We start from the raw sequence: 60,948 nt of genomic DNA on the forward strand, positions 1-60,948 counted from the left end.
TAAGGTGATTGTCTCGGACCGCGGGAGTCAGTTCGTGTCCAGATTCTGGCGCGCCTTCTGCTCCCAGTTGGGTATTAGTCTCTCCTTTTCTTCAGCCTACCACCCGCAGTCCAATGGGGCTGCGGAGCGTTCCAATCAGGCCTTAGAACAATTCCTTCGGTGTTATATTTCAGACCATCAGGACGATTGGGCCGATCTCCTGCCTTGGGCAGAGTTTGCCAGGAACTCGACGGTCAACTCCTCCTCCGGGATGTCTCCTTTCATGGCCAACTATGGGTTCCAACCCGCGGTATTACCTGAGAGGTTCTCACCACAGGACATTCCGGCTGTGGAGAACCATCTTGCTGCCCTGCGTTCTTCATGGGGGCAGATCCAAAGGGTCTTGAGGGACTCAGCTCAGCGCCAGAAGTTCCAGGCTGATCGCAGACGGTTGCCCGCTCCTTCATACCAGGTCGGCGATCGTGTGTGGTTGTCTACTCGCAACCTCAATCTTCGGGTGCCCACACCCAAACTAGCTCCCCGTTTTGTCGGTCCTTTCCGCATTCTCCGCAAAGTGAATCCGGTGGCCTATGCCCTTGCCCTTCCGTCTGGGATGCGGATCTCCAATATCTTTCATGTTTCCCTGTTGAAACCTCTGATCTGCAATCGCTTTACTACCTCTCTGGCTCGGCCCCGTCCTGTCCGGGTTGACGGTCATGAGGAGTATGAGGTGAGCCGGATCCTGGACTCTCGATTGGTGCGAGGTCGATTACAGTTCCTGGTTCATTGGCGCGGTTATGGTCCCGAGGAGCGTTCCTGGGTTCCTTCCACGGATGTCCATGCTCCTGCCCTCCTCTGCGCTTTTCATACCCGCTTTCCTCAGAAACCTTTTGTTGAGCCGCGGAGGGGGAGGGGCCCTTGAGGAGGAGGTACTGTCAAGGTCCTACCTTTTCCCTGAGGTTATGTTACTCCATGTGCTGGCGTCCATCTTGGATTCTGCTGTGCATGATGGGAATCCTTTTATGCCTTCAGGTCTCTGTGGTCCATCCCCCAGAGGGGTGTGGCTGATGACATATAAGCCTGTGGCCCGCACATGCTCTTTGCACTTGTGTCTTGTGTCTTTGTGTCGCTATTACTCTGTTCTGACTCTCGTGACTCTCCTGGTATCTGATTCGGCTTGTGACTTGACTATTCTTGTATTCTCCCTTGATCTGACCCTCTGTTGCTGAACCCGGCTCGTGACCTGTGATTCTCGTCTGCTGTCCTGTACCATTTTGTCCCGTTGTTGTTGACTCGGCTTGTCTGACTACTCTTTTGTCTCTTCCACCAGCTACACGCCATTGGCGGCAGCCATTACCGCAGCTGAGGTGTCTCGGGGGCCGCGACCTGGTTCCTGGCTGCGTCAAGTCCATCCCCACCATCAGGGGCCCTGGTGAAGGGCAGCCTGGGACTTAGACTCCGCGCCCTGAGGGACTTTGGTCTGTGGGTAGTGGTTGTCGTCAGCCAGTGCGTTACATTGTTAGGCTTGCCTGTCCGTTCCTCGGCCCCTGCCCTGACAAGAAGTCAGGGGTTTTGCATCTTCCTAGAACAGAATGAAAACTACCCCTACAATCTTTAACCAGTGCTCTACTGGACACTGATAGAAGTCACAAGACTGCTCTAACTGCTGGTGGGAAAAGCATTTAGCAGTTTATATTTACTAAAATAATTGCATTTCCATGTTGTGTGTACTGTGGGAGACCAAATATAGTGAATGCAGGGTCCTGGATTCAGTAACACTTTAAATAACTTGAATGAACTGCAGAGACAATGCAAGAAAGTGCAACATGCAAGTGTTTTTCCCTGTGTGCTGGAATGGTATGTGACAGTGGGGACAACAAGGGGTGCACGGAGCTCGCAGTCCCATTGGGCCTCTGTGTAATACTTGCGTCCCTGACATGATTGTATCTAAATGTATCTCGAGAGGCAATATTTTGGCTGCAGTCATCTGTAAGGGCTGATTCACACTGGTGCCATTTTTTTTTCATGCAACTTGAGTTGCACAGAACTGGGGAAATCACATTGTTTTCAAATGTGCCCCTTCAGATTAATGTGTGTTGTGATTTTGGAACAGGTTCCTGTACTACTTTGGTGCAATTTCAGTGCAATTTGGTTCCCCATCAAAGGTGTAAAGTACTCAGTGACAGCTCAGCTCCTTTCTCCTCCAGCAGATGGCGCTCCTCACCGCCCAGCCCTCCTCCTATTATTACTGTACTATGACGACTGTCCAGGCCCCTCCCACTCAGTCTGCAATGCTCCTGTGGGCAGGGCTAAGGGAAGCGATATTTAAAAGCAGCTAATGTAGCATGTGAGGAGTGTGTGCGGGGTGTACGGAGGAATGGGCCGCTGGTCACGTACGGAGCACCAGGCGAGAGTTGGATAGGAAGCCCTCCTGCTCCTCCTCCCTCCTCCTCCTCATACAGAGAGGCTCCTCCAGGGGACTACAAGCTGCAGATCTGGGCTCTCCGGACCTCACACTCCTCATCCTCAGGCAGGTAAGTCACCCTGCCAGGGACTAGGTACTGTACAGCCGAACTGGATGGATAGATTCTGGTTGGATGGGGAACTTTCCAGGAGGAGTTTGTTCTACACTGCGGGATACAACAAAGGATTCCTTCTCATCATAGAGAGGGGCTCAACACCGATCTCTGCACACCTACCTACCCCAGGACTGGGGGAGCTCACTGCACCCCGATCTTTGCACACCTACCTACCCCAGGACTGGGGGGAGCTCACACTGCACCCTGATCTCTGCACACCTACCTACCCCAGGACTGGGGGAGCTCACACTGCACCCCGATTTCTCCACAAACTTTCTGATGGTTGCATAGATCACTATTGTGGAGCTGTCACTCTGAGCCGGCTGATCGATGGCTTCTTATGCCATTGATGATGAGGAGAAGACTTGGGATCTGACCGTTCTGGGGGCTCCTTACATCTATGGGGGATCCATCCCTTCCATGGAGAGCACAGTCCTCACAGCACTGGACAGTGTAATGGGGACACAGCAGGGACCGATCTGATAGAGATCTATAATCATCCTTTATACACTGAAATAGATCTATAATTATCCTATGTACACTGATAGAGATCTATGCTCATCCTATATACACTGATAGAGATCTATACTCATCCTATATACACTGATAGAGATCTATGCTCATCCTATATACACTGATAGAGATCTATACTCATCCTATATACACTGATAGAGATATAAACATCCTATATACAATGATAGAGATCTATGCTCATCCTATATACACTGATAGAGATCTATACTCATCCTATACACACTGATAGAGATCTATACTCATCCTATATACACTGATAGAGATCTATACTCATCCTATATACACTGATATAGATATAAACTCATTCTATATACACTGATAGAGATCTATGCTCATCCTATACACACTGAAATAAATGTATACTCATCCTATATACACTGATAGAGATCTATACTCATCCTATATACACTGAAATAGATGTATATTCATCCTATATTATCTGATAGAGAGCTATACTCATCCTATATTATCTGATCGAGATCTAAACTCTTCCTATGTACACTGAAATGTATACTCATCCTATGTACACTGAAATAAATGTATACTCATCCTATATACACTGATAGAAATCTCTACTCATCCTCTATACACTGAATAGGATATATATACTCATCCTCTATACACTGAAATGGATATATACTCATCCTCTATACACTGAAATGGATATATACTCATCCTCTGTACACTGAAATGGATATATACTCATCCTCTGTACACTGCAATAGATGTATACCCATCCTATATACACTGATAGAGATCTATACTCATCCTATGTACATTGAAATAGATGTATACTCATCCTATATACACTGATAGAGATGCATACTCATCCTATGTACACTGATAGAGATCTATATGCATCCTATGCACTGATATAAATCTATACACAGATATAACTTTGCATATGGACACCATTCTTCTCTTGTACTGTACAGAGTTCTCATATCACTATACTATATAATGTGATGGGACATCTCAAGGACTTCAGAACTGGTCTGCTGTAGATCTATAATGGTCACATACTGATACAAATTTATATATGAACAGAAATGATCTCATAGCACTGTACTGTCTAATATGACATTTCACAGACTACAGAACTGACTTGCTGTTGATGTACAATAATAATTTCATATGAATTGTATTGTGATCCAACTTTTATGTGGACACCATTGTTCTCATCACTATACAGTGTGATGGGACATTACAAGGACTACAGGACTGATTTGCCGTAGACCTCTAGTACTCATATAGTGATGCAACTTTATTAGTACAGCACTGTTCTCATAGCCTTGTGCAGTCTAGTCTGCCTTTTTAACCCAGAGGAACCCTTCAAATAACTTTCTGGTTTCAGGGATCACATACTAATGATTACTGTTGCTACAGCTCAGTGATTAATAGCGTGGTGGTCAATGGGAAGAGAGGCCCCTTACATTGGTAGTCAGTGAGAAGAGAGACCCCTTACATTGGTGGTCAATGGGAAGAGAGGCCCCTTACATTGGTGGTCAATGGGAAGAGAGGCTCCTTACATTGGTAGTCAGTGAGAAGAGAGACCCCTTACATTAGTGGCCAGTAAGAAGAGAGACCCCTTACATTGGTGGTCAGTAAGAAGAGAGACCCCTTACATTGGTGGTCAGTGAGAAGAATCTACAAAGAGTTAAAAAGATGATTGGTGTCAGTGGTTACTGATCGGAGAGGCAGAAATTGCTCAAGGAACCCCTAACAACCTCTGGAGGAACCCTAGTTGAGAAATACTGCTGTAAATGAACATTTCAGATGTGACAAAGGTGAGCAGTTTTAGATCGCCAGTAATCATATAGTGATACGACTTCATATAGACAGCATTGCTTTTTTAGCACTGTACAGGGACTACAGAACTGACCCCTGGTACATATATAGTGATAGCACTGTACAGGGACTACAGAACTGATCCCTAGTACTCCTATAGTGACAGTACTGTACAGGGACTACAGAACTGGCCCCTAGTACTCATATAGTGATAGCACTGTACAGGGACTACAGAACTGACCCCTAGTACTCCTATAGTGATAGCACTGTACAGGGACTACAGAACTGACCCCTGGTACATATATAGTGATAGCACTGTACAGGGACTACAGAACTGACCCCTAGTACTCCTATAGTGATAGCACTGTACAGGGACTACAGAACTGACCCCTGGTACTCCTATAGTGATAGCACTGTACAGGGACTACAGAACTGGCCCCTAGTACTCATATAGTGATAGCACTGTACAGGGACTACAGAACTGATCCCTAGTACTTCTATAGTAATAGCACTGTACAGGGACTACGGAACTGACCTCTAGTACTCGGATAACTATAGAACTGTACAGGGACTACAGAACTGACCTTTAGTATTCATATAATGATAGTACTGTACATGAACTACAGAACTGATCTCTAGTATTCATATTGTGATAGCACTGTACAGGGACTTCACAACTGACCTCTAGTACTGATTGTTCTCATAGCTGTGTAGTGTGAAGAAACATTTTTGGAACTACAAAGCTGTCCGGTTGTAGGATGAGTGATAGTATGGTACAATGGTACGTGGATAGAATAGCTGTCATAGCATTGTACAGTGTAAGGGAACATTTCATGAACTACAAAGCTGACCTGCTGTAGCCATATAATGGTATCCGTAATTAGAATAGTCCTCATAGCACTGTTCAGTGTGAGGTTTTGAGAGCAGACTTTTGAATTCTGTAGATTTATTAACAATCTATGTATAAGAATACTACATTAGACTTGACTAAAGGTTGGCTGTACATTGTAGTGTTTAACCTTTTGTTTGCAGACAGGCCCATGTATAGCTTGCTACGCATATCCATCATGCAGTGTATAGAACATCTATGTACATACTCCTCATAAGTACCCCATGAGTGATGAGCTGTAGTGCAGGGCTTGTATACTCACAGGTCATGGACAACAATGGGGAATTGGTAAAAACCTTCTGATCCAAAATTAATTTATCTTTGCCTTGGTGTCCAGGGCTATCTGCAAATGGACCTTGTGTGTTTGTGTGTATGTATGTATGTATGTGTGTGTGTATATATATATATATATATATATATATATATATATATATATATATATATATGGTTCGATTACTAAATGTAATTTTTGGTGCAGTATATTTTATATGTAATTCATCCAAGGGTGGCTGTTGATGAACAGAAGATACTCATCTTTAATCGGATTCTTGCTAGAACATTGCAACCACCAACATGGGCAGGCCACAATATAGGCCAGACCCATTTCAATATGTAACTGAGCCCACTCCTATTTATAAATTAATTTTTTCTCCTGGAAGAAGCATGTTCAAAGGCAATCAGAAGAATGGCAGTTAAGTCATATAGCTTACATTCGGGACAGGTTTCTGGAAATTAAAGAGGAGAGATCATGACCTATCCTCTGGAACTCCCTACCCGAAACCATCAGACTATCACCTACTCTCCTCTCATTTAGGCGCACCCTGAAAACCCACCTCTTCTGGGAAGTCTACCCCATTGCCAGCTAATTGCTGACCTCCACTCTTCCTACCACTCCATTCCCCACAGCTATCTCCTCCTGTACCACCATCCCCTCCCTCCTAGATTGTAAGCCCCCCGAACCCCTCGTGTATCACATTGTATTGTTTTCGTACTGTCACGTCTGTCCCCCTTTGTAATGTACAGCGCTGAGCGTACTGTTGGCGCTTTATAAATACTGTATAATAATAATAAATGTTGTAGCCAAGTCTTAGTCTAGAGCAGCACAGGTGAGTTAACTGCACTACCAGGATCACTAGTATTGAATTGCCTAGGGGAACAATCAGTCACAATACATGTGGATCTAGCTATGATATACGAGAGGCGTGTAGAAGCAATGAATCATATATGACGACATAGTGCTCTAAGGCCTAGCTTACACGGGCTTCAGATAGAACAAGAACAATGTGTACAGTGAGCTTTTACAGGGCTTTCAGCAAGCTTTGTTGGTGCCTTCTTTAAAATGACCATTCAGCTCCAGTTTGAGAATAATATACGCAGATCCTAAAGCTAGAATCCTGGAAAACATAACCCCCCCTCTTCCCAGCTAAGCCTGCTGGCCCTCACCAGGGGAAGGGGACCAGTAATCCCACACTGGAAATGTACCCATGCTAGCTGGTCTGTTTGCACTCACTTTATCCCCCAGTCTGTCTTCTGTACCCTGATAGGACTTCTGAACAGCCAGTAGGAAGAGGTGTGCAGGTGACTGCTACTTGTGTAGTTTAGACCATAGGAAGTAATTTGTTCCATTTCTTAGCTTTTAATTGCTAGCAATTTTAGTCCACTCAAGCTTTTGTGCACACCACACCAAGCTTTTGTGTCAAGCCATAAACAGCCACATTTCACACCTGATCTGATGTCTGATATGCTCGGGCAAGGACTGGTCAGTTTAGAGCTACACTAGGGGATATGATGGAGAGAATGTCCTGAAGTGTACACATTCCTAATCCCTCGGGCTAGTTGCAAAATGGTGGCGAATCCTGGTGCTACAATTCACATATGCATTGATCTTCCATCTGTCATTCTGAGGAAGGCATTGCTTGTCTATGGTGAGCCCAGAGCTTGCAGAAACGTTAAACCATTACATTTTTTTTTTTGGACATTTGGGTCAGTATAAGGGCTTATATGGACATGCATTGTTTTCTTGTGTTTGGTGTATGTTTTGGAATGCACATCAAACACAGGTCAGCAAAATCTCATTGAGCGGTACACATGGCAGGGGTTGCGTTTGGCCTGCATTACAATGCATTTCTTTGGATGCAAAATATCCTTTGGCGGTATGTTTGAGCTGCAGACAAAACAGGTTATATATAGCATTTTCTTGTTAATACTGCATTTGACAAGAACACCTGTCAACGTGAGCCCTTAAATAGGAGGAACCCTTCTGTTAAAAAAAGGGGTTATTTCCTATGTTTAAAGGGCTGAGATAGGAGCGGTCGGAGAACAGCGTCTTGTAGGCCTGTATTGCTCATCAGTAAAATGCTAGTGAAGTACATAGGGTTTTCCTTTTAATCTCTATATATATTACTATGCTGGATAGGTAACTTCTAGATCACAGATTTCACCCACTTATTGAGACTGCTTTTCTCACAGAGAAATCGTTTGTCATTTTCTAGTCATGGAGGGACATATGTTGGGTAACAACACTCTTAGAAGATGATGCACAATGTGCAATCTCTGGCATAATGGAGGTGTCTGTCATTTGAGGGACTTCCGATGTTCCCATGGGCTCCTCTTGTAGTGTGTTAATGAACAATGCAATCTGGAGGATTCTCTTTGTCTTTGCTCAATGAATTCCCATAAGTTGTAGTGAAGAAAACAGAATTACATCATGTTATATAGTGTATGCCCACATTAAAAATACACACGTCATGTTAAGCTTTCTGTTAGCATGGTGGTGCAATGCACAATCTCATTGACTGAAAGGAATTGGTGTTCCAATTTAATTGACCCACCAGTGTAGCAGGCAGCTTTGTGAAGTGGTCTTATTCCTTTCTCTTCCATTCATGTTTATTCTTTCTTTGTTGCGCGAGATTAAAGCCTAATACACACGATCCGAAAAATCGTACGAAAAATTCTACTTCTCGTGATCATACGTTAATCTGATTGTTAGTACACAGCTTACTTCCGAAATTATTTGAAGGGACAAGCATGAAAATGTTTCTTGTACAATACCAGATACAATTTCTGTCTGAAAATACAATACAGATACATTACATCACTTTCAAAATTTGATTCTGTCGTACAAGAATTTTCATAACTTTAGTAACCTCTTCACTTTTAATATGAGACTAGCATGCAAAAAAAAATAGGTGTTCATTTGCCCAATATTCTCGTGTGTACGGGGCTTAAGGTTTTCAATGGTTTCTTGAAGAATATAATTAATTGGGATATTACTTTCCAAAATAAAATCACTGAGAGGGAAAAATGTAAATGTAGTGTGATCCCAGTCATCGTTAGAACTCGGGGTGAAATCATGCCTTTATTTACCAGGATGTTGTCCTTTGTTGCCAGTCAGTATAGTTATCATATAGAATAGATCTTTCCATCATTTCCATCCACCTTTCTGACAGGTATGGCTTTGTTAAAACGACTGAGCGTGTTTAGATAATAAGAGTGTGTGTGTGTGTGTGTGTGTGTGAAGCATGACATGAAAACAAAGGAAATCGTAGAAATCCATTGATTTTTTTTTTTTTTTTTTTTACATTGCAATGTATACTTCCACCATAGGAATGTCTATATAAAAGTAATTTTGGGAAGGATCATTTCATCATGTCATAATGGCTATTTAGTAAAATAAAGAGCTTAGGGTAGCCATATTCATGAGGCAATCATCATCTGATCTGGCCAATCAAACTGGGATAAAATTGTATGTCCATGGACGCACTGTCATCTCTGCAGACACTCTTGCTTGACCAATCACAAGAGATAATAACAGAGCCCTGATAATGAAAGTTCCTAAAACAATTACTATTGTTTTCGCAAGATAAGACAGGCGCCAGGTGTCTGCTTAGTGCATACAAGGGCACATTCAGTGAAAACCATTGTGAATCTTTATGGAAAGATAGGCATCCTTTGGCATTCAAACAACAACGTGGTCAAAACGTAACAGCCAAGTTTATATGCTGTTATTATTTTACCCTGTGTAGGTGCATTTATGAGCTTGTTTTACAACTTGGTGTAAGTAACGACGGCATGCAATTACCTCACTAGACTTTTCAGCAGGCCAAAGTGGACCTGGGCTGATCTCTTGCTGTGAGTTCCTCATACCATTGCTCATTAGTGTCCTTTATTACATAAAAAAAGCCCTGCAATAATGACATATACATTTTTGGTTTTGGTTTTCCACCATTTTGAAAAGGATAGCTATACAGTACTTGAAGAGATATGGCAGTAGCGTATTTATTTTTTTCATTTGGTCCTTTGAACAATAAAACATTTATTTCTTTAGGCCTCTGGTGCGCAGACATCTAAAAATGGCACTTTTTTGGGGCATTCTTGCTTTTTTATTTACTTAACTAAATGCAGCGTAAATGTGTGCCGTGATCAGTAAAATAAAAATGCTGGTATTTTTACACGTGTACGCACATATATATGTGTAAATAAAGCTAGAAGATTATTTATGCATGTATATGCGCAAAGACTGGCAAGTGTTATATGACCTATCCTCATGGGGTTTTGTTTTCTGCCAGGAATGTCTGATGTCCATACATCAGTGCAATGTGCAAGAGCCCTTAAAGTTGACCTACTGGACCATGGCTGCTGCTAAGGGCCTTCAAGAAGCTTTAAAGGCTAAGTTTACATTTTATAGAAATTGGCCCCTGCAGACTAAGGGCCTCAGTAAATGCACTCTGCCATCTGTAAAAATATTGTTCTGCAAATGTCATACTTGTAGTCCTTTTCTGTCATCTATGAAGCCTGGCAGAACTACTACCAATATTTACAATCCTCCGTCCTGACTTAATTCCAGGAGATAGCAGTTGTCATGTGCTCGCCCCAGCTTTGCAAGATCAGATGAGCTTCCTGATACAAAAACCACGTAGTGCACTCTTTCTTCCCCTATCCTAGCAAGGCCAAGCTCAGCGCTGTTGGGATGGGGAAAGGTGCGGACTGCGCATGCATGACTTTTGAATCGGGATTCGCACTCAGTCCTGAAATCCTGGGGTGGGCATCCAGTGTCTGCTGTGTCCTGGAAATAGGTCAGGAATTGTGATTGTAAAGATTGGCAGTACTTCGGCCAGGCGTCACAAATGACAGAAAAGGCTTAAAGGTAAAGGAAAATATTTTTACAGACAGCACAGTGCAATTTATGCCAAAGGGACCCCTACTCTGCATGGGCCAGTTCATATAAAAGGTGAACTTTGCCTTGGAGGCTTAGCGATCTGTCTCACAGATGGGAAAGAGAAAATGGACATGTGAATGTGTCAGACTGGGTGTGTGTCAGAGCGCAAGATAGTGAGTGAGACAGGGTGTGTACACATGTGACATTAGACAGCCTTTTAGTCAGCCTGTGCCTGTCTGTTTCGCTAGACCTGTTTGTAATATACTGTGTGCTTTTTTTTTTTCTTCATGTCTTCTGCTGTAATGTAAATAAAAAAGTAAGACGTGTGCAAAAGATCTGATGTTGTCATGTGCAAGTATTTGATGCTTTGAATACTGAGAGGCGAACCACCCTAAGGTGCGATATACATTCCTTTGTGGTTGATGTCTGTAAAGTGTGGGCAACTGATGTATCCAATCAACATTCTTTTCATTCATAGGTGCGTTTAGCAAAGAGAATTCTAATTATTTTTGTTAGGACCTCTGCACTTGCATTTTTATCCTGTGTTGCCCTCTACTTTGAATGTTTACCCAATGCTATCTTATGATCGTGCCAATGGCTGCTGAGTTCTAGTGATTCCCATTAATGTACAGTGGGCCTAAACTGCAGTAGACAATGTGGCCCTCACATATTACTGAATGCTGAAATCACAACCAACAATTAAATGCTTGTCTGTTTTCTGTTCTTTTTCTATGTAGGCTAGACTGGAAGCTGTGGTCATCAACATGGAAGATGCTTTACAAGTAATGGAAGCGGGACCTGTGGGTGACTGTGCATTAAAGGGATCAGAAGTGCCAAGCAGGGAGTTTTCTAGGCACACTGATAAAATTCCTTTGGTGAAACCTTGTTTTAAAAAGAAGCCAGCCCAGAAAATATTAGACGCAGAAACCCTACACGCTTTGCAACCAATTTTCACTAGTTTTTTAGGATCTGGGACTCTTAATGGTTTATTCGTGTCCAATGATCAAGCTGGGACTACTAGTAACATATGTGAACCCCTTGTGAAAAAAGCACTAGGCTCTCAAAGTACTGCACTGATATCTGGGAGTTCAAGTCTTAGGCCAGTAAGCGAGCACTCTACGTCTGTGCATACAGCACAAGAGCTGGAGGAAGAGCAGGCGCCTGTAATAGAGAGCACAGAACCCTCGTTTCCTCCAGAAAGCACTAGTGGAACCGTTCCAAACACTGCCAATGGCTCCTTCCAGGATCCTCTTTTACAAACAAATTCTAGTGATCCCACCAATCCAATCTGCCTGGACAAGATGTTAGAAAGTTGTTCATCTGGGTTATTCCAGGACACCAGTTTTCTGGACCAATACAATGTGAGCCAAAATAATCATTCAAACGCTGGGATATTTGAGGACAAAACCGAGGAAGCATCTCTACTTCTTGTGTTTGAACTTTTGAATCAGCTTCAATATCATGTGCATCAGAAGGATGGTATTGACATTTGTGTGGAATTCCTGCAAGGGTTATGTTTTTATGGAAAAGATTGCCAAAAACATCATACAGTGTTGCCGTATCATTGGCAAGTTAGGAAACGTAGCACTGGCCTATGGCAAAGCATAAATGACGATTCCCAGGAGCATCTGGAAAGACTGTACTGTAGCCCGGATAGTGACAGAATCAAACTGCGATATCAGTAAGTTTCTAAAATGTGAAGTTTTTTGTTTAATCATGTTAATATTAGTGCACTATTTTTAATATAGGTTTGAGATTGAGTATTTATTGCCCTGCATGATATGACTCGGTTCATATTTTTTTTTTGTGACATTCCATCAAGTCAGCTCCATATAAGGTAGAAGCAGCTCAAGACGAATTGATGAGAATGTCACTTGTGCTAGCCCCTCCAGGCTTCTGTAACCTTTTTTTTTTTTACATGTCCTGCTATACGTAACTTGAATGTAGCTTCTCTGAGCAGTGTTCAATGTATCCCTAATATAAAAAGCATTCTGGTAACTCAAATACTAGTGTATCTCCTGGACATTCTTGTGCTTGTCGATAACTATTAGTATAGTGTTTGTCCAAAAATTGTAATACTTTGATGCTACTTACATTGTATTTTATTATTCTGCCGACTTTGATGCTGTTGAAAGAGTTCGTAAATGCTAGTTTTTTTTGCACAGTTTTATCTTGAACAATTGAACTAGTATGTGTATAATACCTATGTGCATTTTGAGTAATGTGAACACTCTTGTGGCAGGTGGGCCCACCAGTTTATATTGATGAGATACCATTGTTAGTTGTATATAATTCATGTGTGTGTCTTTCTTTTATTATTGCAAAATAACTATTGGTGTAGTTCAGGTATCCCCAAACTTTCTAAAGAAAGGGCCAGTTTACTGTCCTTCAGACTTTAGGGGGACAGACTGTGCCCAGTGGGAGTAAACAATGCCCAATCTTTGGTATTAGGGGGAGAAATAGTTGGTGTCAGTGGAAAAATAGGGCCCCATTTTTGTCGTTAGTTGAAGGAATTATGCCCCATCATTGGTGTCAGTGGAAGAAATAGTGCCCCATTTTTGTGGTCAGTGGCAGGAATTATGCCCCATTGTTGGTGTCAGTGGCAGGAATAATGCCTCAATGGCTGGATAGGCAAGCAAAGGGCCGCATTTTGGAGACCACTGGTTTATTTGAATGTCTTGATTACGCCCACCCAGGTTTTCTGTGAAGGTTCTCAGTTTTCCATGTCATGGTACCTGGTGGTAGTTAGTCACTTTCAACTAGACTTGTTCTGCAATGTTAAAGATATTTTTGTAGCTTATCCCAGAATTTCCCAGCCTTTTTTTCAGTCACAGTACCTTTTAAAAGTGCACAAAATGCTGAGACATCACAGTTTAAAATAGTAACATTTATGTTTTCTTATATCAATGGAAAACCTGAGCCTAGGATAGGTATACAACTACCTTAATGAAATTTACATCTCATCAGAAGCCTCCCTTAAGAGTAGAGTCCCCCCATCACATAAATACCCACTCATTACTTCAAAGGTCCCCTCATCACATTGGAGCCCACCCATTCCCATCAGAGGTTGCCCCATCACATCAGAGTGCCCCCCCACCCATTACAGAATCTTCTCAGAAGCCCCACCCTTCTCATTAGAATCACATATATACATAAATGTTCATCCTCCAGATATGAGAGCCCCATCCATCAAAGTGCCCTCTTCCATTGAGAAGCCTTACAGCTTATGGCTCTAGCAGCATGGCAGAGGGCAGAGGATGGAGCAGATCTGGAAGGAAATGCACTTCTGTCTTCTGAATGCTTGTGGGTGACGCTTCAAGTGGTTCTAAAGGCAGAATGTTTTTTTTAACTTGATACATTATCTGCATTAAAGTAAAAAATCTTCTGCATGCAACTTCTCCCACCCTTACACTTACCTGAGCCCGAGCTTGATTCAGGAATGTGCATGAGAGTAGAGACTCTCTCGGCTATCTGCCTCCTCATTGGCTCAGACATAACAGCATGAGCCATTGGCTCCTGTTGCTGTCAGTCACAGCCAATAAGGGTGGAGGGGGGGTAGGTCTGAGCCCCACTCTGTGTGTCTTATGGACGCACAAAGCTAACTCGGGAGCGAGCACGCACAGGGCAAATTGCATCCTGTGTTTGAGGCACCCCGGGGGAACCCAAATAACACCCCACGGTGTCATGGCATCCAGGTTGAGAAATGCTGATTTGTTTCATCCATCCAATTCTTCAGTTCTGTTAGGAGAATACTGCAACATTTCCATATATAGGGTCATTTGTGAACACTCATTAGAACTGAAGAAGATGCTTGGGTAAGCTACAAAATGTCTTCATCATTACAGTACAAGACCAGCTGAATGTGACTAACTACTGCTAGATATACCACCGCAAGTTGTTTCATTGCCCACATAGAACTATATTAGGTGATAAGCTGTGTTTGCTTGTGGTGATGTCTTTTGTGTTCATTGTGTTTTAGAAACATGTCTGCTTATTGTTACGGACCAAATTAACCCATTGTGTAGTGTTTATCCCCATCACAACCTGCTAAGCTTGGTCAGATTGTCAGTAAACAGAAAGTTTGAGGCTTTCTGTGGTTGTAATCAAGCAGTAATTAACTCCCTGATGTCAGCGTGGGCCATTTAGTCAGAGAGATCAATAAAATGTCTTCATGGTCACAGCAACCTATGCTTCCCAGTATTTGAAGGCAGTGTTGTGTTTCCTGGCAACAGGGCAAAAATAATTGAGTGTTGAGCCATTCTAAGGAGTTCCCAAACAAGTCCGAGCTGCACAAGCATGGTTACCACAGTACATGGACACGGCGTTTAATCTCTTGTGGTCATATGGGCTCAGCAGGCCTATCAGTTCATCATGGGCAAAACCAGGAAGTGTCTGCTTAGCATTTTACATAACGAGAGAGGCCATGTAGGGTAGCTGTTTGTTCCTGTTTTTAAACATTGTTTCCTTGGCATTGCAAGCAATTAATGCCCTGTCATCCATAACACATCCCATTGTTCCTTGTTTTTATAGAAACAGCCTTCTGTTTCTTCGCTCAGCTGTTTACAGTGATTCATATATAGGTGATCATTACTCAGGTAGCCAAAGAACATGAACTGAGATAACTCCATCGATGTTCTAAGTTGCAGGAATGTATGGCTTTCATTCTATCAGCAGATTATCACTGAATAAATACGTGGCTGTATCACAGTTGGTAGAGACCAACAGACCTGACCAACATCTTTTGTGGGCAGTAGCATAAGAATGTATCATTTCTTGTTCTCTCATTTATGGGAATAAGTCCCTAGGCCGTTCCATGTTGTAAAGATATTCCAACGATGGTGGGTTCTAATGAAGGCTTTCATGGTCAAAGGGCGCACTTATGATGTGTGCAGAGCTGCTGAGAAAATGGTCCATCTTTGGGATGATCCAATGGTGCACAGTGTGCAAGCTGGTGCCAGGGTTCCTATGTCTGCCTACTGAGGTAGTGCAATAGGCACTGTGTGTGATGCATGGTGTGATTGTGCCTTGGGTCCATCTGTATTCCGAGAACTGCCACAGACTCTGTGCACTTATGTAAGCGAGGTACACGCGTTATGTGCTATGCTTTGCCATGTGGTGTGAATCAGTCCGAACTGTTCTGGTGACTGACAGGGAAATGTCCATAACAAGAACACAGACAGCAATAATAGCACTTTATCATCAAATTGGGTCTCAACCTCTGATAGGTTCTTATTACAGTCTGTATCATGAAGAGATTTACCTTCACTTCCTGCCCTAGACAATTCTTGAAGATTGGCAGAGGTGCTAACCCATTTTATTCAAAACAAAAATATTGGCTAGACTAGTTTAGGTTACAACTAGTTCCTAAATTGCAGCTATGTGCCTTCATCTACCCCAACCTGTTTAAAATGGAACAGCCCAAATATGTTAAAAAGCTGAGCTGAAAGCTGTTTCCTGCCTTCAGCCAAAGCCTGTTAGTGAAGTGGTTATTCCTAAGGCTAGGTTCACACCTATGCAGTTTGCAGACTCGTTTCTGTATTGCGTTGCGTTTTTGCACCTGAGTTTTTGCCGCGTTTTTAAGTTTTGTTTATGTTCCTTGATGCTAGGCAGATTTAAAATGCAAAAACGCAGCAAAAATGCACTACATGCTTTTCTGCAGCATTTCCATTAAAGTCTATAGAATAAAAAATGCAACTTTTTTGCATTAAAAAAAGTCCCTGACCCTTTCCAAAAAACGCATTGGATGTAAATGCAGGGATGTGAAAGTGTCCCATAGGAAATCATGTTAAATGGATTGTAGTGCGTTTGTGCAAAACGCAAAATTCGGCAAAAACCGCGTAGGTGTGAACCCAGGGTAATGGTAGGTATGCACAGGTGAACATGAGACCTCAGAACATTAAAGCCTCCTAGTGATCTCAGATTATAGCTTGCTTTTCGACTTTTTTTCTGTTACAGACATTAGATATTGTTCTCAAATTCTATGTAATTAGCATCACCTTTAAAGTGATACTAAAGCTTCATTTTTTTTTTTTTTTTTTTAATAAAATAACAAACGTTATACTTACTTGCCCTGTGCAGTAGTTTTGCACACCCTCTTCTTTTTGGGTCCTCCGCCGGCACTCTGGCTCCTCCCCCTCAAGCGGTGCCCCCATAGAAAGCTGCTTGCCCTGGGCCACCACTACGTGCTTGCTCCCGACCCTCTGCTCTATACGTCCATAGGACACATAGAGACGTGGCTTTAGAACCACTTTAAGGCCCCATTTGGCATAATTCTGCCCGAGATTCCAAAGCACAGAAAAACGTGTAATGCTTATTTGGGTGCCATTATTCTTAATAGCACCCCAAATGCGGAGCAATTCTACCATGATTGTCACGCGACAAAATCGCTGCAAAACATTTTTAAAAATCGCACTAGTCTTGTCACCCAAAAAAAGAGCTGGAGCTTCTTTTGGGCAACATTTGCACATAGGGCAGCCTGTTGAAGTGAATGGGCTGCCCTGTGCTCGACACATAAAATTGCTTGAAAAATGCCCAACAAACATTGTAAGCGGGAATGCTTGTTTCTGCTATGTTAACTTGGCCTAAAAGCCCAAATTGTGTAGGGAAAGGAAACAGAACTGCATTAGATGGTATTAGGGCTCGTTCACACTTGACTAATTTCTAACACTTGCCAAGCGCCCCTATAGCATGTGACAGGCTTTGGGAAGCGTTTTTAACGATCCTCAAATGCTCCCCAAATGCCCTATGAGCGTTTTTGAGGCTTTTGCCAAGTGTTAAAACTGCACCACAAACGCCTACAATGACGTTTACTGGTATTAATGCTCCGAAAACACCTGCCAGGCGTTTCAGGATTGTCACCATAGACTTGAATGGGAGGCTTCAACTCCTCCTGACTCAATATGAAACGTCAATTTTGCTGGGACGCTAATGCTTCAGTGTGTAGAATTTTCATATGCGTTTGAGGAGTGTTAAAACCGCTTTCCAAACGCCTGCCAACATAGCTAGTGTGAACGTAGCCTAAGATTTATTATTTTATTTATTTTAGGTACTTATATAGCGCCGTCAATTTGCACAGCACTTTACATATATATTGTACATTCACATCAGTCCCTAACCCTCAAGGGGTGTACAATCTAGGGTCCCTAACTCATAGTCATACATACACATACTAGGGCCAATTTAGACAGGATCCAATTCATCTACCAGCATGTCTTTGGAGTGTGGGAGGAAACCCACGCAGGCACAGGGAGAACATACAAACTCCAGGCGGGTGGTGCCGTGGTTTGGATTCAAACCAACGACCCCAGTACTGCCAGGTGGAAGTGCTAACCATTTAGCCACTGTGCTGCCCCAGATGAGTAGACAACTATTGCATTCTGTCTTTCCTTCCTTGTGACTTCAGCATGCGTTGCATTTCTGGTTCTTGTCATTTACACTTTCTCTAGCAGGTGGCTCAGCAACAGATCTCAGTGTGTTATACTGTTGCCCCTGGAGAAGCCGCAGTCTCTCAGTACACTGCAATTATCCCAGCACTCTGCAATTTTAGCCATAACACACATTTTCCTAGATGATGTGTGTTGGCTATGTCTATTTTGGTAGTTCCTGTTTTGCAGTAATGTGCAGGGTATATACAGCATTGGGGAACTCGGAGGATAATGCTGGATTTCGGTCAGACATAGGTGACTTTTGTCTTTGTCCAAGTACTATTGTGCAGTAGCGAAATGCTACACAGCCCTTTTTCATTCTTCATATAGTTGTATACATGCTGTTGTACGTGATCAACAGAAACAGGCTACAATTACACTTGTCCCCACAGTTGGCACCTTGTATTATATTATGTTGCTGTTAGGTGCCCCAGAAAAATTCAACTCTGGGAAGGAACTTTGCAGTATTCAGCTTTAAGTAAAGCGACTCCCTGTGTTCAATGTGCAGAGGGGAAGTCTGTCAGCACAGGACCTGGAAGATCGCAGCCATCCCTGTAGTAGTTTAGACTGTTATAGTGATTTACAGCTTCCACAGAGGCCTAACAGGTATCACATATGAACACTTTTATTGTGCCAAGCTGGACCAATGTAAGCAGGCTATACATTATACAACTGGAAAGAAAATTGCTCATCAACACAAAGCTGATAGGGTAATCTCTACTGCAGCACTATTGCGTTCTGCTGGCAGGGAGCCTTCCGTGTCGGTAGAACATAATGATCACTGCTGGTGCCTGGCAGCAATCGAATGGGGGAAAAAAAACAGACAAGCTGGTTGTACTGACGTCTATCGATGGATCAGCTTCAGTACAGCCAGCCTGCCCATAGATGGATTGATTCTTGGCAGGTCCCTGCTGAACTGGCTGAGATTCGGTCCATCTATGGCCGGTTTTAGTACGCACAATATTTCATCCCTGGAATTTAATGCCCTATTTACGCATTGCTGGTTATCATTGGATTGGCTGAAAGCTCTGTAACAGAGTACATTCTCACCTACGGTATGCATTTTTGGTGTGATATCTTAAAAAAACCTTGTTTGTTCTTTGGTGTGGTTACTATCAAAGCACACCTTCCATAGAGCTGAATGGGAACGCATGTAAAACTCTCCTAAAACCCATCGGAAATGCACGTCATCTCTTTTACAGACGTTACTCAAAATTTACACTTGCTCCCTCATTCCTGCTATACATGTGCAGGTAAAATTTCTGGAGGTAATGCAATTACTTTTTTCACTAGTACTTGCCCCACTTCTTTAGTCTTTGGTCCACCCCTTGTCCTCCTGGCATTTATTTCACGGGGTGTCCAGTAGGCTAGAGTCTCCCTGTAGTCTGTGATCTCACAGGGGGTGGCTGAGGGTGATCAGGAAGTGACAGCCGGTTCCCAAATCCAAAATGGCAGCCCAGGGAAAAAGAAAGCTGCAAAGACCTTAAGTGAGAGAAAGGTGGCACTGGTAAGGTGTGAGTGTGTGTGTCTTTTTTTTTTTCAACTGTATCTGATTGCTACAAACTGAATACGCTACTGAATTCATTTTTAATATTCATAGTAAACTCACCCATCCATCCATGTCTCCACGCTTTATTTAGATGAGAAATCACAAACCCACCCTAGCATTTCTGGCAGTGGCCATCTTGAGTAAGGGCAGATGATTCATATAACATTTACTTCCTGAAATCCATCTGCCCTTAGTCTAGGCATGCAGACAGAAGGGTGTGCTTAGATGAGAAAGCCCCTCCTGAGGACTCCTGACATGTATGACATCATTTTGTGAAAATGTGAAAAAAAGACAATATACCTTTTATTTTGTCGGGCTAGCAGCATAGGGATTAAAATGCTTAATGCTTTAAATTCAGCAGTTACAGTACTTGTAGGTGCTGAATTTTATTTTTTGATAGCCGGTGAAGATCTTCTTTAAAGCGGAGCTCTACCCAAAAGGGGAAGTTCCGCTTTAAGGACTGCTCCCCCGCCCCTCATTAAGGATTGGCACCTTTGGGGAGCGGGTGCCCGAATTTGACAGGTACCCGCTCCCACTTCCGGTCCGATCGGAGGTGTCCTGCCTCCCTCCCTCCCTGTAGTCTTTTGGGACACGTGACAGGTCCCAGAAGACTTCAGGACCATTCACAAAGCACAGCGCTACTCACGCATGCGCAGTGGGTACCCACCCGGCTGTGAAGCCGCAAGCTATCACAGCCGGGTGCCCACACTGTAGATGCCGGCCTCATGGAATACAGGACGGCCAGTGAAACGAGCTGGGGGACACACACCGCGGGACCGAGGGACAGGTAAGTGGCTGTTTTTTAAAAGTCAGCAGCTACAGTTTTTGTAGCTGCTGACTTTTATTTTTTGATAGGTTGAGTGGAACTCCGCTTTAAGTTGGTGGTTGATTTAAACCGTTTGTCTCAATATTGAAATGTTTTCTATATCTGGAAAGCAAGAAGACAAAAACAAACTCTGTGGACTATGTTGGAGTTTTTATGTATAAATACTAAGAAACTGAGCAGGACACAACACAGATGACAAAGCAGCCGTGTCCTTTGAGGGGTTTAAAATACATTCTTTGAGCAGTCTGTGTACTATCAGCTGCACGTTTTCCTATTTCCATATGAAATCAAACTAATTGGTTTCTACTCGAGCGATCCAAGAAGCAGCGAGCCTTTTGAAACTCTGTCCTGGAGATTCTGCAATCACAAATGCATTCACTATTTGTTTCATTGAATAAACTGTTTAAAGTTTCTGCGAGCATCTGTCACCTGTGCGTCAGAGCATCCCTTTCATGCGCCAGCTTTGAAAACGAGGCGTTTAACCACTTGGCTCTCTCCTTTTCCAGGAGGAATAATACTACATGATTGTTGCTGACTGCACAGCAACCTTTTCCTTTATTTCCCAAGGGAGCTATCCATTCATGAGCAAGTGCTTTCACTTCCTGAGTCTTGTGTAAATATGCCGTAGTACATTGTCCATGAGCATGGCTCATTGTTCTTATCCAATATTCTACACTGCTGGAAAATGACCTAAAGAGCAAGACCAGGCAGCAAGCAAAATTCACAACCTGCTGCTTTAGAAATGTGCCTTGTGTATATATGCATTCCATTGGAGCCACAGTCAGTTTGTCACAGTACGTCAGGTAACACAGCAGCATTTGGTCATACCATGTCCTATGCAGCTCTCATTGTTTTTACTATACAGAACTAAAGCCGGCCATACATGGATCGAAATTCAAACAGTTCAGCAGGAACTGGCCGTATGACAATCCATGCATTGTCACTTTGGTTGAATAGAAGACAAAAAAGGGGCAAAGAAGCAAGGGTAGAAATTGCATGTGGACTTTAGAGGCACAGAAACCATAAACACATATTTAGTAAAATCACTTGTACTTTATTTTGACAATAAGTCATGAAAAAACATCTTTCAGTTTAAAAAGTACAATGTCCCTGCAGACAATGTCCTACAGCCCACCATATTATATGGAACAAAACCAGTGATAAGAACTAATATAACCACCAGGAAGGTCCTATGGGGGGGCTGAGAGATATTAAGCCGCTGGAAGAATGGACCAACATGTTTTGTGACAACCATCGCTTCTTCAGGGGCTTAGTAGTAGAATCTAAAAAAGATATACATATGTTGAATATACCAAACTGCATCATGCAAATATGAAAAGAATCATACAAAAATATTGTAAGGCTTACATGTAGTATTAATGTGCACCATGCAGTGTTAGACCTCGCAATCATAGAGGGCAGACATCCTCAAACGCTCCCACAAGGTGAAGGGGCATCCAGGGGGCCAGATATGGGTGTACAATAACTAGGACACTAGGACGTGGCACTAGTGTATTTATGTATTTGGGAGTGACCCAAGTACACTCCAATTTCCCCCCCTTTCTTGGTTGAATAGAAGTCAATCTACCAATTGACATCTATTCACCATGTTCCTTTTTTTGCTCAATCAGCACAGCAGGCTATAGACTGCAGCACTGATCTGTGTATTCTGACGGCTGAGAAGCCTCCCCGCTGTCAGAATACAATAGCTCATCAAGGAGGGTTTCCCCATCCACATTGACTGTGTGAATGGGGAAATCGGACCAGGTTTTTTTTTCCTTTAACCCAGTGGTTGAACAAAAAAAGACTGACCCATGTATGGACAGCTTTATTTAGAGAACGTCAATTAAGATGGCCATATATCAGTACACTTTTTTTGTTTTAATGTTCCTACAGAAATTTGGCAAAATTGATTGAGCTTTCAATCTTGCCATCATTGAGTCAACTAATGTCATTCAAAAGCCATTAAAACTAACCATTAGAAAGTCGAATGAGCATTCCAAAAATGAAAATGTGTGCATTAAATTCTACTGGTACATGGCCAGCTTAAGTGTGTGTGTGTGTGTGTGATAAGAGCAAAAAAAGACAATCGATAGCACAGTGCACTTGTTCAGAATGATCTTATGCCATCATTATCTACCTGCATCCAGGCTCAGAACCTCAAGTGCTTTAACTGGATCAATAATCGTTTATTTAGAAAAAAAAAATGAACATCACTAGAACCAGCAGTAAAATGCCTGATCTGCTCTTAATCTGAGTGGGAACTCTTAACAGGCAGACTTTGAAAGACCCAGACTGTCCTGAATGCCATGATGCCAACATGTTGGAGCCAGCTGATTGAAGTTCAGCTAACCTTGGACAAGTCCTATGTCCAATCTCAACCGAACTTGGATCAGCTGCCTTCAGAACTGCGCATGCACACTGTTTATTTATCGGCGGAGAGGATACTTTTTAAAAAGCATTTGTTCTGATCTGTAATAAAAGTCCCCCATTTTGAGTGTAAACTTTAGGCAGACAAACTCTTCTTTGCATTCTACACATGGAGCACAGATGTCCAAAGTTGCAGTGTTGGATGGATAAATTTGGCTGATCCCCTACTGTTACACACTCATTGTACAGAGATGGACATGGAGTCACGGATTTCTGCTTGTGTAGTATAGTGAAGTATTAGAAGTGTTTGATTCATCACAGACAAACTCCCAGGAGCATTACTGGCTTTAAAATATGTGACTGATCTTGAACATATTCATATAACTTATTGCACACGCCTTGTAACATGTTGAACCATTTCTATTGCTTAATCATAAAACCAGCTAGAAAATTGCTGGTTGGCTGCCATAAGGCATGCCATAACCCTTTACTGCCCATAAAACAAACTATTTAATTTTCAGTTGTAGAAATTGGTGTTGCAGAACTGTGTGGCAATCATTTTGAGATCTTCTCCCTTTATCGCTCTTTACAATGAGTAATCGCGTCTGTGTGAATAATGGGTATGTGCACATGGGTGGATAACGCTTATTCGCACTTGTGTGGATAATGAGTATGTGCATATAACATTTATGCACATCTGTGTGGATAATGAGTATGTTCGTATGTGTAGATAACGTATATGCACATCTGTGTGGATAATGAGTATGTGCGTATATGTGGACAGCATGTATGCACATCTGTGTGGATAATGAGTATGTGCGTATATGTGGACAGCATGTATGCACGTCTGTGTGGATTATGGGTATGTGTGGACAGAATGTATGCACATCTGTGTTGATAATGGCTATGCACCCGTGTATGGATACCACTTATGCGCACGTGTGGATAATGAGTATGTGTGGATAACGTGTATGCACATCTGTGTGGATAAAGAGTATGTGTGGATAACGTGTATGCACATCTGTGTGGATAAAGAGTATGTGTGGATAACGTGTATGCACATCTGTGTGGATAAAGAGTATGTGTGGATAACGTGTATGCACATCTGTGTGGATAAAGAGTATGTGCGTATGTGTGGAAATGAGTATGTTTGGACAGCGTGTATGCACGTCTGCATGGATAATGCTTATGCGCACATCTATGGATAATGCTTATGCGCACATGCGGATACCGCTTATGTCTGTCTGTATGGATAACGCTTATGCGCACGTACGGATACCGCTTATGCCTGTCTGTATGGATAACGCTTATGTGCACGTACGGATACCGCTTATGCCTGTCTGTATGGATAACGCTTATGCGCACGTACGGATACCGCTTATGCCTGTCTGTATGGATAACGCTTATGCGCACGTACGGATACCGCTTATGCCTGTCTGTATGGATAACGCTTATGCGCACGTACGGATACCGCTTATGCCTGTCTGTATGGATAACGCTTATGCGCACGTACGGATACCGCTTATGCCTGTCTGTATGGATAACGCTTATGCGCACGTACGGATACCGCTTATGCCTGTCTGTATGGATAACGCTTATGCGCACGTACGGATACCGCTTATGCCTGTCTGTATGGATAACGCTTATGCGCACGTGTGGATACCGCTTATGCCTGTCTGTATGGATAACGTTTATGCGCATCTGTGTGAAGGATAACAAGTATCTGCACCTATGTGGACGATAAGGGTGTTAGGAATTTGCTGTTAACGCTCGCAGTCATGTGTCAAATATTTGAATGGAATTACCACCCTTGACCTGTGCCGTTGTGTGTCATTCCATTTCTAACAAAATAGGGACGGCAGTGCGGCGTGTTTGCTGAGGGTGGTACAAGATAACATTCCTAGGTTCAGGCTATCAGCACAATTTCTAAGCATGTAAAAGCAGTTTAATCATTCATTTCAGCACATTATAGAAGATATGAGCAATCAGGACAAATGGTACATCTTTTTAATGATGTGACACGAGTACGATTCAATTTTGTCCAAGTATATGGTTACTGTAACCAAGATAATAAGTCTTGTGCATACAAGGGAGTGAGCGGTGGACTTGAGTTTTCCCATAACACCAGGGAAAATGATTCCTCCCAGATGGATTGAACAGTGTGGATTTTCTGGCGGTTTCGGAAGGCCGTTCTTCTTCCCCTGCCTATGAACACAAACAAGCTTTGCATTAAGAATATGCTGCTTAGCAGGCTGCACTTGCTGGGACAAGGTGCCCTTGCCTTGTGTTGCTGCATGGATACAAAATGACTAGCTCGTGCTTCGGTAATGAATGGCTAGACTGGACCTGGGAGCAGTTATACTCACCTGACCTCATCCTGCGAGCAGAAAATACGCTTCTTTCATTTATGTCCTTTCTTCCCCCACAGTGACGCTCTGATCTGCTCTGTGCTGTGCCACTGAGTCATGAAAGCTGTTTTAGGGTTTTAAATGAAAATCTCAAAATAAGTCACTAAAAATAACGCCAGCCATGCCTGGCTCGTGTTTCAGCCCATTCATACTGAATTGGCCAAATTTCAAGCCGTGGGTTGCCGTGTTGGCACTACCCAGCTCAACAAACTTTGATTTAATAAAATCAAAGGAGACAGGTGGAAAATTGTCCAATCAGATGCAGTTGTTTTTCAGGTATTCAGGCAGCAACAGGCTGACTTTCAACACCAACTGATATATGTTTTATTGTCTCATATCTCTTCTAAGATATGGAGGCTGAATAAAGCAGGCCAAACATGAGTCGAATTCCAAACGATTTTTTGATCGAAAATTGAAATCATCGTTCGTTCTCTAATCCAATGGTGCCACCAATGATTTTGAATGTTGGTCGTTTTCCATGAATTTTCCAGCATGCCTGATAAATGAAATGGGGAGAAACCATGAAAATCGTCCGCTGCCATTGCCCAACTAACAGAGCAAAAATTGGCTGATTATTCATAGGTCCAATTATCGAATGAAAAATCATTCAAAAATCGACCCATAATGATAGCAACACATAGACACTATGGAGATGATTTACTAAAGGTGCATTATCTGGTGAAGCTGTGCATGGTAGCCAATCAGCTTCTTAGGCTGGCCTTACACTGTACAATTTTCTGTACAATTTCTGCCCAATTTCCTTTAGATTTACCTTCAACTGCGTAGTGCAAGGGCCTGTCTAATTGGATACAACTGAAAGTGTTGTTTGGGTTTGACCTCCTATTATATGCTTTTTGGTAAATCTAAAGCAATTTTCTAAAGAAAGTTGTATAATGTATGGCCAGCCTTTCTTCAGCTTGTTCAGTTAAGCGTTGACAAAATAACCTGGAAGCTGATTGGCTTCTTTGCAGAGCTGCACCAGATTTTGCACTCTCCAGTTTTAGTAAATCAACCCCGATGGATCTGTTTTTTTTCACCTGCAGCTTGTTAGACTTTTGCCATATTTTACTGTGATTTACTAATATCCTAACAGTATAAGCTGGGGCAGATGGGAGATTACAGATTTATAGAATCCTTCCTTTGGCCAAGAACTGCAGTTTCTAGGAGTAGGAATGAATAGACTTAGATGTATATTTGTCAATGAAGGTTTATTATCCACAATATTCTTTCCCAGTGTCATATATCATCCATGTAAAAATGTATATTACCTATCGTCACTCTTAAAATGTCTTGCTTGCTTCTGGTCTGGTTACTGTTTTGCTGGGTAAGATGCAGCAAGTAAGTCAAAGTCCCCCATACTAGTAAATAATGAGAAGCTGTGTGTTCCTGTGACATAGAGTACTTGTGTTCTGGGACATCACTGATCTGCTAGGTCTTCCTGACTTGTGACATGTCTGTCCATCATTTGATGTTCCATGCAGTCATTTTCCGGAGCACAGCGTGCTGCAGTTTCCCATGTCACACCAGACATTGCTCAACATGCAGATTTGCAGATAAGCGGTTGATGGTTTTTCAGAGGAAGGGTCATGTAATTTTGGAAGCTATATCTGCAGTGTCCAGCACTTTATCTGCAGCTGGCAAGGACTGGCGCTGACCTGCGCTTTATGTAACAGGCTTATTTTATGTAGGTTAGCTCTCCAATCAAGTGCTATATGTTGATCCTTAGCTTTTTATCTTTAAAGATAACATGGAACCTATCCAGAGTCCACCAACCCTAATGGAAGTGTTTTTTATGTGCTGTTCCTGTAATTGATGACTTTGCTCCTTGGCTGTTAAAGGTTTGTTTGCAAGGATAATCTTAGTTAATGGTTTCACTCTGAAAGACTTTTTATCAGCAATCCAGGATGTGCAGAACACAAAGCAAACCAACATGACCTGAACTACATAGTACAGCACAGTGTTCTCAGCTCGCCTTCTCCTAGCCATAATGATCCCTACAGACAAGAAGGTAATGGGGTGCAATGACCCGAAACAAGCAATCCCTTTTTATCTTTTATCAGTTTAGAGCTGTCAGAAGAATGAAACAAGATTAACCATTGGTTGTAGTGGGTCCCTGTACTTTGTCTTTTATTAAAGATCAGTAAATCCCCCCCCCCAAAAAAAATATTAGTCTCCGCAATAAATATGTATATATTACCTTGTTACCTTACCCATTGATTTACTTACTTATTAATTACCTGTGAATCCTTCCAGAGACTTCCTCTTGCTCATTGGTGGTGGCAACAATCTTTGTGCTCATCTACCCTCTGCAGTGTTGCCACCGTTTGTGATCCATGGGCAGCACAGTGGCTAAATGGTTAGCACTTCCGCCTGGCAGTACTGGGGTCATTGGTTCAAGCCACAGCACCACCTGCCTGGAGTTTGCATGTTCTCCCTGTGACTGCGTGGGTTTCCTTCGGGTACTCTGGTTTCCTCCCACACTCCAAAGACATGCTGGTAGGTTAATTGGCTCCTGTCTAAATTGTCCCTAGTATGTGTATGTATGAATATGAGTTAGGGACTTTAGATTGTACACCCCTTGAAGGTTAGGGACTGATGTGAATGTACAATATATATGTAAAGCGCTGCATAAATTGACGGCGCTATATAAGTACTTGAAATAAATAATAAATAAAATGGTCTACTCTGCTCTCGGAATTGTAATGGTAGACAGTGCTGCTGGTGACATTGGCAGGGTAAGAGTGTTTGATAGTGGCTGCTCCTGTTCCATAGCCCAGCCATTAACATTGTGATTAACCGTGGCTCCTGAGTATTTTGTGCAGTTTCAGCCCCCAGCCCTCCAAGCAGCAGGAAGAAAAGGGGGCAGAGCAGTCCCTTGACTGTAAATAAAAACCTTAACAAAAGGATTTTAATGCTGGAAAATGGGGTGATGTCTTTAGTGATGGTGCCAGGCATTTACATTTGTTTTACTGGCTTTGCATTTAAAAAGCTTTAAATATACCAGAAGCCAAACTTCAGATAAATAGGTAAATAAAGAGCTGAATTACAAATGACTGAGAAATTCTGTTCAGGTAATTTACTGATCCAGATCTCCACCAGCCAGCACAGCTAAGATGGTGACCATGCCTTTCTCTAGTACAGTCGTCTCCAAATTGCATCAGAGGGCCGAGATCATCCCTGTGCTAGCCTTTATCTGGCCCTTGGGGCACTATTCCTCCCAATGAAATGAGGCACTGTTCATCCCACTGATACCAATAGTGGGGCATAATTTCTGTCACAGACACTAATGATGGGGTATTATTCCTCCATTAGTATCAATGATGGGGATTATTCCTTCCACTGACACCAACAATGGGGCACTATTTCTTCCACTGATACCAACAATGGGGCACTATTGCTCCCATGGATACCAATAATGAGGCATTATTCCTCCCACTAGTATCAATGATGGGGCACTGTTCCTCCCCCTGACACCAACAAAGGGGCACTATTCTTATTACTGATACCAATGATGGGGTACAATTCCTCCTGCTAATACCAATGATGGACCAATACTCTATTTCTTCCACTGATACCAACGATGGGGCAATATTGCTCCCATGGATACCAATGATGGGGCATTATTCCTCCCACTAGTATTGATGATGGGGCACTATTCCTCCCTGACACCAACAATGGGGCACTATTCTTACTATTGATACCAATGACGGGGTACAATTGCTCCTACTAATACCAATGATGGAGTGCTACTCCTCCTACTGACCAACCCTGAGACCATGTTTATTCTCAATGATGCCGGACTCGGGATATTTTCTACCTCCGCTGGCCACAATCCAGCTCCCTATAGTCTGAAGGACAGTAAAATGGCTCTTTGTTTTAAAAGTTTAGAGACCCCTGCTCTAGTGCAACTTGGTCATCAGCCCACCCCCAGCCTGTGATTGATCATTGTAGGAAAAGCAGCATACTGATGAAGTCATCACACTGTTCTATCCTGTAAGCATGTCCAAACTGATGACTGACTGCACTCAGCAATCCAGTAGAGCACTCATTGGCTCAAAGGCACACAATGCCCAGGCTTATAGCGCAGATTCTGATATTTACATTATTTCTATTGCATACTTAATGAATACATAACTTGATTCAATGATCCTGTAATACTAGCCGCCTGGAGTTCATACATTTTTGCTTTGCTTACATTAAGAAGTAATATAACTAGCAGTCAGCATGTGTGCCTTTGCAGTGTCCTAGACTGTTCTAGAGAAACCTTAGCAGTTCATTTAAGGCCTGTTACGCTCATTCATCTATATTGCTAATGTCTTGATTGGATTTCCCCCCTGAGATAATGAATCCTGCATAAGCCAGTTACACTGCAGGGTATGGTGTACAAGTACATGCACCCACTGTGATTTCTCTGTGATGATACCACATTTGACTTGCAGCATGATAGGATGGTAATGTCTAATGAAGTACATCTCAGAGATGCTCCATTACAGGGAAAATAGGCCACAAGGCTGGAAACACTATCCGTCTATAGAAGGCTTGGCTCTTCTGATTGAGCATTGCCCTGAAGGGATGCTCTGAGGTCAGAGAATAATAGTCTGTACTAGTACCACAGTGCCTAGAGATGCAGAAAGGGCTACAAGTGTTACTTTACATCTCTGCAGGAGTAGGTGCCCATCAGTTTATAACAATCATTGGCAAATGTCTTTACAAAATGGCAGTTCCATTCCTGTGATCAAGAAGAAGAAATACTTTAATAAAAAGGGGTTAATGCTAGGTTCACAGCGGTGAAGTGGGTTACATTAAAACATGCACATTTTTTTCAAGTGCTAACATGTGCCACATTAGGCATTTAAAAAGCGCCCCTGTTTTCTGGCACTGCACCACAACCCGTTGCTGCATATTGCGCTGCAGCACACTTCCATTAGCAGGCTGCATTGGAATGTATCAAGAATGACAGGCACTGCATCGCACCAATGCAAATAGCATGCAGTACTGAGTGTTATGGGAATGAACATACATTCCCACAACACTGACATATAATCAGAGCGTTATTGCCAGCGTGGCAACCAGAAACCAGATTACTCTGATAACCAAAAATCAGAAAATACAGAGAGTCCACAGATTCCCCACAGCCCTTACTGATAGGCAATGCACCCATCATGTACACATCAATAACGGCACTGCTGGTTTACGGGTTTGGTGTCACTGCTCCTTTAAATCTTTTAAACACTTGATAATCATATTACTGTCACTTGTTTCAGGAACAGAAGCTGATGACAGTAATCAGTTTAGCAGTGAACAAAGGGAAGTTCTTACTGTCAGAATCTTATATTGTAAGCACTGAAAAAGGTAACCGCTTAGAAATAAAAACCGAATCCAGGAAGTGAAACTGACCGGCCTACAAAGCAATACTGCTTATTCATGGAACTCATCATGTCTCCTGTATTTCATCTGCTATGCAGTGGAGTTTACTTTCTTCTCACATTGTTCCATGACTGGGCTTGATGCTTTAAGGGAACCTGTGGTCACAGAACTATAGATGACATGGCAAATTAGGTATTTTATAGGTGTAGGTTGTGATTCAGATGCTGCCTTTACCACCATTGACCTGTAACATGCTGGATGAGAGGTCACATTGATCTGCCTAGTGACCCAGTAGGCAATGAGTAGGATGAGTATACATCAGAATCTGCTGAAGTAGAAACCTGCCCAAAGTGCAGGAAATCTGCTCAGTTGTCACTGTAACAGGCGTCCATTTTGGAAGATTTCCCCTCTAGTCCTGTTCTGCAGACAACTAAAAAAGATTGAAATTCACAATACTTGTGTAGTTCCCAAGGAAATGCAGATGGCAATGTACCCTGACAGAGGTTCTAACCCTTCTTGGCTCTGTCCAAAATGATAGAAAAATGTGTGGGTTCAGACACATGCTAGGGCCCGTTCACACCAGTGTGTAGTAATGGGAGCATTGTGATTCGTATACAAAAACGTGGAGCACCACTTAAATCCTGCAAAACTTCCCCGTGCAATCCAAAGCACAGAACGAGTTCCAACATCATTAATATTATTATTATTATATTACAGGATTTACATTATTATTATTATACAGGATTTATATAGCATCAACAGTTTGCTCAGCACTTTACAATATAAAGGGAGAGAATACAATAACAATACAGTTCAATACAACAGGGTTAGGAGGGCCCTGCTCCTTGGAGCTTACAATCTAAAATTCAAACAAGCCCATCCAGGCTACCTGAAACAGATTGGAAGATAGAAGGTGCAAACACCATACATTGGAACCCAGCCACTATATGTAGAGGTGAAGATATGGCTTCAACCTGAACTCCTGGCTATGCTGCTCTGACATGTTCCTCCCCATCTGCGGGGCTTTACCATAGACATCTATGATTAAGCCCCTTAGGCGAGGCAAAACATGCCAGAGGAGCATAGCCAAGAGTAGTTCAGGCTGAAGCCATATCTTCACATCTCTATATAGTGCCTGGGTTCCAGCGTGCGATGTTTCCACTTTCTTTAATCCAGCCAGTAATGAGCACATTAATGTAAGGTGCATTATTTATTCATTTTAGGTACTTATATAGCGCCGTCAATTTACACAGTGCTTTACATATATATTGTACATTCACATCAGTCCCTAACCCTCAAGGGGTGTACAATCTAAGGTCCCTAACTCACATTCATATATATACATACTAGGGCCAATTTAGACAAGCCAATTAATCTACCAGCATGTCTTTCGAGTGTGGGAGGAAACCGGAGGACCTAGAGGAAACCCACTCTGGCACACAGAGAACATGCAAGCTCCAGGCGGGTGGTGCCGTGGTTGGGATTCAAACCAATGACCCTACAGCTGCCAGGCAGAAGTGCTAACCGTTTAGCCACTGTGCTGCCCATATGTAATGCCAGTTATTTGCACCTACTGTACATTGTAGTGCGCTGACCATTCACAGTATTATCTCCTTATTCTTATTGGGCACTAAAGCTGTAGATGTTTAGATTTTCTAGCCTAAATGAAATGTCCTGCTGAAGAATCCTTCAAACATCACAAAAATGGAGATTTTTATATAGAATACCTTGATGAACTGGAAAGTGTCTAGTGACTGGCCAAGCCACACTAAAAAGCAGCTGAGAATTTGGTTGTTTGTTGCAGGCCGTATTTGTGCGTTATGTCAGCTGCTCGAAGTATGATCTGATCCTGGGAACACAAAGTTTACTTCCTTACAGGTCTTACCAGAACTGCAACAAACACATAGTTCCGCATACTGCCAGGAAGAAACAAACAGACACTTTGCTAGTGATTTTAGACTAGACTCATTCAGAGCGCACAATTACAAGCTGTCCTGAGTAATCCCTTAATCAGGTCAATGTCTTCTTCAATTAGATACAGCATAATTTGTTCTTTACAGTACCTGGGGTGGTTACATTTATTAACTCTTCAAGACAAAATGCTGTCTTTTAATCCTGTGCATCGAAGCAATGCTTAGATATATTACAAGTGCCACTACAGAGCTAACGAGCAGGGCCGTGGATAAGGGGGTACTGCCAATCCTCCTGTACGGGACCCAGGCCAGCAGGGGGGGCCCAGGCAGCTGGGTGAATCAGATGTAGGCAGGGAGTTAGATTGGCACGACAGAGGGGGCAATTAGTGGAACCAATCCCCTGTATGGCTCTATCTGTAGCAGCTGAAAGCTGGCTTCTTCTCCTCTCTCTCCTGCTGGCTGCAGAGTGAGCCATACAGGGGATCGGTTCCAGTAATTCCCCCCCCCCCTTCGTGCTGATCACCCTCCCTGTGCACCATATGTTTCCCCCTGCTGCTGAGGCCTACCTGTGTGCCACCACCCCCGCAGTGCTGTCTGCTTGCCCACCAGCACCTGCAAGCGCTCAATAAGATCCTTCATGATGGAGAGTGGAGGAAGGGTCTGGTAATTATGTCACATTTACCAGACCCCTCCTTTCCTAAATAAACACAATGAGTGATCGGTACCGGTTACTCACTGTGTTCATTCATACCCGAAGCATGGTAAACTGTGTTTTGTTTTTGGTGGGGGGGCCCTCTCAGGTTGCCTGTATGGGGCCCCGTGGTTTCTAACAGCAGCCCTGCTAGCAAGTGCATTGCTTGCTGCCCGTACAACCAATGTGGGAAAAAAAATGTTTACCTATCGCACAACTCATAAGTTTAGGGCCCAATCACGTTTGTGCTGCGCACTTGCTCTACTATACTCACATCGCTGTGCCGCATAATAGAGCAAAGCACACCACAACATATGTATATACCTTGCTTTGTGCAATGTTTTCTTCATAAAGGGTCATGCATGTTTTTCATCTGTTGTATGTTGGTAACCCATTTATGATGAATAGGCTTCCTTAATGCAAAATGCGTTAACACATGCCATGCCAACTCAACTGTTCACTTTAGTGCGAATAGGCCCTTAGTCTTAAATGTACACCTGTCAGGAGAGATGTATTATTTGTGCTATTGCTAACCTCCTTCAGAAAATGCTAGTGCCTGGTGTTTATGGTCGCTGACCAAGAACACACGTAGATCAGAAAAGTCTGAATTCCTGCATGCATGTCTGAAGTTAGTGACTCAAAGTACTGAAGCATTTCAAGAGAGGTACACAATGGCAGCCTCCATGTGCTCCTCATAACAGGTTTGCTTTAAGTGGTTAGCACTGATGACGCTACCTTCATGGACTTTGTATGTTCTCCCAGTGGAATGTATGTTTGTTGGAATATATTATGTAAAAATACTGAATGCCTCATTCATGGTTATGCTGCGTGTTAGATCTTCCTCCGTGGCAGTGTGTGAATAAAGTACTGGCAGCTCTGTTATTTTCCTGGAAACATATGTAGAGTTTAGAAATAGCACAAGTCACGTCACCATCAATTAATCGACATTCAGTGACCACACAGTATACACCCTCTGTGCATTCCCTTCACTTTGTCTGCTTAGAATTCATCTGTCCTTTTCTAATGTCACGCAGAAGCCTGGGTAATTATGGGCTGTGCACAAGAATCAGTGTGGGTGTTAGTTCACTGTGCCGTGATTGAAATATGCCTTTATATTATCAGATTAGCCAAGTCAACACTTCCGGAGGAGTATACTGGATGAAGAAAGCACATTAAAAGTAGTGCCACATGAGCACCATAGGGCAGGGGTGGGCAAACTGCGGTTCTCCAGCTGTTGCAGGACTACAAGTTCCATCATGCCTCTGCAAGTCATAGCTGTAACTGTCAGTTTTGCAATGCCTCATGGGAAATGTAGTTCCACAACAGCTGGAGAGCCTCAGATTGCCCACCCCTGCCATAGGGTGTCTTTTACTACCTTTACTGCATGCCCTCACCTTTCTGGTCTACTGTTGAAATCCCCATGTGACTGTGATCTTCTGTTTAGCTTGCGGCAGGGGGAGCCCAAAAGTACCAGATTTTCCTCTGAAGACAAATGGCAGATTTATTTAGCTAGGGTTGGACATGGCCTCTCATCCCCGATTTGACTCTTGTATTAGGAAGACAGAAAGTAGAAGTGCCTCACACCAGAACCCAGGCACTATTCAGAAAGAGAGGAGTAGTCAGGATAAGCCTAGGTTGAAGCCATATCTACAATTGACATGTTTCGCCCCACCCATGGGATTCAATCACTGCATGGGCTGGGCGAAACATGGGCATAATCACTACCTTTACTGCAAACCCTCACCATTCTGATCCACTGTCAAAGATCTCAAAATCTTATGTAGATACCAACTTTAATATGTTGGTCTTTACATAGGGTATGGTCCCTCATCCTTGATGTGACAGTGCTCTTGTGTTAGTTGGTGGAAGGGTGGTATTTGTTCTCTGTATTCGAAAGCACCAAATCTTCCTCTGAAGACCAATGGCAGATTTATTTACCTAGGTTTAGAAATGGCCCCACATCCGCTGTGTGACAGTGCTCTTGTATTAGTTGGTGGCAGGGTAGAATTTGTTATCTGTACCCAAAAGTACCAAATGTTCCTTTGAAGACCAGTGGCAGATTTATTTACCTAGGTTTAGAAATGGCCCCACATCCGCTGTGTGACAGTGCTCTTGTATTAGTTGGTGGCAGGGTGGAATTTGTTATCTGTATCCAAAAGTACCAAATGTTCCCTTTGAAGACCAATGGCAGATTTACTTTTATAGGTTTGGACATGGTCCTTCATTCCCGATGTGTCAGTGCTCTTGTATTTGGCTGATTGCAGGGGAGCATATGTTCTCTGTACTCAAAAGTACCATATTTTCCTGGAAAGACCAATAGCAGATTTATTTACATGTACCTCATAGGGTCAGTAGCAGTGCTCTTGTATTTAATTGGTAGCAGGCAGATATGTTTTTGGTACCTGAAAGTACCAGATTTTCCTATGTAGGGCGAAGGGAGCCCGCATGAAGGGAAGAACAGACATGTAAAGTGGCAGTATAATATTGAGGTGTGCAGATTGAGTTCACTGCACATTGAGATCTGTCCCTACCAGAGGACTGATCGAGAATAATTTTTGTGGCTCCTGAAAAGCAGAACAAGTGTAGAGATAGTGCAGTGTTTATGCAAAAGATTGCCACCAGAGAGTTTCTCAAGAAGGTGTTCAAAGATCACAATCACATTAACAGTTCTGTAACCACACCATGGGAAACAAACCCCTCAGGCTTCCTGGTGCTGAGATCTGACTCCGATTGTGATTGCTTTCTGGCAACTGCCGATATTTCTACGGTCACATATCTTTCCAATTGTTTGCTGTTTTGCAACTGTGGTGAAAAGCTGTACAGTACATGTGTCCGATAAGAAAAATAATCCTCATCCTCAACTTCTTTTTAATGAAGTGCTTGCTCACCAATATTTCTTAGAAAATTGCATACTCTGTTTACCTGTAGAATGAAACTTCATTCCAGTTTTCCGTAGTCCTAAAATCACACTCAGCACTGCAAATTGTATTAGCAAAAAGCTCTCTTACAATCTTTTGGTGACTATACACAGTAGAAAACCGTCTCACAATATATATGATACTGTGGCACTGTAACCACTAATGTCATATTACTATTTCAAAGCTGAAAGTCACATCAGGAGGTGGGCATTTCATGAGGTCTGACACCTCGGAACATTTTGTGAGCTAAATTTTGTAAAAAAGAAGTGCAACTAAAGGTTCCTGTAAGACCGCTACTATGTGATGTACAAGTAAACAAAAAACTTCCTTTACCTGCCCTACCTGAGCTAAAGCCTCCATTATATGAGTCTCACACACTCTCCCTCTCAGACACTGCAGCTCACAGTGGAAGAGTTTTAAGCAAAACAGGCAAAGTTGTCAATCCAGAAAGCAGTGGGCAGGACTAGGCTAATTGAGAAGCTACAGCAGTGACAATGCTGATAGCCACGCTCCTGTAACATTTTTTCAATTCCACTGTAGTGCAAGAAGGCAACCATAGCAAGGTGGCAACAAAGCTCTGAATTCAAAAGCAGTGCAGCATTGTTACCACACCATCTTCATTGGGTGGACTCCACAGGTATATGTGGGACTTTGCAGGGGGACCAAGCGTAAACTGTTGATTCAGTAACGCACCCATAGGCAATTATGGCAAACCTGGAATTAAAAACTTCAATGTCCTCGGAAAAAGGATCACACTAGAACATAGTTTAAAATGTAAACTTCTCCTGCAAGTGACTTGATGTGGTTCAGAACAATTTAATTTCACCACACACCAACTCATTTAAAGTGTATGTCCAGGATTTACCAAATTATCACCCTACATACTACAGTAGAATTTCCCTGCAGTATTGCTATCTTTTTATCTTACCTGTAGTGAGAAATTGCTTTGCCTAGGTACATCTCCAGAACTACATCTCCCGATGACCCTTTGCCTGTGCACAGTGTGAGAGCAGGCTCTTGGGAGTCAAGACCAGCAGAATTATTTTGCAGAAAAAGAAATCAAATATATGTATGTGGAGTGGGACAGAGGGGTGGGGGATGGGCGGAATTCTGTAGTTCAGCAGGCTGGGCTAATAATACTGCTCGGGATTACTAATGAAGCAAGGGTACTACTGTGCTGTCGTTCAAACAGGTAGGACTATGCTGAATTTCTGGCAGATCAACCGGTATTTTTTGTATGTGCACATTTAAAGGTATAAAACATGCATTGGAGAGATGTACAAAATATGTGGGGGTTTTTTTATTATTTTTCCCTAACATACACATTAGCACTTCAGTAAATCAGACTTTTTTTTTTTTATTTGTTAAGTTTTACTGGTACAAAGAGAACATCTAATACATAAAAAAATAGGACAGAAATACAAATCACGAATACATCACTAATACATAAGTTCCCTTTGAAACACATTTTCTCCTTCCAGAGCCTTCTTATAACCCTCCCACTTTCCCCATACCCCTGTCCACATCCTCTTACTTCCGTTTTATCTTCCCTCATGATTCTCTATCCATATCTATACCCCTCCATCCTACATTCTCTCGAGATCTCCATTAGACTTCCTCTAATGTACTCCACCCAGACTACAACTAATTCCAGATGTTTTTTAGAGGTTTTAAAATGTAACCAACTACTCCATGTTTTCCTAAATGTATCTAATTTATCCACCTCAATATGATATAACTCCTCCATCCTATAGATATTTTCCACTCTGTTTATCCAATTGTTTACTCTTGGTGGATCTTGAACTTGCCAAGATTTGGGGATCAAGCCCTTAACACTGACTAAATGATACAGTACCCTATTCCTAAACAAGTTTATCGAATGCTCAGGTTTCTAAAAGAAACACATCCATGGATTTCTCTGGACCGTCATCCCACATATTTCCTGAATAAATTGTATTATTCCCTTCTAATAGTCCTGTATATTCAGGCAGTCCCACCATAGGTGACCCATTGTTCCCTTTTCCCCACAACCTCTCCAACACAACAGTGAAACATCTACTTGTTGTTTATGTGCCTTACTCGGTGTAATATACCATCTCGCTAGACATTTTGTAATTTATCTTAACTATGCTCATGTTCATCACCCTATGTGTTAATTTGAATATTTGATTCCTTTGCTGTTCATTCAATTCTGTTCCAAGCTCCTGTTCCCATTATCCCAAGAACCGAGGAGGATTGACACTCTCCATGTCCATAAGAATCCTATAGATCTTAGAGGTAATCCATCTAGGAACTGTAGCTATGTTTACCAATTTTTCAAATGGGTACAGATCCTCCTCAGTCCTCAATGGTTGTGGGAGCACTGAAACAACACTGAAACTTAATTGACAATACTGCCACTCTAATGTGAAAAATAAATCATCTTTCTTCTTTAAATCTAAAAAAGTGTGCAATTTCCCTTTGTTCAATATATGCTTCTAATGTGCATTTTTATCTTTAAGCCATTTCCCAGAAATGTTATCCTTCCCTGGGGGGGAAATACTCTGTTCCCCCCAGGGGAGTCATAAGTGAATTATATTTCCATCCTTTTTGCTCACACAACCTGTCGCAAACATTTAAAACTATCTATGTCAGTGAACCAATATTCATATCTAATGTGTGAAAATTATGTGGTATCCACACCATCTTCCCTAACTGTGCCCTACTCAAAATCCCTTCCATATTCATCCAACCTTTCCCTTGTGCAGTAAATCAGACTCTTAAGCATTTTATGACCATTACAGATTGTGTGCACTAAAAGGAATAATAAAATTGTTCAACTAAGGATTGGTAGCTTTGACCTTCACTTGAGATAATTGTGAAGCGCGTGGTTAATGAACAATGTATAACAAGGGATTAAACAAAAAAAGTATTCCTGTAGAGTAGACCCCTGGATATTAAAAGGATGAGGTATTCTTCAGGTCCCTTTTTTTGCTAGCGTCAGTAAATCCCATAATTTTACCTCCCATCCCACTTTGGTAAATCAAGTGCCATAGACTTTATTTAATAACACATACAATACAATCACAGAAATGTTGTTTGAGCCTAAAAGTACTTGAAAAGGGGGGAGTGGAAGACACTAGGCAAGAGAGTCTTGGAAAAATTGGCAAGGGGTTTAGACAGTGCAGGCCTAGGGGTGGTTCTTGGAGACATTAGCCTATAGGGGTTTGGGAGATGCTGTCCCAGAGGGGTCTGGAAGACACTAGCCTGGTGGGGTCTGGAAGACGCTAGCCTGGAGGGGTCTGGAAGACGCTAGCCAGGAGGGGTTTGGAAGACGCTAGCCTAAAGGGGTCTTGGGAGTCTCTAGCCTAGAGGTCTGGGGAGTCTCTAGCCTAGAGGGGTCTGGGAGACACTAGCCTAGAGGGGTCTGGGAGACACTAGCCTAGAGGAGTCTGGGAGACACTAGCCTAGAGGGGTCTGGGCAGTCTCTAGCCTAGAGGGGTCTGGGCAGTCTCTAACCTAGAGGGGTCTGGGCAGTCTCTAGCCTAGAGGGGTCTGGGAGGCTCCAGCCTAGAGGGGTCTGGGAGGCTCCAGCCTAGAGGGGTCTGGGAGGCTCCAGCCTAGAGGGGTCTGGGCAGTCTCTAGCCTAGAGGGGTCTGGGCGACACTAGCCTAGAGGGGTCTGGACGACACTAGCCTAGAGGGGTCTGGGCGACACTAGCCTAGAGGGGTCTGGGCGACACTAGCCTAGAGGGGTCTGGGCGGCTCCAGCCTAGAGGGGTCTGGGCGGCTCCAGCCTAGAGGGGTCTGGGCGGCTCCAGCCTAGAGGGGTCTGGGCGGCTCCAGCCTAGAGGGGTCTGGGCGGCTCCAGCCTAGAGCGGTCTGGGAGGCTCCAGCCTAGAGGGGTCTGGGAGGCTCCAGCCTAGAGGGGTCTGGGAGGCTCCAGCCTAGAGGGGTCTGGGAGGCTCCAGCCTAGAGGGGTCTGGGTGGCTCCAGCCTAGAGGGGTCTGGGTGGCTCCAGCCTAGAGATGTCTGGGAGACACTAGCCTAGTCTTCAGTTTGTCCAGTCAAGGTATGCCATGCCAGCTGACAGTGCAGTGCAAGGGGGAAGGCAGTACAGGGAAAGTGTGTGTTTTATGTATGAAAATAGACACCTAGGCTCTGTATAATAAAACAAAGAGAGTCTAGAATGCAGTGACAAGTCAGTTTTACGTAAACACTTTTTCCAGGTCATGGTTAATGATACCTATTTTGAGCAGTCCATGTATTGCAAAATGGTTGGCTGTAGCAAGATAGCGTGAGAGAAACTGTTGCAGCCTCTGCCTTTCTCATGCAAATTATTATTATTATTATTATTTTATTATTATTATTCAGTATTTATAAAGCGCCAATAGTTCGCTCAGCGCTGTACATTACAAAGGGGGACAGAACATGTGACAGAACAATACCAATACAATGCAAAACATGAGGGGATCGAGGGCCCTGCTCTTTCAAGCTTACAATCTAGGAGGGAGGGGATGGTGGCACAGGAGGAGATAGCTGTGGGGGATGGAGTGGTAGGAAGAGTGGAGGAGGTCGGCAAGTTAGCAGGGGGCGGGGTAGGCTTCCCTGAAGAGATGGGTTTTCAGGGTGCGCCTAAAGGAGAGGAGAGTAGGTGATAATCTGATGGGTTGGGGCAGGGAGTTCCAGAGGATGGGTGACACCCTGGAGAAGTCCTGGAGGCGGGCATGGGAGGAGGAGACCAGGGAACTAGAGAGAAGGAGGTCTTGTGAGGAGCGGAGTGTGCGTGCTGGGCGGTACTTGGATATTAGGTCAGTGATGTAGTTCGGGGCAGTATGGTGGACAGCTTTGTACGTCAGCGTTAGGATTTTGAATTTGATCCGTTGCGCAATCGGAAGCCAGTGGAGGGATTGGCAGAGGGGGGTGGCGGAAACGGAGCGGTTGGAAAGGTGAATGAGTCTGGCAGCCGTATTCAGGATGGACTGAAGCGGGGATAGCCAGCGGCGAGGCAGGCCAGTGAGGAGGGAGTTGCAGTAGTCGAGTCGCGATATGATGAGGGAGTGGATGAGCTGTTTAGTGGTTTCTGGAGTTAGGAACGTGCGGATTTTGGCGATGTTGCGGAGGTGGAGTCTGCATGAGTTTGTTAAAGAGTGGACTTGGGGCTGGAAGGATAGGTTGGAGTCCAAAATGACACCAAGTACTCTGGCCTGCGGGGCGGGTTTGATGGTGGCGTTGTTGGACATGGACATAAATTATTATTTATAGTCGTGCTATGCACATGTTTAGATAGCCGTAGTCTGAGCAGTTACACTCAGACCAGGAATTCCTTCCCAGTGTGCACATAAAATAGATTCTCTGCCTTGTGCAAATGCACTGTCTTCATTCGAAGAGGAATATATGTGACAGTTCTAAACCGGATTCAAGATAAAGAAGATAAAGAACCCCCTGCTCTAGTTCAAGCATTCTAGATACAGTCTTAACCTGAGAGATTTCATTTCACACATACACACTGCATTGTGAAAATCTAGTGGAGAAAAAAGGAGAGCAGCCATTTGTTAGCTTCCGCTGCTGAACCCCCACCCTGAAGTGACAGTTAAGATCTGATTAGTCGCTACAGATAATCAGTAGCAAGAGTTTATAGAAATATATCATCAAACATTAGAAAATGATCCATCAAATGCTGCTTCTCCCACCCTCGGACACATGGGCTTCTGTTCAAAAATTAATGAATTATGGATTTGCTGATTTTTCACCACCAAACACCTGTCAGATGATTTAAAACATTAATAAAGTACATTTGCCAGTGGGTTATCCAGTCGCGGCACATTCGCTGCCCTTGATTTTAATAAATTATGACTAAAGGAAAAACTTTGGTTTAGATTTGGATAGAGTGGTGAGGGGTTAGAACCTAGTCTCCATTAGGAAGATTCACTGTATCGGTCCTGGATCACTAATGTCAACAGGAATGAACTTTGGAGGGGAAATCTTCCAATGGGGATGTTTTTTCTATTGACAGCTTTCCTAGAGGGGATATTCCTCACATTGGAATGATATCCTCTCACTTCCTGTTGAGTCAAGACAGGAAGTCAAATCTTCCTAATGAGACACAGATGCCAAAAAAGCTGAGTGGCTTTAACCCTTTCCTACTCTATTCTAAAAATACTTTCCTACTGTATTCTAAAAAATCTTTAATGATTCAGCACTTCTTCATATGGTGACCTCCCACATTTGTTGCAGTTCCAATGTACTGCAAATTAAAAAAAATTGACCTAAAATTTGAATTTGCATACATTGATATTGGCTCTGTCTAACTGTCACTGGGAAACGTTATAATTGCATTGAGCAACAAAGGTGAGTGAGGGCGGATTAAAGTGTTACTAAACCCACAACAGTAAAATCAGTCTGTATATGCAGTAAAGCATGCTTGTTATACTCACTGGGGAACCTAAGGGGTTAATTCTCTGTATTGTGTAAAAAGGATGTTTGATCCTGACTTCTCTGCCCCTCCTCTTGTTCACATGACCACCTGATACAGACTGAATCCTAGTCACATACACATGGTCAGTTTGTTGTGTATTGCTAGAGAGGGTTTTTTTTTTCTTGGGAGAGTGCATGTGACCAGCACAGGGCCAATCAGCACTGTCCAGACAGAGGTCAGGGGATTTCCATCCTCCTAGAGAACTCCTACAAGCTTTAACCAGTGCTCTGCTGGATACTGATAGAAGTCACAAGACTAACTGCTGAGGAGATAAAGTATTTAGCAGTTTATATTTACTAATATAATTGCATTTCTGTGTACTGTGGGAGACTAGATATAATGAATGTAGGGTCTGGGGTTTAGTAACACTTTAAAGCATATGCTGTTCCTGTATATACCTAATAAAATATCCTGTAGATACCAGTGACATTACTTGTATGTATTTGGGAACCGATTTCACCTAAAAACCGAACCCAGCAATAACCATTTCCCCCAGGGAGGACTGATGGGAAGGAGCTGCCCTCCTATCTGTTTTTGTAAATTGCTGGTTTAAATGATCATAACTGATTGCAGTGCTCCACCTTCATGGTTGTCTATGCTGCACAGAAAGTCTGCCTACCTAGCCAGCAGCCAGAGGGAATTTTATATATGAATAATCATGTTGTGTGGACTTCTAATAGAAAAATATTGTGCTACCAATAAAAATCTGACACTGCCACTCTACCCACATTACGTAATTTCATAAACCTGTTATGCAAAAGAGATTTTTACAGCAGTCTGTTTAAGGAGATTATCGGAATAGAGAGTATTAAAGAATAATTCCAGGCATCGGCCTGTTATGCATAGTTACATTGGTGCTGCTTGGAACAATGTAACTATGTATATGACATACCTGGCCAATGCCACTGGAAATGGCCGCTCCTCTAGTGATTTCCACTTGCTTCTGTGTCCTGTGCTGATCGGCTTCTCACCTGCATTGTGAACACAGAAGGCTGGCTGATCGGTTTCATCGCCTGCATTGTGAACACAGGAGGTCGGCAGATCGGCTTCTCGTCTGCATCGTGAACACAGGAGGTCGGCTGATTGGCTTCTTGCCTGCATTGTGAACACAGGAGGATGGCTGATCGGCTTCTTGCCTGCATTGTGAACACAGGAGGTCGGCTGATTGGCTTCTTGTCTGCATTGTGAACACAGGAGGTCAGCTGATCGGCTTCTTGCCTGCATTGTGAACACAGGAGGTCGGCTGATCGGCTTCTTGCCTGCATTATTACCACAGGAGATCTGTTGATCGGCTTCTCGCCTGCATTGTGAACACAGGTTGGCTGATCGGCTTCTTGCCTGCATTATGAACACAGGAGGATGGCTGATCGGCTTCTTGCCTGCATTGTGAACACAGGAGGTCGGCTGATTGGCTTCTTGCCTGCATTGTGAACACAGGAGGTTGGCTGATTGGCTTATCGTCTGCACTGTGAACACAGGAGGTTGGTTGATCGGCTTCTCACCTGCGTTGTGAACACATGTTAGCTGATTGGCTTCTCGCCTGCATTGTGAACACAGAGGTCGGCTGATCAGCTTCTTGCCTGCATTGTGAACACAGGAGGTCGGCTGATCAGCTTCTTGCCTGCATTGTGAACACAGGAGGTCGGCTGATCGGCTTCTTGCCTGCATTATTACCACAGGAGATCTGTTGATCGGCTTCTTGCCTGCATTGTGAACACAGGTTTTCTGATCGGCTTCTCGCCTGCATTGTGAACACAGGTTGGCTGATCGGCTTCTTGCCTGCATTGTGAACACAGGAGGTTGGCTGATCGGCTTCTCGCCTGCATTGTGAACACAGGAGGTTGGCTGATCGGCTTCTTATCTGCATTGTGAACACAGGAGGTTAGTTGATCGGCTTCTCACCTGCATTGTGAACACGTTAGCTGATTGGCTTCTCGCCTGCATTGTGAACACAGGAGGTCGGCTGATCAGCTTCTCGTCTGCATTGTGAACACAGGAGGTCGGCTGCTCAGCACAGGTGCCATTTAAAAATGCTTTGCATTTTCTGAATTAATGCAAAGTGTCTTTTATTGGATGTGACAGAGAGACGCGGCGGTGATGTCCACCTCATCCAATCAGAGAATACTTGGCTGTCTTTCAGAAAATGCGTGCAAAGCATTCTCTGAATGGTGCCCATACTGCGAGCCAGACTCCCGTGTTCATAATCCAGGAACATCTACCAGGTCAGGTATATAAATAGTTACATTGATCCAAGCTGGATATAACTGTGGATAACATGTCGATGCCTGGAATTATTCTTTAATATGACATTGGGAATTCACATTAAAGATGTGCCTCTATAATGCAATCTGTAATATCCACTCTGGGTTTGATTTGCTAAAGGAATAGTGAATGCAAAGTAAATGTTCATCAGTAAGGCAAAGCTGTGTTCACTCTGAATATCCAATCGTGCAAGGGAAATTATAACAAAAAAATCCAAATTGTTTTGCTCGTGGTTGTGTGATTTGAATGCAAAGTGAACATTCTTCTTTAAAGTGAACACTATTCTTTTAGAAGGCCATCCCAGGTGAGTCAATGCCTTGTGATGTGCCAGTATTAATGCCCATGTGTGAACACCAGAAAGTTGTGAAATGGGGCTGCTTGACAGGACTGAGGTTGTGACTCACGACTGTAATTGCTGTGGGTACTTTCAATCAGCCTCGTCCCAGAGCAGAGAGATCTTTTACATGTATCAGTAATCATGTGTGTGGATCTCCCAGGGGGTGTCAGCAGGACATATTGTGGCTTTCCTGATTAGGAATCATAATGTGATTAGGGCTGTGGGGTTGCCATGGTAACACATTGGAGGGTTAACAACAAGGGCCGTGTGTGTCAAACATGCAGCATTAGGGCACGGCACTTTCAGTTCTCAAAAGAGATTTGTGTTCAGGAATGCTGCCCAGTTTCGTTTTTCGTTCACGTTTCTGCTTACAGCTGTAGAACAGATGATCCATTTAAATCATTAATTCCTTCGTTTTTAATTCTCAGCAAGGCTTGCGAAACGAGTCGTGCATGAAACACCGAAACCGACCCCCTTTTTATGGAACATTGTGAAAGTTGTCAAATGTTTGGTTGATGTTTTGAAGGTCAGATTGAGAGTAAAGATTGCATTAGTAAAGTGTAAGCCCTCATGGACACTGGATGTTTTTACAGCGGCTGTTTTTGGCTTTTGCCATTTTTTTTCTACAGCCAGTAAACTCCCCACCATGTTATCCTATGTGTCCATGCACACATACACTGTAATCAATATTTTTTGCTGGAAAAAATATCCAGGACTAGTGGGTTCCTAGAGGAGTTTTTTAGCTGTAAATACACTCTAATGCAGGCCATACATGGTTCGAATTCCGAATGATTTTTCGTCCAAAAATCGAAAACCTCTTTCACTCAGTAATCCAATAGTGCCATCATTGATTTCAAAAATCGGCTGACCAAGTCATAAAGTTCACCCCATATAAGCAGCAAAACTTCTGTTCCTTCCAGAACACGGCTCATACACATATTCTGTTCGGAAAAACGATCCTTAGAATTTGACCATCATTGAGTCGAAAATTGGTAGTTTTTCACGAATTTTCCAACACACCCGATCACCAAAAAGGGGAGGAACCACAAAAATCAGCCAATGCCATTGACCCACTAAGAGAGTGAAAATCAGGCGATTATTCTTGGGTCCAATTTTCAGACAAAAACCCATGTATGGCTGGCCTAACACTGAAAAACATGGTAAAACCCCGCAAACCGGTGTTTTTGAACATTTTTTTGACCAAAAAAAACTTTTTTTTTTGGTAAAAAAAGAAAGCAAGCGCATAAAAACGGGGCAAAACACCTCTAAACACTAATGCAAAAATGCTAGAGAAGGGTGAAAAACTCCTGATTTTAACGTGACAGCTAACGTTACCAGCGTTATCAAAACATCCAGTGTGCATGAGGACTAATAGTACAGGTTGCGTTAGTAAAGTGTAAGTCCTCATGCACACTGGACGTGTTTACAGCTGCTGATTTTAGCTTTTGATGTTTATTTCTACAGCCAGTAAACCTCCAGCATGTTATGCTATGTGTCCATGGACACATAGACTGTAATCAACATTTTTTGTCTGGAAAAAACCTAGAACTAGTGGGTTTCTAGAGGACTTTTTTAGCTGTAAAAACACTCTAACGCTGAAAACCATGGCAAAACACGGTAAAATGCTGCAAACCTGCGTTTTTGGATGTTTTTTTGACCCCCAAAAATTTTTTTCAGTTTGGTCACAAAAAAACTCCAGAAGATGCTAAAAACCGCGAACGCAGTAAAACACTGCTAAACGCTAATGCAAAAACACAAAAAAAAAGCTGAAAAGCTCATGTTTTTAACGTGACTTTACACAGCTAATGTTACCAGTGTTCTCAAAACATCCCCTGTGCATGAGGGTTTATGGGTAAGTCATGGGATTTTGCAAGTTCTGCAAGTGCTTACTGGACCAAAAGTAGATCTGTAGATCTCGCATATGAATTCAGGACCAGCTGTCGTTATTATTGCATTGCTACAACGTATAGCACTAGTTTCCTTTTTTTTTCTTTTTTTTTCTTTTTTTTGAAATGTCACAAAATGACATTTCATTCCCCCCTAATGCAGCAGCGGTTTGATGAGTTGCGCTACATAAAAACGCTATATTGGGGCTCATGCACACAGCCACCTGGGGTTGTACAATGCAAAGTGTGGGCTTATTTCCCAGGCAGGGAGCTACAGCGGCTGCATATAGAAAACAGAAGCTGCCCTTTAATTATTGTCAGTAAAAATATGGGTTTGTGGCTCTTTAAAATTTCTAGTTTTAATTCATCAAAGTTCAAACTATTGGTCCATGCTGGTCACAACAAAGGCAATGCAATGTTTGTAATAAAGCTGTATTAGTCCAATGTTATATGAAGACCAAAAAATACAAACTGCAGCATTGCATTATTCACATGTATCTTTGTCAGGGTGGATTTGATTTAAATCAAGATTTAAATCATTATTTGAATCACTAGTGAAAAGGCTCGAGTTAAATCATAATTTTTAAAGAGCAACTGTCATCTCTGTCCTGCAGCGGCTCCTCCTCTGACCCACTGTTAACTCACCAACAGTTCCATTCACTTTAATGGGACGGCTGGTGATGCGGCACTGACACAACAAAGTGAGGGTTGTGGCGGCAGCAGGTGAGTGGATGCCTACTAACAGGTACTGCCATGATGGATCTAATATGACAGGTGCTCTTTAAATGTAAGGAATCCGACTCATTCTTGCTGGTAGTTAGAATCTTTAATATTTGAAAACCAAATGAAGGTTTCCTTTTTAGAGTAATAAGCTGTCAGGTTAGTAAAACAGCGATATCAGAACCGATTTTAGGTTAATAGGTTAATCACACATAGCTGGAGAACGACTCAAATTCTTTTATTTCATGTTTTTTCTCATGGGTACTGTGAAATTGTGTGAATGCATCAATGCAGTGCATGTTATCTCAGCTTGCAGAGCGTGGATTCATTGAATGAGTTTACCAAAAAAAAATTGCAGAATATACAGCCTCATGCTACACAACTAAGCTCCAATTCATGCTGAATAAACTAAATTTTTAATGTATCTTAAATAGAAAACTATCTTTAGATAGATTTTTATACATAAAGCATTTTATTAAAATAAATTTGATAAAAATAAAAAAAAAATCAGATTTAAATCAATAAAATCTGATTTAAATTAAAACTGTTTTTTTTTTTAAATCATCAATTTTTATCCACCCTGATCTTTATGCTTTATGAAATCATTGGACGAAAGTACATTAATGACAACTCATGTGGTGTTTTTTTTTCTTCCTAGGGGACATGATTTCTTAGTGAATTTGGACTGTATGACTATTTATGAATCTTCTGAATTTGAATTTGACCAAATCCGACGCCTGTCTACCCCTTCTACCTCTGGTCTTAGCTCCAATTACCACACGGTGTGGAAATACTTTTGCAGAGATCACTTTGGGTGGAGGGAGTACTCAGAGGTAAGTTGGCTCCTTACTTTCTGGTTCATAATATTCACTTGTCTTCATAAGAATCAGATGCCCATTGCCTGTTTACAGACTCAGCAACCCAGAGCTTTGTTTTCTCTGGATATCAGGCATTCATCTGTAAATGTGTGCAAGAATTAATACCTGTCCTGTCCTATATTATTAGCCTTCTAATTGGGCAAGGAAAAACATGCTGTAGTGCAAATATTGTTATATGCCCTGCTGATGTCAGTATAAAGTTTCAATATCCCAGAACTGCATCCTTCCCTGAATTCTTTTACTCTGTCTACAGGAACTCCCTGTGTTTGGGATCTTGAGGCAGTAGGCTCCGTTCACATGATGCGATTTCAGATGTGAATCACATGACAATCACATTGTTTTCAATGGTGCCCGTTCACATCAATGCGACTCGGCACACGGCGATTATGGATAAGGCTCCTGTACTGCTTTTGGTGTTAATTCCAGTTTGATTTTGGCCCCATAGATTATGTAGACCTTATCAAAGTTGCATACAAATTGCACTAGATAATTGCACTGAAAATTGGATCAATGTCCGATCATAGACATGTGAATCTAGCCTTAATGCAATGTAATAGAAAGGGTTGGGAAAAGATTTCATTAAAACTTTTTTTGTAACAACTGACATCTAGGCAAAAAAAAAAAACATTTATGAACCCATGAAAACCATTACTGAAACATTTATTACATGAAACTGTAAAACATTTAATTTAAGAAATAAGCCAACTGGTAACTGTATTTGTTTTGTCAAACAGCCTGTGGTGAAGCTGATAGAGGAAGCCAATTGCCGTGGGCTGAAAGAGGTTCGCTTTGTTACGTGGCACAACCAGTATATACTGAACATCAAAGATGGCTTCCAGCAGAATGCCTGCTTCAGGAAAGAAATCAAAAGACGACCCCTCTTTAGATCCTCTGTGATGTTACTGCCACATCTACAGTAAGTGGCTAAAATCTTTAAATGTGTTCTGTGTGTTGTCTCCATAGAAGTATTCTCATCACACTCCTTCCAGCATAGAGTTTAGAATGTAAGAGTGCTGCAGCAACGACCAGCTGCTAAACTGGTGATCAGTGTACAAAGAAGCATATGTCGACAGCATACAATAGATCTATTTAAAAGTCCACTGTTTTATTCAAGCTAACACATTACATCAGGTTTAGGTGCTCATCTAAACTCGACATCGTTTAAGAAAACGCTGGTCACATAGGCTTTCTTTCTGTATTTAAATGCAGAAGGCATTTGTCTTTGTCACTGTCAGTACTATGTGCATGTCTCAATTGCAGTAGTACTGTATTTACATGTCTCACACCCTGTGACATCTGCTTGTTTCCCTGGCAGTAAAGCTAGCAATGGATAAATGAAGGATAACTTTGCGCTTAGGTGTAAGGTGAATGAGCTGCCAGCGCAAAGATTTGTGATTCCAAATCCAAAACAAGCTAAAATGATAAGTGCAGCTTTATTGTACATATTAAATCGAAGTAAATGCAAACCTTATATAAATTTCTGCAGGAAAAATTATGCATAACCTAACCTCATTAAAAAATGTGAAAGAAAACTCCCAATCAAATAGAGTATAATAGAAAGAAAAAATAATAAAGCATCCTTTCAAGTGTCCATATGCTAAAAGTGTGAATAAGTGATCCATTCCTGAAAAGCAGTTCAGCAACAAGAGAAACCTGCTAGCAGTCGTCTTCCAAATAACTGCATCCACCAACCAGTGTTAACCTCAGTGGGCTCAAGTGGTCCTTACTGATAAATATGACCACCTCTTATCGTATGGTCAGACAGCGCTTTTAGGTTAAGAGATCCCAGTTTCCTCCAGGTCAACATATGCACAGCCTTGCAGGTACCTGTACACTCCTTAGCAGTAATAAATTAAAGTAATAATAATAAAATTAAAGTAATAACTATAGGAGAGGAGATAACTCATAGCGTAAAACAGCAATTTAAAACATCAGGTTGAGCACTCACATATAGAAAAGGCCAGCAAGGCAATCTCACATTGTAAGCATCCAATCAGCCACTCCCTCTGATGGTGCCTGCTGTAACAAAACACGTTGGGCGGAGCTAATGGATGTGACATCATCACACATACAAATACCAGAAGGGGAACCGCGTGGAGGGCTTTTGCCGATTAAATGCTTGCTATGGGAGCACTCTGCAGAGGGAAGGAGCCAAGAGCATCAATGGGGGGCCCGAGAAGATTAGGATTGGGGCTGCTCTGTGCAAAACCATTACACAGAGCAGGTAAATATAAAATGATTTGTTATTTTAAGCAAAAAAAAATTGATTTAGAATCACTTTAAGTTCACATTCTGCCTGGTTATATTCTCTAGTTGTACTGTGGGTCATAGCATTTCCAAACAGTATGCACACGTTTTTTGTGTTAGGCGAGATCTTTTTGGTAGATCATTCTCCATATTTTGGTGGATCATCATCCATATTGTGTATTATGCACTGTCTGTTGGAATGTGTATCCAATATTCTGAATGTACAATGTGTATGTGTGTGTATATATATATATATATATATATGTGTGTAAAGAGCTGTGTAAATATAAGCACCTGAAATAAATATTCGGAACTATCGAAATTGTGTTGTATAAGATTTCTATATGTGACAGACATAGGATGAATTCCAATGACAGCAGTCTGTAGTGACACATGGGGGTTTATTTATTAAAACTGGCAAGTGCAAAATTAGATTCACTTCTGCATAGAAACCAATTAGCTTGTAACCTCAGTTTGTTCAATTTAGCAATAAAATTTGGCAATAAAACCTGGAAGCTGATTGGTTTCTCTAGAGAAATGAGCCTGATTTTGCACACTCCAGCTTTAGTAAATAAGCCCCATGCTGTCAGTCAGTGTTCTATTATTTGCAGTATTTCATAAAGCCCTACAATTTATATGTTCCATTCAGTGATGGCAATCCATCAGTAAACATTTAATGTAACAGTGCCAATACTTAGAAAATCTATTTATGCGAAACGGTGTTTTCAATAAAAAACGAGAGCCTGGGACGGTAATTTAACATATTACTCGGGGTTTGATAATCAGAAAGAAAGAAGTGTTTTTGCAGCCTATAGCAACTATTCCCAGTGTATTATTCACCGTGACGACATTAAAAGCAGAATCCGATTGCTAGGGGAGTAAGAAGAGTTCTTTCTTCGGACATTTGATCAGAAGGCCCTCTGCAGTTTTAGGAGTATAACCTCAGTAGTGATTAGATGATTCATTGAACGCTTAACGCACAGCTGGTCACATTGTCCGCGTCCACTCCCAGAAAAGTACGTGTGGTAATGCATACCATCATCGGCTCTGTCTACATGTGTAACGTACGAGACGGAGACGCTGTTTCTGTTTTCGAGATAATCAGGGGGGCGCATTCTGTCCAGGAATCCTTAATCTGAACCATACTTGTAAATATTTCCATTAACATTGTGCACTGTGAACAAAAAGTGCCCTCTGTCAGGACATTGCTGAATCGTCATGTTCCACAGCAGTGTTGGCTTGGGCCAGCCACGTTTATGAGGTGCTGCAGCTTAATCTGTTTTGATTTGAAGCTGTTTGTGGCATCTCATGCACAGCTGGAGGCAGGATTGCAAAGCCCAGTATTTAAGAACACCCTGTCCTCTTAGGATAAAGTAGGAAGCTGTTAGTCTGCCCGGAGGCTTGACATGCAGAGTCTAGCAAGAGCGGACATGCTGCACATTAGGGAAAGAGGCTCTGGAAGCAGTTAAGCATGTTATCACAGAATGCACACGTTCGCCATGAACTTTGAAGCATGCTGCACGTAGGAGGTGAATAAAAGACATAAAATGCGTAATGTTTTGTCTGCTATTTTTAGTACTCGGAGGTATAGTCCATAGTCAAGCGTGTTTAGGCTTGATTACCCCAGCTACATACATCAGCGGAGCACTTGTGAAAGTACAAGACCCTTCCTTTAGATTGTAAGCTCCACAAGCAGGGCCCTCCTATTCCTTCTGTACTGAAATGTATTGTAATTGTACTGTCTACCTTTATATTGTAAAGCACTGCGCAAACTGTTGGCGCTATATAAATCCTGTATAATAATAATTATAATAATAACTGGGTCAGGATTTGCAATCCATTACAAGAATTTTAGTGCTCCTGAAACACTGTCGAGCCCAACGTAAAAGTTAATGTCTGCCCAAAAACCTTGTTTAACATAATCTGCTTCCCCTCTAATTGGAAAAGCAAAGGTCTTCTTTTTTTTTTTTCTTTTTACTAAGGCGGGCCATATATTATACGATTTGTTGCAGGAAAGAAAATCGCTCAATTTCCCCCTTCGACACAGTCAGTGTAGATGGTTGAATCCCTCCCACTGAGTTATTGTGTTCTCCTGGGGGGGTGGCATCGCTGCCCGGAGATCACAGCAATTACTACTAGCTGAAATAATAGACGCTAACAATAATTGCATGTAAAATTCGACATACTGGTTGCACCCTAGTCGTACAGCAATAGACTTGGGTACAATTAGCCTGGCCATAGATGGTTGCAACTATCTATGGCCAGCTTAACTTTAACTTGCCTGGGAGGCAAAAAAAAATCCTTTTCTTTGCCCCTGTGCTCTTCAACCTACCAGCAGAGGACACCCTGTAGGGTTACATAGCCAGTTCTGGTGGGTAATGAGAGTAGGATCATCAGCAGATAAAGTACTGCACATGTGGCATCATGACTCCATGTGTATGGTATGTATGTGTATGTGATTGTGTGTACATATGCGTGTGTGTGTGTGTACACATGCGTGTGTGTGTGTATATATATGTACGTATGTGTGTGTGTGTGTATATATATATATATATATATATATATATATATATATATATAAATGAGGGTTTTTTTTACATTTTTTGGACAGTTTTTTATATTTGTAGCCTAGCTTAATAATACACCAAGGCTAAATAATAAAATAGAAACGGCTAGTTATTTCTAACATTCTGTACAGGCTTACGTGTTTGACTTGTCTGTCTTTTGTTTTATTTCTCTTCCACTTTTTTGCACAAAACCTGGATAAAGGGATATAATAGAACATTACTGCATGGATATTAGATAAGGAATGAGCTATCACACTTTTATCAATAGAAGATATTCCAAGTTTGAATTTGATGGGTGACTGTTGAACAAATCACCCCATTTCTTAGGAATAGTGCACTGATACATGGAACGTGTGTGCTTTTTTGATCAGTATGTCTGTGATGTCTATCTTTGCTTGATGTGATCTTAGGTTTTTTTTATGTCAGCAAATGCCTTCTATTTTTTCTGTCTGATTTTTTGAGAATAAAAAAAATTCAATGAAGGACAGACAGAGGAAACAGTGCTCTGAGCTCTAATCAAGCCTCTGACGACACGGTAATGAAATGGTACAGCCAGATGCTTTCCTTGTGCCAGTGATTTATTTGCTTTGAGCTTTGCCCTCTGCTCTGAGAAGAGAACTTAGAATATGCCCCAAGAGGTGAACAGAACTCAGCACAAAGTATTACCGGCACAGAAAGTGCCTCCCCAAATATTTTTGTAGTGCTAGCACATTGTTGTACGCAGGGTTCCTAGTTGTTGTTCCAGTTCTGTAAAGGTGTGACATAGTTATACAAGGACAGGTGGAAACCTCCCAGGTAAACAGCTAGATATTTTACCTCTGTTTATGGTGCCCAGTGTCACGTTGTGTCTTGTTTGTTCTGACAACTGTTCTGCCTGGTGCACGCAGATGAGAACTAATCCTCGTTGCTTTAAAGCTGAACTCCAGCCAGGAGGAACACAATCCTATTAGCAAGGTACTTGCTTACCTTGTACAAAAATGCTCTCCATTTTTTTTTCTCTTAAGTCCTTGTTGCCAATCTTGTCCCTCACACATGTCCTTTATGATTCCTTTTTGGAGTCTCTTCTGGGTTGTGTGTCCAGGCTCTGCTATTTTTCTCCCAATGAAGAAAAGGCTGTATAGGTTGTAAAAGGTTTAGAAGGAGCAGTAGACATTACGTTTCCATCTGTAGGCAGGTTAGATCTCCACAGCCCCAGTTGCTACTTTCCCACAGCCATTTGTTGGCAGTTATGTACATGGCTGCCAATAGTTAATACAGTACTGTCCCTTATAGCCCTGAGATCCACCTGTATACCCACTACTACATAGCGCGTTCCCATTGAATCATGGGAATAACAGTTCCAATTGCCCCCACTGGATGTGACGTGTGGCACAAGCATAGCTCCACTACATTCATTCAGATTTTCTTTACTTTTGTATGATTATACACCTAGGGATTCCTTTTGGTTTTTGATTTTTTTTTCATTTATAGAGGTGTCACATACTACACAATTAAACAATAAAAAGTAAGGCCAGCCACAGACAGAACACTCTTCTTTCCTACAACCATGGGTTGCCAGAAAGGAAATCGCACAATTTCCCCCTCAAGACAGTCAGTGTTGATGGAGAAATCCCTACCGCAAAGCCATTGTGTTCTCCTGGTGGGGACGGCTTCCCCGGCAGGAGAGCAAAATGGCTGCATGAGAGGGACCACATTGATTACTGCTACTGGTTAAAATAGCATCTGAAATACAACAGGCTGGTTGTACCCAAGCTGATTGATCGATCAATTTGGGTACATTCAGCCTGCTTATAGGTGATTCAGATCTCGGTCGGTCTCTGCTTAACCGTTCGAGAGTCAAACAGTCTATGACTGGCTTAAGCCTTAGGTAAAAACCAGGCTGTGCTTATATGATTGGCATTTCGCTCGTTCATAGACTGAGAGTCTAGTAGTACCACTCACAGTCCCCCCACCAGTCAGGTTTTTGTGACTTCCCTGTTAAACAGCTTCAAGGCAGTTGTATTGGGAACCTCTTGGCCTTTTGTGGCATAACACGGTTGACATCCCATTGAAAAGAATATGCCTACTTTATTTCAGTTGAGATTCAGAGATGAATGGCTTGTTATAATGCCCAGTTCAAAAGCTCTTACTGTCTCCTTAATTTCACTGGCTGTCTTCTAAGTTCTCCAGCACTTCTTCCACCCTTATATATAGGAGAAAAGTCGAACACTAGCTAACATTCCAACTACCTAAGGCTCTTTCTTCCTTCTACCACTCACAAACACATATGTTTGGTCATGGGCCCTAAATGTCAGAGAGCCACAGTGCCCATCTGACCTGTGTGAGCCAAACAGTTTTTCTTTTCAGGAAAGTCCTCTGATTTTGGTTGTTGCATGGTAAAATATCCAATAGATAGCCCGACTGTCATGTAAATGTAACACACCGTGCTGTATACATCCAAACACTACAGAGATTTTATATTAGGAATTCATGTCTAAAAACCTGGCTCCCCATTCAAACCTTAGTACCAATAATGCCATAGTTTAACTTGTCTTTACAATGCTTGCTAGAGCCTTGAACGTAACCGTAAGGTACACATAATTGGCCTTGCCGACGGACTGGCTACATTGCCTGGGCATGGTATGAATAAAGGCTCTTTCAGCATGTAAATGTAATGAATGGACTGCATTAAAATGCATGCTGAGAAGTAGTTTGCATTGATACAATACTTCATAGTTTGGCTTTATGGCACTAAAACGATGCATAAATCTCAATGCCCAGTAGATGCTGTTAGAATTGTAGTACTTTTGCAATTATGCTGTAAAATGCTGGCTCAGCTTGGAATCTGTTCCCTGCTAAATGGTTCCTATTATACAGAATAATCTGCAGTGCCATTGCTTTTATCACTAGTGATGGTTTTCTATTTCTGTCTGATAGCATTGTTTGTTTGATATAGGGCCACAATTTAATACCCCTAGCTTCATACTGAGAATTGGTTAGTTTTTCATTTTTAATGGCCACATTTACAAGAATGATTGCTCTTATGATGTTCATTTTATATGATGCATAAAACTTGTAACTGCTTTGTAATTTTTGGACAACACAAGATAAAACATTGATCTGTAACGCAGTGATTAGGCCTCTAAAATCTGGGCAGTGAGGTTAAGTAGAATTCTAGGCAGCCTTATGTATAGGCTGCTCTCCTGTACTGAAATTGCTTATTCTGTTTTCACTGCATTAGAAGCTGCAGCCAGTCAAATAGAGCCCTCCTAATTTTTTAGCTGGGTGACATCTCACATCATCCAACCCTCCCCTACCCCCCATGATGACTGTTCCTGGACTACTCCTTTCATTTGCTGGATTTTAGTTCCTTCAGTTACGAAGTCTTAGCATCACATGTATTGTTTGTGTTGCCTGCGGCAGTCTGCAAGCACATATAAACTAGAAATGCCTATTCCTCCAGACTGACATTCACCGTTTAGTGCAAGCCCACCACTTGAATCAGGGCTGAGGGCTCTTAAGAGGAGTACTGAGGCAGGGTGCTGTAATGTTCTTGAGAAAGTTATGTGTACATCCTGCCTGCCCTTCCCACCAGCCATGATCTGCCTGCATTGCACAGAGATCAGGACCCAGTGCAATTAAAACAGAAAGTTTGCTAAAGGAATAGGAGCCAGAAGAGGCAAAATGTAAGTAGATTAAACTCCAGCTTTAGGTTTGAAAATGAATCGGGATGTGTTTACCCCCATTCTGTGTTTGTTCTAGAGATTTCCCATTATTTCTTGTCCTGTGACACAACAAGAAGTGAGGAAATCTCAATGAGGACACAGCAACAAAAGCTTACGTGACTTAGGTTGCAGTAAATACCTTACCATGGTTTTATTATAATCTTTCCCTTTCTATCCAATATAAACAAAGGTTGGCAAAATATTCCAAGCATATTAATCTCGTATGTCTTTCCACAATGTTTTCCCAGTGATCACAGCTGTCACAATTTTGTATGTTTTACTTTATTGTTGAAAAGAAAAAAAAAACCTTTTTGCATGTATCTGTCCAATGGTACAGAATCTGGACATGAAGCTTATTCTCCATTTGTTTTCTCCTAGGACACTGAGTGGAGTATCACCAGCAATTTCCCCGATGGCTGAATCTCTGCAGGCTTTATCGCCTGTCGCAATAACAACCCCAAACTTCTATCCTGAAACCTGGATCCCAATGGACTCATCTCAGGAGTTTATCCAAGTGCCTATGCCAAAGGAAGACAAGAGTTACAGAACCGTTTACACCCTCTTCCACAAAACAGTGCCCGAGACCAAGTTCCGCATTTTGAAGATAATGCGAGTTCAGAACCTCTTCCTATGGGAGAAATATAAAAGGTATTCTTTTTATAGCATGACCAAGAGAATGTTACGCTTACAAATGGATCCGTGAAGTCACAGTACCAAAATGTACATTAACGTATAACAATTCTTGACCCTGTGAACATTCATTTTAATCTTCAGAAAGCCTGACGATCTTTATTACAAAATAAACTGAATTAGATACAGATTCCATACACTACCTTGTTACATATATTTGTGCATTATATATAGATGTAGCTAAAATACTGTATATAATGAGTGTTTTTTAAGTGCAGCTATCCAAATCAGAATTTCCCACTCATGGCAAAATGTCAGGTTCTCGTGTAAGAAATAACCCACCCACTGATTCCTTCTCTCCACTCCCCTGCTCAGCCATTGGTTTTGTGCTTTGTTGTCCTAAAGTTTTTTGTCTGGGATAGTATCGGAGCTATTACCCTCTTCCTCCTCCTAGTTGGGTGACGGTGTTCAGGTCTGGCGATAGACCACTCAAGCCTAGGAACTGCATCCTGGGAAGAGGTCACATGTTCCTACATACCTGGAGGAATGCCGTATTTACCGAAGGCTCTGACAGGGAAGACAGAGATCAGCAAGTTGTGTTTTTTTTTATTACATGAGAATCTGTCGCTTTGCTCTGAGTGAGTAAAGTGACAGATTCTCTTTAAGAAATAGGAAGTTATAGAACATCCACCCCAAAGTGAATCAGAATACCATATTTGGCTGTTGTCTCTAGGACAGGTGTCACCATTGAAAGGGTTTTCTTTTCTACTCTATTCCAGACAACTGTAAACGTTTTGGATTTCCATTTTTTTGTCCCAGTAACAATTGAGTTCTGTCCATGATACTTTTTTTATTTGCACTAACATACAATTTTAAGGACAAGCTTTTGGGGAATGTCCCCTTCTTCAAGGTCTAAGCAGTACTACTCACAAAGTTAGCAGAATGTTAGAGATGAAAGAAAAACAAAAGGAGGCTAGAGATAAGATGCAGTCAAAGTGAGTTTGTTTGTCCCAGTAACAATTGTTTCCCATCTATCTAATGCTTATTACATAACTATGGATCATGCCCAGTGCCATCCCTCCCAGTACACAGTGTGCTGCCCACTTTTCTGAAGGCAACATTAAAATATGTCCAAGCATTTATTTATTATATTCAACGCTGGTATTTCTGGGGCATCATGAGCCCTAATGAAAGCACATAGTTTAACTTCAGTTTCACCTTCATGACCGTATTATTGTGTAAAGAATTGTTTAGCTGCTGTTGCTTGCTCTCTATTTACCTTGTGCTGTTTTTCATCACATTTTAGAAAGAAGGAATTCATGACTAGAAAAATGACAGGACTGGACAAGATTATGAACGAGAGACATCTGTTTCATGGAACTTCCCAGGATGTTGTTGATGGAATCTGCAAACATAACTTTGACCCTCGAGTCTGTGGGAAACATGCCACCATGTTTGGACAGGGCAGTTACTTTGCCAGGAAGGCAAGTTATTCCCACAACTTCTCCAAGCGGTCACAGAAAGGAGTTCACTACATGTTCCTAGCAAAAGTATTAACGGGAAGATACGTGGTGGGGAATCACACCATGCGGAGGCCACCTCCACTAAACCCTGGGGACATTACCAGTGACCTGTATGACTCTTGTGTGGACAATTTCTTTGAGCCTCAGATTTTTGTTATATTTAATGATGACCAGAGCTACCCATATTTTATTATCCAGTATGAAGAAGTTAGTAACACTGTTTCCATTTAAACTGAAAATGCTGCTGACCTGAGCTCTAGGAGACATTAGTTCAGAAATAAGAGAGGACTCTGAGGAAAACCAGAAACTTCCAAGCTCTTTGATAAAGACCAACAGTGCACTTGTTCATAATTTATGTGCATATTGTAAATATTTTTTCTTTGTTAACAGTTTGTGTGCCTTTTTGTTAATAAAACTTTTATTTATGTGAGTAAATAATCATGTGTTGAAATAAAAAAAATGTGTTTTTTAAGAATGTTTTATGATTCATAATGCCAATACCTGGGGTTGCTTGGGTTAAAGGTTCAGTCTACCCAAAGATAATATTACAGGTGGAATATGTCTTGAGATCTCCTGCTCTGACTCCTCCTTGGCTACTCTATTCTGTTTTAAGTTTTCAAGCGTCTTACTAGAATAGAAATGTCCCCACTCCTACCGTTGTTTTCTCTTGATATATTAAATTATAACTACACTGGGAAAATGGGCCCCCTGGAATGACTGCAGCAAGTGTGAAGATCAGGGAACTCGGTTTTTACTTTCCTTCTGTTCCATCCTTGGATTTGTAAATTTCCAAAATGTCAATTATTTGGTAAAGTACACACAGACACCAGAAGGCTTTAGTCTGACTGTAGGACTGCTTGTGGCAGCTGTAGAAGCCAACCAAAGAACAATTTTATTGGTACAAATCAAGAACAATCACAATGATATAAAGATAAATTCCATTATTATATAATAAATTATATACTATACATAAAGTTATATATACACACAAACATGATTGCTACACAAACAATATTATCAAAAATGAACTTTCTGTTTGTGTAGACCACCATGATTTTCCGTAATTGCCAAATGTCTCTTTCCTGCAGTCATGGCAGCAGCAGTAGGTTTGGAAGATAGCACTTCAAATTCTTATCTTCACTGTCTTATCTTAAAGTCTTCAGATAGTTTGAAGTCAAATCACAGGCTATATAGATTATGTAGATGTTGGTCGTCTTGTATTACAACATTAAGAATGTTTACTTAATCATACCAAAGGCAACCTGTAAAGTACACCTATCAAGGCAGAAGTACAGAAGCTGCTATTGCTGTGCTTCTGAAAATGGTAGTTGCCTGACCATGTCTG

The 60,948-nt window shown here is 42.1% G+C and overlaps 1 protein-coding gene across 1 annotated transcript; it reads left to right on the forward strand.

The window, feature by feature from the left end:
* Nucleotides 1–2,321: 2,321 nt before the first annotated feature.
* Nucleotides 2,322–60,078, forward strand: TIPARP (TCDD inducible poly(ADP-ribose) polymerase). The gene is made up of 6 exons (XM_089675391.1): nt 2,322–2,513; nt 11,665–12,608; nt 48,713–48,887; nt 49,667–49,848; nt 57,829–58,098; nt 59,387–60,078. The coding sequence occupies exons 2-6, from the start codon at nt 11,692–11,694 to the stop codon at nt 59,832–59,834; spliced, it is 1,992 nt and encodes a 663-aa protein (XP_089531517.1). The 5' UTR covers nt 2,322–2,513; nt 11,665–11,691; the 3' UTR covers nt 59,835–60,078.
* Nucleotides 60,079–60,948: the final 870 nt, after the last annotated feature.

This window comes from Staurois parvus, unplaced genomic scaffold (assembly GCF_062004578.1).
Source record: "Staurois parvus isolate SC_StPar_1 unplaced genomic scaffold, SC_StPar_1.0 ptg000155l, whole genome shotgun sequence".
In the NCBI taxonomy this organism is placed as follows: domain Eukaryota; kingdom Metazoa; phylum Chordata; class Amphibia; order Anura; family Ranidae; genus Staurois; species Staurois parvus.

Excerpts from the sequence above, each read along its gene's own strand:
- TIPARP (XM_089675391.1), top strand. The coding sequence starts at position 11,692 with ATGGAAGATGCTTTACAAGTAATGGAAGCGGGACCTGTGGGTGACTGT. Across the intron at positions 12,609-48,712 it reads AGAATCAAACTGCGATATCA|GGGACATGATTTCTTAGTGA; the intron begins GTAAGTTTCTAA and ends TTTTCTTCCTAG. Across the intron at positions 58,099-59,386 it reads CTATGGGAGAAATATAAAAG|AAAGAAGGAATTCATGACTA; the intron begins GTATTCTTTTTA and ends ATCACATTTTAG.